Raw genomic sequence first — 72,089 nt, 5'->3', positions numbered from 1 at the left:
ATATCTGTTTAACCATTTTCTTTAAGATTTTTTTTTAACTCAGGAGACTCTCGCTAACAACAGCATAATCAACAGTACTAAATCCACTGCTTGACATATATGTATAATATCCCAATGAGTGACCTAAAAATCGACCATTGAGTAAGCGCAGCCTTGAAGACAAACACAAGTCTAATAACTTTGTACCAACTGTATAACGTGCACACATAGATAACAGGAGAAGTTTACCTTGTCGATGCATTTCAATTTGTCTTGAGGTATTTTGACGGACATCTGGATAACATCTTCAAATGATAAAAAAAAACGTACACAGTGACTGAAACTGATCAGCATTCCAAGTCCATTCTAGTACAAACACCAGGGATACCTTTAGACACACAGTTAATATAGTCTCCGTGATTCAGATACTCTGCTTTCACGTGACACCAATCTCCATTGGCTATCAAACTCTGCGTTTGTGGTCCAATATCTTCTCGATAATAAGCATTAAACTATAGCTGTTTTAACATTGAGGGGCAACTGGCAGAATACTGCTCCAAATCGACTTTTCGGTTGTGAGACATAGTTTGCATACAAGTCATACTGTAATAATATACATGTATTTCAAAACAATGTTCCCATTCAAATAGATAACTCCGTTATTGTCAGATTTTTTTTTAAATCAATCATTTTACGAAAGTTTCCTTAGTTGTTTTTTTTTTAAATCGACAGGGTAGTCGGATGACTGATTGCAATTAAAAAAATGTACACGAGAAGAAATAAAGGTGGCGGATATTCAAACTTTCTGTCAACACAAAACGGAATAGTGCGGCGTGCTTTCATTTAGTTTACTTTTATGTATAATGGCAGTCCTTTAGCAATAGGAATGTCTGTCAATACGTAAATAGTTCCTTAACATTATATCAGAAACATGAGCCTAATACCGGAATGGGGATCGGGTTATGAATAGGTACACACAATTGTCTTTTGGTACTTCTACCACGTTACCTTTGAAAATGGCAATAGATTGTAATATCAAGTCTAAAGGTTGCTTTAGTGTAAAAATATTGAAACTCCAGTCGTACCCAATGATGCCGTAGTACTACTCTGTTATACTGGAATAAAATATCCCACCTAAGTGGATTAGTCTATATAAGCTCCTAATAAAATTAACGGTACTAATTTTCTTTAAACCAGATGCGCATTTCGACAATACATGTCTCTTCAGTGATGCTCGTGGTCAAAATATTTGAAATCCAAAGCTTATATTATATAAAAGATGAAGAGCAAAAGGTCCAAATCCGTGAAAGGAATCAGTTTTGCATTAGGGAGATACATTCCTTAATTTATGATAATTTCTATCATTTTGTAACATTAAATTTTAATAACACAAAAAATCCGTATTTTCATGCCAGTACCAGTACCGAAGTACTGGCTACTGGGGAGGTGATACCTAAGATTTGATTTAGATTTTTGGTGTTTTAACGCCACTTTTAAGCACCGCTTTTGGGCGGCCAGTTTTTCGTCGCGGCCAGTTTTTATTGGCGGAGGAAGCCGAAGTGCCCGGAGAAAACCAACGACCTTCAATAAGAAAACTTACAATCATAGTTAAATAAATCGAGTGCACCCTCACGAGCGGGCTTCGAACTCACAATCTCAGTGTTGACTGGCTAGTGATTACAGTAGTAACTACTTAGACCACTCGGTCACCGAGGCCCCAAAAGCTCCTAAGAACAAAATAGCAGATTATTAATGTTGAAATATGGACATTCTAGTACAAAGGGGACATGGGATCATATTCGCTTTAAACATCCCAAATAATATAAACTGTGCAAGTTTTTATTAATTCTACGCGGGTTTCTATCAAGCACTTACAAGGTTTTTTTTTGTGTGGAGCAAAAACTGTTTACCCTTTTAAGGCATCTGAAATCACCTGGGATCATATTCGCTTTAAACATCCCCAAACTGTGCTTATGCTAGACATAAGATAGACATAAAACTAACGACTAGATATTCATTTCCGAAGGTGTTGGTTTCAATTTTGAAACGCGGTAATGCAAGAAACGTGTTGAAATATGGACATTCTAGTACAAAGGGGACATGGGATCATTAAGTTCTTATAAATTCTACGCGGGTTTCTATCAAGCACTTACAAGGTTTTTTTTGTGTGGAGCAAAAACTGTTTACCCTTTTAAGGCATCTGAAATCACCTGGGTTTGTGTTGCTCCGTCTTTGTGTTTTATGTGTAATATTTTTCTTTTAAAATTTGTTTTTTGAAATAATAAGACCTACGGCGAAAAGTTTCTTACATTGTTCCTTGGTTAGTGATTGACCGTTGTACACTGCATCAAAACTAACACCAGGTAAGGCCTTGGTAAACACGTTTCTTGCATTACCGCGTTTCAAAATTGAAACCAACACCTTCGGAAATGAATATCTAGTCGTTAGTTTTATGTCTATCTTATGTCTAGCATTGATCAGAATTATCATAATTCACGTTTACTGTACAACTTTAAATGTCCAGAGACATCACTTTTATTTGATAATGTGTTTTTCTAACCTTGGACTTTCCGGCGTATTCCCAATTGTCTTTTTCTATATAAACTTGGAAATAATGCTTTGTTTGTAATCTTTTGCTTTCTCCCCATTATTTATCAGAGAAATTCAATTGTTAATCATTTCTTGTTTAGATATCTTGACCCCGCACACAAATCAAAAAAGAGGAACACTAACAGTTGTAACATTGACTCATAATGTTTTGTACAAATCAAATATACGACATTGGTGAAATTTGATTAAACAGTACTAACACACTGTCCAGTCCTTATAAGATAATTGAGCATCATATGCTGTTGTCCTTAGACTTTCATACTGTAGCAACTTCTGTGCAAGTGCATTCATTTCAGTTCCGGGGAAACAGTTAGATAGAGTTCCTTTAAAACAGTCTTATTAATTTTATGTTTGATTGTTGCCTCGATTTTTCATAACTTTTTAGCCCATGTTTAACACTGAACTATAGATTGATTTGTGTAAACGCCTCATTCAGCACTTTTGGATTTAGTCCGGTATGTGTTGCAGGGAGAAGCCAGAGTTCCCCGAGAGAACCACCGACCTCCCGGCAGAGTTTTTACAGTAGACCAGTTATATAGTTCTGATCATAACTATTTGCATTGCTCTAAACTAAAAATAAAAAATACTTCTACTTTGTGTCTCTCGTCCATCATCGAGGAAAATAAGATAAGCAAAAATAAGGCGTCTGCAATTTTGTGAAGATATAAAATACAACCTTACGATATTTTGGGACTGTTTGAAAATCAAACCGTTTTACCTTTTCGGGGACATGACTAAATCCCAGTGTTTTATGGAAATGTGTCCTATTGCTTTTAAAAGCTCTAGTTTTCAGTTTCAATATACAAAACATGCAATCCAAAAAGTGCAAATCGAAAGGATAAAATGTGATTGTTGTTTACAAACCGATAAAATTGATGTGTATAGCCATTCTGATTTTATTTCGTTGTTTCGATACTTTTCTTGTCTGCATTTATTACTAGTGAGATTTTTTATTTTACTCAACACTCTGTATATTACACCATAGAGCCAAAAACAACCATATCTCTCGAAAAAAAGGAAATAACAATCACTGTCTATAAAGACATCGAACCTGAGGAAGCTTGCTGATGATTGCCACTGCCACCAGTGGTAGATGTACTGTGGCACCGTTAAAGTCCAAAAGTCCACAACACCGCTTATCTCCGCTAAAGTCCACAACACCGCTAATCTCCGCTAAAGTCCACAACACCGCTTAAGTCCACAAACTTTCGGTTAAAGTCCACAAAGTGACCTCCGCTAAAGTCTACAAGAAAACGCCGTTAAAGTCCACAATAACAAGTTCCTCTAAAGTCCACAAAAAAGCACCGTACATTTTTTTATTTATTATCAAAAGATCAATTCGCTGTTTTTTTACTCTCCATAATATTAAATCTAAGAAAAAGCATAAAGCTTTGTGCTTGTAAAATATTTCTTATCAGCTTTAATTATATTTTTGATAAATGAAAAGATAATAGTACTTAGGAGGTCGGTCCGTGTAACACTTATCAATTCAAAATATTAAAAAGTTTTCAAATTTTGATCAAAGTTTCAAAATATCAAAATTCCAAACATTTGAAAAATGTCGAAATTTTGAAATGTTCACCAAATAGTTAAAATTTCAAAATTTCCAAACAGTGGCATCATAGAAGTTACACTTACTTTAACTGTTTAATAGAAGAGCATAGGTTTTAAGAGGAATTGAATGAAGACTAAGATATAATTACGAAATTCAAACTTATAGCTCTGTCTTTGTAATAGTTGAAACCATTCATATCATATATAAAAGTATACCCTAAACATTTTTTTCAGCATTCATATAGTAGTTGCCGCTGTACTACATTAAGCGCCAATCTATCTATTTGTAAGTGTCGGCATTTTGAAAATTGAAAATTATTTTTAAATTAAAGTTTATATCAGCGATATACTTAATAAAATTGTTAGCATTCATACCATATGCTAGTTAACGTAAACCAAAAACATTAAGCCTGTATATGTATATAATAGTTGCCGCTGTACGTTAAGCGCTCATCTATCCATTTGTAGGTGTCTACATTTTGAAATGGTAATTTGAAAAGAATTTTAAAAAGTCAACGATAAGCATAGGATCATGTTGAAGTGACCGACCAACCGAGACCAATCGAAATTGGAATATAAATATTGTCACTAAGGTGACACTATATTTTACTTTGATACCTCCACGAGGGGCTTCAATGATTGTACATTTTTAGGTGCAGATCCATAAATTTGAAAATGTGGCCTGGGGAAAACGGTAGAATGGGTGCTTGTAAAAAGGAAATATACATTAATCATATATGTAGCTCCATTACGGGTCGGTGGCCCCCTAAATCCACCTCTGTTTTAAAATAGCGACTAAAAGGAAACGGAATATTTTTGCATCAATGGATAGTTCCGTATTTGTTATTTGCACAATTTTTAAGTTATCGTATAACAATCAATTTTGAGCAAAGTACAAGTACGTCCAGTCAAAATGGTGAGTGTAAAAGAGAGTGCCACGCTAGCTTTTCTGCGTGACAAATTTTTGCCGTTTTGGCCATACACAAATGTTACTGTCGAAAAACCAGGACATATAAACGCTGAATTGTAAGTTTAGCATTTTTACATGGGGAACGCTGAAAACCGAATATTTGAAAGTCAAGTAAAAAAGAACCGAAACTATTGAAAAAATATATAGTCGTACGATAACTTAAAACAGCATGTTATTAATAACAAATACGGAACTATCTCTATATACAAAAAAAATCCCATTTCCTTTTACTTGCTATTTGTAAATCATTGGCGGATATAGGATCCCTAATAGAGCTACATATATGATAAATGCATATACTTTTTACAAATATCAGTCCACACGTAGTATAAGAAGTATAAGAGAGCAACCATTGACCTTCAAAAAGAGGGATATTTTTTTGTCGATGTGAGAAATTTGTTATCGCGCGAACAATTTCTTCCAGTTTTTCAACGCTATCAATCATATTTTTTGGATCAAAAAGTAAAACTAATCTGGATTTTGGTTTGTCATCTGCTTTAACAGATTATTTCTTTCAGCAAATTAGGGATCACATATTTAAAATAAAAAAACAAAAAAACCAACAACATATGGTCGTTCCCTGAAACTATAAGATTATTATGCAGACTGAAAATAATGTTTATGGTATACGTTATATATGATATGAATGTATTCAGCTTTTACAAAACCAGAACGATGGGTTGGATGTTAACAATTACTTTATTTGACATGTTTTTCAATTTGATTCGAGCGTCACTGGTGAATCTTTTGTAGACTGGCGTTCGGCGCAGATACAAAATTTACATCCTGGTATCTTTGATGAGATTATTTAGATACCTTACAACAGTTTCTTAGCTCCAAGCTAATTATTTTTGATCTTTTTCTTAAATTCGTCGTGTATAGAGGGTAGAAGTGTAAATTAGATATCAACAACCTCCAACAGCGACTAGCGCAAAGTTCATTGCGACACCAAGGATTCAGTATTCTTACAGTACCAATACTTTGAACTGATGATGCCCTTAAAAGCTTGCTGAACTTAGGTTTGTTCAAAGGATCATTGTTGAAGACCTTACTTTGATCTATAATGGTTTAATTAAAAAAATTATGACTTGGATGGAGAGTTGTCTCATTACAGCACTCATACAACATCTTCTTATAATATGTACAATATCATCGTGAAATCGATATAAAATGAAAACAAAGCGTTAAAAATTGCATGCGTCCAAAACGCTTATCTATAACTTTCTTCATCAGTAATGATCCAAGGTGATTATTAGACGGCCAACATTATATAAAGAAGGAGTTGATAAAAGCTTAGAGGTTGATCTTTCAAAATCTGCATTCACAGCTGTCGACATCATTGCAGAAAGTAAGATAAAGCAACACAAAAAGTAATAGTAGTGTATATTAAGCAACTTTCAGTATTGCTTAAAGTTGAGTAGAAATATATACAAACTCGACCCTAACATACTATTTGGCTAACTGCGGGTTCATCAGTATTCACTCTTTCTTCTAAATGGCCGCTGGGAAAACCAAATAGTTCTGAAGTATTCGTTTCGTTTCGCTTTTATTCAGTTTCGTATAGTGTACAGGTGCCCCTTTATTCGACCCTTTTCTATTTTTGATATTTTAAAACTTTCAAACAGCGTAATAATAAAAACTACTCGTTACTTAAAGTTTGATCAAATATATGAACTATCAAATAATAAAACGTAATTTAATTTTTTTTAATTTTAACTATTTGGTGAAATTTCAAAATTTCAAATATTGAAATTTGAAAACTGTTTAATATTTTTAACTGATTAGTGTTACACGGACCGTTTAGGAATTTGATCAAACTTTTAAAATACTATAGGTTCAATCTTGATTATTTCCCTTTTTGAAAGTTTGATTTTTTAAATTTTTGATTAAATATCAAAAATAGAAAAGGGGCGAAAAGAGGGATACCTGGAAACACTGATGTAAGTAAACACGGCTCTGATAACAATCATTTTTACTTATAAATAAAAAGCACGAAATATATCAAACCATTTTGAATTACAAAATAAATAATGGAAAGAAGAAGCCTTTTTTTTCATATATATATGTTGTGTACAAGATGTAAGTTTGTACAAATTATAATTTGTACAGGGTTTTTGTACAAGTTATAAGTTTTTTGACACCTACCTTCTTGCAACAGGTGATACAGGTTTAACTTATAAAATGTACCAGTGTAATGTTTTAAATTCAAAAAAATATACGTCAACCTAACATTAAGTGCTATTCTCCTTGCCTTCAAACTGGAAAAGAGGATACATGAATGGTTTAAATTCTAATTTTAATTTTTTCCTTATACCATATTCATATCTATACAAAATCCTTGTGAGGTCTTATAATGTTTTTGTATCAAAGCAAAGTATGAGACTGTATCATGAAGTTGTGAAAAATTTGACAGAAATATGCGGAGCAAAAGACTGGGTGCTTGCATCATCCATTTTTCTTCAGCACTGATAACTTGTACAAAAATTCTGTACAAATTATAATTTGTACAACATTACAATTTGTACACAACATATATAAAACATATTAGACATCACATGGAATAACAGTATCCTGAAATTTTAAGGTTGTGCATCTATCAAAAAAAATTTCTTAAACCTATTTAAACCGGAATTAAATAAGTTGATTTAAATCTCTTATATAAGGTTAGCGTTTGAGATAAATAATTCAGAGCTATTTGGTGTTCCCAGTGCCCAAATTTAGAAGTAACAGTGAAAACTGACCAACTCGCAGTAAACCAAATAGTATTATTCGCCTTTTTGACGTTCATTGCGACGCTATATATTAAGTTTTTCTTCCGTGTTATTTCTTGGAACTGAAATAAATCATAAAAGGCATATTATCGTTATGCAATCGATAAAAAAGAAAACAAATCGTTTAAAGTTTCATGCGACCGAAGCGCTTTTTCTGGATTTGCCTTCATCAGAAACGTTGTGCTAGGCGCGCTTCAGCTAGCCCCTAGACAAAAAAGTGTACTGGTTCAGTGATTATAGACGTCATAATCTTCGAAATATAACAATGAACTAAAATTAAAATCATACAAGACTTAAATGTTCCTGAATTGGGAAAGGCGCACAAATGCGACAGGGATAAACATGTCATTACCCTCCTCTATTTAGAGCCAATAAAGAATGAAAACACACACAGTAGTACGAACAGTAAAACGCACTTGAAAAAGATATACAAGACCTATGTCAGAATGGGAAACAAACGAAACTAAAACTATATATAAAGCTAGCAGTTACTGCCATACGCCAACCTCAATTAAACTGCTTGAAAGGTTATGTCTTCATTATGCACACTCTCTCCCTATTGTATTTATTGCTAATTTGTTCTGGAACATTCATGAAATATGCGTCACTGGCAACAAAAAATCGATAATTTAAAATAGTTTGTTTACGTACAATTTACGAAGAAACCTAGGATTTAACTCCCTCGGACAAAGTAGCCCTTATAGATATGGATTTTGATATCATTTTGGCCAAACACCTCTTAAATTTTTTTCGGTTCTCATTTTTCTTGACTTTCAAATTTCAGTTTTAATTAGATGGATAAAGTGAATAAGCGAACAATTAAAATTAAATATTTGTTTAATTTTATATCCGTGAATCCTATTTTGTTACTCTGGCCCAAGATGACACTTGCTTCCACAAGGAACGTCATATATTTTTAACATTAACATGTTTTGTTCATGCATGTTCCCTTGCATATGCATTTTTTGTAAAGTTCCTAAATATTCTAAAACAATTGTCCTCCCACATTATGTTTACTTCCGATAACTTCAATTTCAATGAGCATATTGGGCTGTAATTAAAATGAATTACTGACATGCTAAGTACAGGAGATTAACAGATTAAATAAGCCTGATTTTTTACAAATAATTAAAATATTAAGTTTTTATTTCAATAACTATTCAACTTTTTATATTAATTTGAGATATAAGTTATGTTGATCTGTTATATACATTTGTATCTAATAAACTTGAGCAAATTCTTAATATTAGTCAGACCGTACGCGTACGGTCCGACCGTATGCGTATATTGAAAAAGTACGCATACGGTCCAGACCGTACGCGTACGGTCCAAATACTCATACGGTCTGGAACAATAATATATCCCTTAATACAAAGAAATACCTTTCCTTTTATTTACTTTTTAAAAACAGTGGTTGATCGAGGACCCACAATAGAGCTAAATGTACGTATATGATAACCAGTGTAAACGTTGTCTATAAGGGAACAACCATTTAAATTTAAAAGTTGGGTGTTGTTGTTTTGTCGAAGCGCTAACAATTTTATTAAGTATATTGCTGATATAAACCTTAATTTGAAAAGAATTTTCAATTTTCAAAATGCCGACACTTACAAATAGATAGATTGGCGCTTAATGTAGTACAGCTGCAACTACTACATACATATGAATGCTGAAAAAAAATGTTTAGGGTATACGTTTATATATGATATGAATGGTTTCAACTTTTACAAAGACAGAGCTATAAGTTTGAATTTTGTAATATATCTTAGTCGTCATTTAATTCCTCTTATGTAATGTACGTTTTATCAAAACTTACTTTGGATTATACCTTAACACAGCTTTCAAATGATTTACAACGTTTTTACCGCCATTTTTGAAACCGGAAGTCATTTTTTCGTCATGTATGTATTGTTTCATCGTACTTTAGAAACTGTAATTTAGGTTTTAATAAAACTTAATTCGGAATGTACCTAAAACACAGCTTTCACAGGATTTACGAAATGTAGCCTATTGGATATGACGCCATTTGCAAAATGAGCGGTGCCCATCTTGAAAAAATAGATATTTTTTTTATGGACAGCAGCTGATTTTTTTTATACGACCCCAAAAAAATAACTTTAGTTTAGATCTTCATGAATTTTTTTCAGAAGGTTCAATACCACAAAAGGAAGGTTGGGATTGATTTTGGGGATGATGGTCCTAACCGATTAGGAATTAGGGGATCAAAAGGGGCCCAAAACAAGTATTTTTCTAGTTTCAGGATAATAACTTGTGTAGAAGTATTTCAATTGCTCTGAAATAATACCGCACAAACCACAAGTAGAAGGTTTGGATTCTTTTTAGGGGTTATGGGGCCAAAGTTTAGGAATTAAGGGACCGAAAGGGGTCAAAACAAGCATTTTTCTAGTTTCAAAACTGATGTGTAATTGTATGGATCTCTCTGAAATTGTACTACAATGTACCATTTAACAAAGGGGAGGCTGGGATTAAGTTTTGGGTTAATTGCCCAAAATATGTAGGAATTAGGGGCCAAAAAAGGGCTAAAAAGAAGCATGTTTCTAGTTTCCAAACAATCATGACAATATCTTGTGATATAGTTTATGGATCTCTCTGAAATTGTACTACAAGGTTCAATATTGCAATGGATAGCACGGAATTGAGTTTAAGGGTTATTGCTCCAAGGGGGTTTCAAAAAGTGTGGGGGATGGGGGGTTCTTTTACTATTTTTTGAAAGGCTTCCTGTTTTAGCTCACTTGGCGTCCGTCGTCCGTCGTCGTTAACTTTTACAAAAATCTTCTCCTCTGAAACTACTGGGCCAAATTTAATCAAACTTAGCCACAATCATCATTGGGGTATCTAGTTTAAAAAATGTTTGGCGTGACCCGGCCAACTAACCAAGATGGCCGCCATGGCTAAAAATAGAACATAGGGGTAAAATGTAGATTTTGGTTTATAACTCTGAAACCGAAGCATTTAGAGCAAATTTGTTTATCAAGTCAAGATCTAGCTGCCCTGAAATTTTCAAACAAATTGGACAACCGGTTGTTGGGTTGCTGTCCCTGAATTGGCAATTTTATGGAAATTTAGCAGTTTTTGGTTAATATCTTGAATATTATTATAAAGATAACAACTGTAAACAGCAATAATGTTCAGCAAAGTAAGATCTACAAATAAATCAACATCACAAAAATGGTCAGTTGACCCCTTAAGGAGTTGCAGTCCTCTACAGTCAATTTTTAACAATTTTCATAAATTTTGTAAATTTTTGTAAATTTTAAAAAAAATATTTTCCTCTGTAACTAATGGGCCAAGTTCATTAAAGATGCAGATAATTGTAAGTAGCAAGAATGATCAGTAAAGTAAGATCTACAAACACATCACCATCACTAAAACACAATGTTGTCATCATTAATCCATCTGTGTCTTTTGTTGAATATGCACATAGACCAAGGTGAGCGACAAAGGCTCTTAAGAGCCTCTAGTTTTCAAAATTTTTCAAATTTCGAATTTTGAAAAGTTTCAAGAAGAAATCTTCAATTGTGCAATAGATTTGTTAGCTTTGACCACATTAATTTTGTGACAAAAACCTATATTATGTCAAAAATTTGATCACAGAATCAGGCTTGAATATTGTGACCAAATTTGCCGCAACTGTTCAGGGTTCAACCACTGGGGGCCTTTAAAGCTGCGCCATGTGGAGCACCTGGTTATTTATCGTTTAGTCAACTTTTATACCAAATTCATGCTTGTATCACGATTTGCACAATTATTTCCATTGGATCTCCCACTATATGAAATTTAAACAGAAGGTGGAATACCACTTAAAAAAAGGTGGGATTGATTTTTGGAGTTTTGGTCCGAATAGATAAGGAAATAGGGGTGCATTTTTTTTATCGGTTTTCGCACAATAACTAATTTCTCTAATTTAATAGAAATCTTTGAAAATATAAGACAAGGTTTATGACCACAAAAGGTAGGTTTGCATTGATTTTGAGAGTTTTGTTTTGAACAATTTAGGAATTAGGGACCATAAAGGGCAAACATCAGTATTTTTCTTGGTTTTCGCACAATAACTTTATTAACAGTGAATATAAATCTATGACATTGAACACAAGGTTTTTGATCACAAAAAAGAGCTTTGGATTGATTTTGGGGGTTGTATTCGAACAGTTTAGGAATTAGGGCCCAAATAAGCAATTTTTCTTGGCTTTCGCACAATAACTTTATTATAAGTGAATAGAAATATGTGACATTAAATCACAAGGTTTATGACCACAAAATGACGGTTGGGATTGATTTTGGGTGTTTTGGTCCCTACAGTTTAGGAATTAGGGCTGGGCCCAAAAGGGTCCAAAATAAAACATTTGTGTGATTTAATCAAAAATTGAATTATCGGGGTTCCTTGATATGCAAAATCTAACCGTGTATTTAAATTCTTAATATTTGGTCTAGTTTTGATATTTGTCTACATTAAGGACCAAAGGGTCCAAAATTAAATTTAGTTTGATTTTAACAAAAAAATTATTTCTTGAGGTTCTTGATATGCTGAATCTTAAAATGTATTTTTGATATTTGGGCCCAGTTATCAATGTTGATTGAGGTCTAAAGGGTTCAAAATTGAACTTTATTTAAGATTTCTTCAAAAATTGAATTCATGTGGTTCTTTGATACAATATATGCTGAATCTAACCATGTTTTTTGATTTTGGATATTGATATAGGAAGATGTGGTGTTGAGTGCCAATGAGACAACTCTCCATGCAAATAACAATTTATAAAAGTAAACCATTATAGGTCAATGTACGGCCTTCAACACGGAGCCTTGGACCATAATAGGTAAATGTCCAATTTAAAAGTTTTTAAGTTTAATTTCTTAGACCATATTCATTCTGTGTCGGAAACCTGGTGTGTCAACTATTTAATTACAATCCAAATTCAGAGCTGTATCAAGCTTGAATGTTGTGCCCATACTTACTCCAACTGTTCAGGGTTCAACTTCTGCGGTCGTATAAAGCTGCTACCTGCGTAGCACCTGGTTGTAATTTGACAGGACGTATTATGGTAATGGTATACATATGTCCGGTGTCCGTCTGTCCGTCCGTATGTCCGTCTGTCCGTCCGTTTGTCCGTCTGTCTGTCCGACGTAAACATATCGAACAGTAACAACTTATCCAAATTTCTTGAAACTTAATGTTTCTTATGATGATGGTCAAGTGATCTGTATACTTTTTGGTGAAAATAAGATTAAAACTTTTTGAGTAACTAAAACAGGGAGGGGTGTTTTTTTTCACATGTCGCACTGTATCTCAAAAACGAATTTTTATTATTGCTTAAAACTTAACACACTTCTTAGTTATATTAATATTAAGATCTGTATACTTTTTGGTGATGATTCAAATTTTTATTTTTGAGTTATTGAGTATTTTGTAAAAAAGAAGGAGTTTTTTTTTTACATATTGCGCTGTATCTCAAAAACAAATTATGATTATTGCTTAAAACTTTCTCAGAAACTATTTATGAATATTGCATAAAGCTTCCACACAAGACGTCGGGCGCAGCTGTTTATTTGAGGAGTTATTGCCCTTTATAGTCATTTTTTAACAATTTTCGTCAAATTTCCTCTGAAACTACAGGGCCAAGTTCATTATAGATAATAGAGATAATTGCTAGTAACAGGAATGTGCAGTTAAGTAACATCACCATCACCAAAATACAATTTTGTCCTTTGTTATATATATGCACATAGACAAAACTGAGCGAAACAGGCTCTTTAGAGCATCTAGTTATTTTTTTTTATTATTATTATCTTTAAGAGTCTGTAATAAAGCTACGATTCAGGCAAACTTATCGATCCTTTAAATAAACTTTCTATATTATTTTTTTAGAGTTACAAATTCAACCGACTGTAACTAGAAATTTGAATACTTTTATCGGTATAAATATTGATTTTGTTATCAATAAATTGAAACCCGACTAAATATTATTGTTTTACACTCGTGTATCTTCACACTCCTATGTAACGTGTCGATGCATATAGTTTGGCATTCCACAAGGTCGTGTTTTTCTCTGACTGTTAGTCAATAGTTGTTTCCATCTAAGGTCCTTCATCATGGAGGCGACACTACTCGTACGTCTATAGTCTTTAAAAACGAATCTAGCTGCTCGTCTTCGTATGTTCTCTATGCGGTTTATGTCTTTTTGTAGATATAGATACAGTGCCTGAGTAATCTAATACTGAGCGAACAAGCGAGATGTAGGAGGTTTCCTTAAAATGTTTGTTGCAGTGTTTAAGATTCCTTCTGACGAATCCCAGTGTAGCATTAGCTTTGTTGCAGAATTTGTTAATGTGAGATAACCATTTCAAATTACCGCTAATGATTACACCTAGGTATGGATTTTCACTGACTTGCTCAAAGATGTGATTACTAAGGGTATATATATCTGTATGTGAGCGGGGTCGTGCTACGGTGAATTGACATGACATAGCATTTACTGCCATTAAAACGCATACCCCAGTCCTTTGCCCAGTTGTCTAATGAGTCTAGATCGTTCTGTATTTGGAGTAGGTCCTGTGGTGTCTGGATGGTATTATACAGGAGGCAGTCGTCAGCAAACAGACGTACTTGTGATTTTACACAGAGCGGCAAGTCATTAATATGACATAGAAAAAGAAGGGGACCGAAGACAGTTCCTTGGAGCACCTCTGAGTCGACGGAACAAGATGAAGAAAATTCTCCTTCGACAATAACTCGCTAGTGTATTTGCATTAGGAATGATTTAATCCTTGCATTTTTTTGTATTACCATCGATTCCATAGTTCTTTAATTTGTGTAGGAGTTTTCGATGATGCACAGTGTCAAATGCCCTTAAAGTCCAGTATGGTTAGATCAATTTGCTTCTTGGCATCAAAAGATTTCATGATGTCATGCATAGTAATAAGAAGTTGACTTTCACAGGAATGACCACTACGGAAGCCATGTTGGAGTGAGGTGAGTATGTTGTGTGCTTCCAGGTGTTTCAGTATATGCTTGCAGACGAGGAGTTTACAGCACAGGTGAGTGATACAGGTCGGTAATTTGCCGCTGTATGTCCATCTCCTTTTTTAAATATTGGATTGATGTTGGCGTTTCTCAGATGGCAGAGTACCCGAATCTAAACTAAGTTGGAATATGTGACTCACTACTGGTGCTAGTTCAATTGAGCAAAGTTTTAATACTTTGTTTGCAATGCCGTCTGGTCCACTAGCTTTGTTGATGTTTAGGTTTCTACTCCTTGTACTTCGATGTTAATGTTATTCATACTTGGGTATTTTGATTCATGGATCTGTGGTAGGTGTTTTCTTTTGTGAAGACCGACTTAAATTGGTCGTTCAGTAATTCTGCCTTGGATTTGCTGTCCTGATGTAAAATTCCATTTTTGTAATTCCAGCTACACCTATATTGTCAGTACGTTTAGACTTAATGTATCGCCAAAAAGGTTTACTATTACCTTCCGCCAAAGCTCCGTCCAGAATGGTATTGACATATTGCCAGTGAGCTTGTCGTAAAGCTCTTTTATGTTGTTTAAATTTGTCCAGTCATCTGACTTTCCTGTATGTTTAGCTTTTTGAAACAGTTTGTGTTTTCTCCCAATTTTCTTTTTTACGCTGTTTGATACCCAATGTAGATTATGTCTCTTATTTGTTGCTTCTATACAGTTTCTAAGGTTGGGTCACTTATCTTCAACAGAGGTGTTACTATTGATGATGTCAGCGCCAAATTTTATAACGTCAGCTTTAATCTCCTCCCAATTTGCTTTCTTGTAAACGTATATTTCTCTTTTTTCCCCAGTTTATTATATTGTGGATTTAAATCTGTATCAAGAACATGTAGTGATCTGAAATTCCAGGTAGTGTGTTACATGACTTTACAAGACTTGGATGGTTTGTAAGAAATAAATCAAGGATGTTGTTTTCCCGGCTTGGTTTAAGTTGTAGTTGTACATGTTCCATGCCAAATTCCTCAATGAATTCAAGGTGTTTTACTTGTGGTTTTCCTGATTTGATCGTGTTGTTATTCCAGTCAATATGTGGAAGGTTGAAATCTCCTGCAAGTATAATAGGTTTATCTTTGCTGTTTTCACTCACATTTAGTACTGATGTTTTGAGATTATGCAGTGCGTCTATGCTTGCATTTGGTGAACGGTATTAGGAACCTATTATGAGGGATTTGGTCTTGTTTGAATTTCTGTCCATTGTAGTTCGCAATCATTTTCACTGTTGTCGACTGCGGAAGTAGTGAATTTATCATTAGGATTCTAAGGTTTTGTTGTTTTTGTTCTAGGCCACATATTGATTTTGAGGCTCTTGATGGTGATTCTTCAAATGTATTTTTCTTGGTTTTGTGCTACTAAATACTGATGGACTGAATGAAGAATCAATTGGTGGTATTGTTGACATAGAGTCTGTGGACATTAATGATGATACTGAGTTGAGTATGCTAAATTGATTTGATGTTTCAAGTTTTAAGAATGGTATGTGAAGCTCCCCACATTAAAATGGGTACTACATTTACAGCATATCCAAGACACAATATTTTGTATGTTACGTAATTTAGAGGCACTAAGTTCCAGATAGTCTGAGTGATACCAAATACTGCACTCATCAAAACATATTGCATGTTTGTGTTCCCAAGTGACTGGCACTTCACAATATCTACATGGATATATAGACGAGCCTGGGTTCAATTGGACATCTCCAGCAAGTAGGATTAAAAGTGTAAAGTTTGTCCATGGAGAAGACTGTGATTTAGGTGACATTTCAATACCATGATTTAGATTGGAGTTTTGTTTGAGAACGTAGCTGATCATAAGTGTTGAACATTGTGTTCGTACCAAATATCTCACAAATGGATTGTTGAGAGGTCAATACATTAATTTTGGAGACTGGTAAATATATAGATATATAAATATATAAGATCTGATGAGTTTTGTGGTTTGGTCACACTTCAAAATCTGTTTTTGATACAATTTTTCTCGGAGCTCTTCAAAGACATGTTTTACTAACAATGTGCCACTCGTCTTTTTTTGTTTCAGAATTTACAAAGGAGACATGTGCTCGTATTCCCTCGAACATCCAACATAACATATACTGTGCAAGTTATCCCTCGAACATCCTACATAACATAAACTGTGCAAATTATCCCTCGAACATCCTACATAACATATACTGTGCAAGTTATCCCTCGAACATCCTACATAACATATACTGTGCAAGTTATCCCTCGAACATCCTACATAACATATACTGTGCAAGTTATCCCTCGAACATCCTACATAACAGATACTTTGGCCAGGATTCTATATAGCAAGGGATTATTTGTGATAACTGCGGTGTTTGACGCCACTTTTATCCCTTTTCATCGCTATATCGGCCTGAAAACTGACAATCCTTGCCAATTTAAATTAGAGTCGAACGTGTCCATTTTGACAGGCTGGTGATACAGCAGATGACCTACTTATACCATACCGAGGCCCGTTTTAGAATTCAAGTTGTCCATGCTGTTTGTTATAGTTTTGTAACACTGACATCTCACCAATGTGCCATATTTTGATACTTGATGGAAAGAGTTCATTATATACCTAACTATTTATGCCATAAGTTCAGTTTGGAAAACTGAGTAAAACATTTAACTTTAAGGTATGTGAAGGCATGACCTTCTTCATTTTTCTTTATCGAGCAGGTGAATATGGGAGTGTTCATCTAATGGTGTTCCCTCGAAACCTCCTGCAAGTGTCCATATAGTCCTTGTTCCTGGAGCTGTTCTGTAAATCTACGGCATTACCTTCATAGTGCTAACAAACACAATAATGACAGGCACTAGCAAATTCGTTGTCCTTCAAAACACGCTAAACGTGAAAAGTATCATTTTTAGTCGGCATACATTTATGGAAGTGCTGCTGCCTGGTCAATCAAAATCTCTTGCACAGGTAATGGGTTGAATCATGTGCGTCTCAATATCGTTTAAGATTTTCACATTTCCTTTTCGAATTCTTTTGTGTTAGAACCGCCCGCACTCCCGTCCAATGATACCGCAGGACAAATATTGGCGCAGAATACCCCAATATTATCATGCAAGCTGATTAGTTTATATAAGCTCGTAAGAACACAATCAAAAATCTTAATGGTAATTAAAGTTGAAATATGAACACTCTAGTATAATTTAATTATTTATTCGGATTACAAAGGAAACATGTGCTCGTATTTCCTCAAACATTCTACATAACATATACTGTGCAAGTTATCCTTCGAACATCCTACATAACATATACTGTGGCCAGGATTCTATATAGCAAGGGATTATTTGTGTCGAGCAAAGACTGTTTATCATTTTAAAGCAACGGAAATCACCCGAGTTTGTGGTTTGCATCGTATAATGGTATCATGTCGCCGTCGTCTGCGTCGTCCGAAGACACATTTACTTTTCGGACAATAACTTAGGATTTAGAGAATGGATCTCTATAAATTTTTACCAGGAGGTTTAATACCACTAAAGGAAGGTTGTGATGGATTTTGGGGGTTTTGGTCCTAATTGTTCAGGCATTAGAGGCCAAAAAGTGGCCCAAAATAAGCATTTTTGTAGTTTTCAAACGATAACTTGTGTTTAAGTGTATGAATCTCTCTGAAATTATACCACAAGTATCCATACCATAAAGAGATGATTAGTATGACTTTGGGTTGTTATGGCTCAAAATGTTTTGGAAATAGGGGCTAGAAAAGGGAATTAGGGGCAAAAAGGAGAGGGGATAAGTTTTCTGGACAATAACTTTAGATTTAGTGAATGGATCTCTATAATTTTTCACCAGAAGGTTCAATACCACTAAAGGAAGATTGGGATTGATTTTGGGGGTTATTGTCCTAATAGTTTAGTAATTAGGGGTCAAAAAAGGGGTCCAAATTTAGCATTTATATAGTTTTCAAACAATAACTTGTGAATCTCGCCGAAATTATACCATATCATGAAGGGATGGTTTTTCTGGTCAATTGACAATTGAGACAATTTAAAAGCAGTGTACTGACTGAGGAAGGTTATTCAAAAACAGTTAACATACAATGTTGGGTATGTTCGGATTTACCTCCCTTACACTACTTGTAAATTATGTGTAAAGAAATGTCAGGTTTTGGACTTATTCCAAAAAAAAGGGGGGTCAGAAAAGGGGTCCAAATTTAGCATTGTAATGGCCTGACCATTAAGTATAACCGACGATTGGGCTCAAGGAGAAAAGACTATCAGGTGCTGATACTTTAATTATGAACCAATCTGACATATGGTAAAAAGCTGAAAAATATAAATAAAATACAATTTTACAATGTGTTCAATTAATGTTATTATAACGAAATGTCAAAGGTAATTGATAGCAGTCTGTTGAATGCGAGAAAATGTTGTACTTTCAAGAACAGATAAATTCCAGGTATTTCACGGAGAAAAGGTTCAAATATGTAGAGAGCAATTTGAAGGGTTCAAATACAATGTTGTAGAATTAACTCACTCTGTGGTTAGCCACGAATTGTGTCCTAGATGACGTTTGTCCTTTGAAAAGTTCTCCAGAACTGGTATGACCTTGCAATGTTCGGTTTGAGATCCGTGTGAGCAGGGGAAAGGTAGCGATGATACAATGTTTAAATGTTCTTATAAGGTTAAAGATGATTAATCCTCCTAGACTGGAACACATAAACAGATTAAGAATATAATCAAACGAACTATATAAATTACGGAACGGTGTAACAGAATACTCCCCGTCTGATGTCTATCTGATATCACTATTCCATAAATTTTTCGAATATGAATGCAAGATTTACACAAATGAATTAATCCCAATATGAATTGAATATATACAGGTGAAATGTCCACTATTGGTCGTGTGAGAACTATCACGTCTCAACTTACGACATTTCACTATAAAGTTTCCAGAATAGATTAATTCCACGGAAAACTGGGTTCGGCACAGTTTCTTGTCCTATGAAGAAGGATCTCTCCAATGAGATCGCTGTGATTTGTAGAATGTTTCATAGCTGTTGTTGAGATAGTAGGAACTGTTTTCTCCAACGTTGTGAGACGGCGACGACGGTTAAAGGTGGTCCTCCGATGGGTATGACGAGAGTTAATATTTGATCCTCTTCCGGTTTGGCGAAAAGCTCCATCTTCTTTAGTATCAGGCGAAATTAAGCGTTTCGTCTTAATGTTCAATCCTGCTGATCTTGCAGTTTTATCTGTGAAGTGGGGTCCTCTATGTTTGATTTTGTTGTAGTAATGTCCAAGAATAGGTGTTACTTTGTGATGATGTCCAGATAAGACTACTGGTTCCTTTTCACTTATATTCAAGTCAGATTTGGCAATAGGTCCTTCTTTCGGAATAGGTTTGTGAATGCTATTGATTTCCTCTCCACGAACTTTAGGTTCTGTTGATTTCGGATTGAAACTTTCTTTATCTATAGATTTTTCTATAGAAGTTACAGATTTTGCTTTTAGTGACGCGAGTGATGTCCCTTTAGATGAATTTGTGCGTTTACCAGGCTTGGTACTAGGTCCTGTACATTCAAGGGATTGTATTGAATGCGATTTAGCGACCTTGGCATTCGAATGAAAGTTTTTGTTGTTAGACTGAACAACAATTGGATTATTGTCCTTAACGGCTATTTCCGGTCTTGAGGCAAGACGTTGTTTTGATTCCGTGATTGAAACGTAAGTTATCTTTGTGTTGACTTCAATAGGAACAGTTTGCTTGTCAATGTATGTATTTCCAATTATGACCCAACCAAGTCTCAACTTTTGGGCAAATGGAGTTCGGGATGGTCCTAGGCGTTGTTCAAGGACGTGATGTGCCTCTATAAGGTCCCTTCCAATTAGGAGTAGAATTTGACAACGTTCCTCTAGTGGTGTAATACTTCCTCTGAGTTCTGTCAGATGAGGATGATGCATTGCAACTTCAGGAGTAGGAATTTCGTCTCGATTATTGGGAATATTATTACATTCAATTAATGTAGGCAGATCAAATTGTATGTCACTATGTACAGATTTTATGACGAAATCTTTTCCTCTTTTCCCGGAAGTAGCTACTCTGCCGGAGCATGTCGTAAGAGAGTAGTTTTCAGGTTTCTCCCGAACGTTGAACAGACTGAAGAATTCAGGCGAGGCAAGAGACCGGTTGCTTTGGTCGTCAATAATGGCGTACATCCTGATAATTTTGTCTGTCTTGTCCTTGTGGTACACGTCCACAGGTAATATCTTGGCATAAGATTTCTCGCTCTTATGATCTTTGTAGATCTCTGTGCAGATCGAACTTACAGAGGTTAACTTTGTTTCAGCTGACTCTGTCTGCTCCCCGCCGTAGGCTTGTCTGGGTGAGCTAAACTGGGAAGTTTCAGATTGTTGTGGTCTAGTGATGTGAAGTGCTGTGTTATGTCGTTCACTTCCACACTCGTTACAACTGATACTTGCGTTGCAGTCCCGACTTCTGTGTGTGGTTGACTCACAACACTTGTAGCACACATTGTTTTGTCTTAACAGTTCCTTGCGTTCCTCGATTGGTTTAGCTCGGAATGCTCGGCATTCATTCAAGGTATGCTTTGTCTTGTGTAGGATACACAGATTTTGCTGTTGACTGCTGTCTTCAGTTTGCTGTTCAACGGCCGTCTTATGGACGTTGACTTTAGAGTACGTCTGAGGTGTGAACCTTGGCGTAGAGCCTTTTGTATTAGGCGTGACTTTTGACCCAAAGATGAACCCAGGATCGTTCTTTATTTTGCTGATTTCCCTGATGAAGGCAGAGAATTCTGTGAAGGGTGGAAATGCAACTTCATATTTGGACTTGTATCTTGAAGCCCTTGTTATCCACTTTTCTTGGAGTCCGTATGGCAGTTTTTCCACAATAGGATTTACCCCCTTCGAAGAGTCGAAGTAAGCTAGCAAACATCCCAGCTTGGGATTTTCTTTGTGATATTCTATTTCTGAGATGATGTCTGACAAATCGTAAAGGAGTGAGTTGTCTTTATTTGTTAGTGTTGGAAAGTTGTCAAGTTTGTTGACGAGAGACGTCTGTAACATTATTGGAGCACCATATCGATCGTCCAGTCTTTCCCATAGTCTGTGTAGGCCTCTTGTTGGGTTGTTGGCATTTGATGCCCTTATACTCATGGCATGTTTACTAGACTCTGGTCCAAGCCATTTAATAAGTAGGTCTATCTGTTCCGAGTCTGAAACTTGTAGTTCGTCTATGACGTTTTTAAAGCTGGCTTTCCATGTGTGAAATGATTCTGCATGGTCGTTAAAGCTTGTTAGCCGGGAGAACAGCAAGTCCTTGCGAAGGAGAAATCTGGTAATCTCTAACGTAGGATTGTTTTGCTGCAGGTGTGCAGAAGGGGTCTCTTCTATAAGTCCTTGTCTTAGGTGTGAGACAGGGATCTCTTCTATAATGCCTTGATTTTGGTGTAAGACAGGGATCTTTTCTGAAACGCCCTGTTCTCCTATGCCAGTTATTGTTCCCAGATCTGGGATTAAGGTAACTTCCGGGGACTTAATATCGGAAGGCAAGACAGCAGATGTCTGTGGCGGCAAGTTCAGTGCCACAGATGGCACGAACGCTGGTGCTTCGTGACTCAGCTCGAACTTAACAGGAATTTGTTTTTTCTTTTGATGTCCTGTTACTTCCTTTACAACAGTTAATACAGGAAGTTTATTGACGAAATCTTGAACACACTGGAGCGGGTCTTCCTTTTCATCAGGAAGATCGCTAAATGCTTGGCTGCCGTCGTATTCCAGGACACGAGCCTCGGCTTCTGCGGCTGCAGCCTCTCTTTGTGCTTCTAGAATGTTCATAGCAGCTTTAATTTCGGCTTTTTCCCGTGTCGCACGTGCAGCCTCCCGTTCCATCAAAGTTTTCCTGCGTATGGCTTCACGTTTCGTTTCAGCTCTCTGGTGTGCAGCCTCAGCATTTCTACGTATAGCCTCTTGCTCCGCCTCGGCTTTTCTGCTTGTGGCTTCTTGATCTGCTCTGATGGCTTCTTGTTCCGCCTCGGCCTTTATTTCATTTTGCTTGAACAGAGTCTGTTCTTCTATCATTGCCTCCTGCTTTAGGAGCAAGGCCTGTTTTTCAGCAAAGGCTATTTGAGTTCTGGCAGCCTCTGCTTTGGCACGCTTCTTCCGTGCAAGACTTGAAATGTCAGAGACGTTGGAACTCCCACTGTGAGAGGATTTCTTGCCTCTAGATGTCTTTGTTTTTGTAGATTTAGCCTTTGTAAGGGCAAGGCGATGCTCATGTAAGGTTTCCATAACTAGTTCCACTCTGGACAGACGAAAATCCAAAGAGAGATTACACGCGTCTATGTCTTTTTGACTCTCCAATGTCCTGGTCCTTTTCAGAAAGTCCAGATATTCGTCTGTGAGTCTACGATAATTCGTACAGGCTTTTATGAGTTTATCCTGTACTGTTAGCAGTTGCTGGAGTTCTTTTGGAGGCTTGGTGATCTCCAATAACTGTGGTTCTACATCTGACCAAAGGGTCTCTATTTCCTGACAGAACTTGTCACGTTTTTCTGTGAAAACTCCTTTGCCTTTTTCTGTGAGGTCACGCACTCGCCTAGTCTCGACATTTTCATCTGAAAGTGTTGTATTAGACGGATTTTGTAGTAGTTCTAGATCTGGGACATTTCCCTCTGGGGGCTGTATCTCTTCTTGCGGTTCCGCGTGACTGGGATCCATGATGTAAATCGACTAACTGTAGGCAGTGTTTGTTCAACGTTGTCGGTTTACTGCCTAGGACGCACAAGCTGTGTTGCGTAGTGTCAAGGTAACAGCTACGAACGATGCTCCGTTGTATTTCCTGTTCAGGAGATGTGTAGACAAGTTGTTGTCATTTTTTGTACGTCAAGGGATGACGCGTACATGCAGGGCTCAACAGGTAGGTAGTTATATAGCTGTATAACTAACGTGGAGTGGCGTTATCTGTGAGACACAACAGGCAAGTTGTAGACTTTTTACTGTAATGGCCTGACCATTAAGTATAACCGACGATTGGGCTCAAGGAGAAAAGACTATCAGGTGCTGATACTTTAATTATGAACCAATCTGACATATGGTAAAAAGCTGAAAAATATAAATAAAATACAATTTTACAATGTGTTCAATTAATGTTATTATAACGAAATGTCAAAGGTAATTGATAGCAGTCTGTTGAATGCGAGAAAATGTTGTACTTTCAAGAACAGATAAATTCCAGGTATTTCACGGAGAAAAGGTTCAAATATGTAGAGAGCAATTTGAAGGGTTCAAATACAATGTTGTAGAATTAACTCACTCTGTGGTTAGCCACGAATTGTGTCCTAGATGACGTTTGTCCTTTGAAAAGTTCTCCAGAACTGGTATGACCTTGCAATGTTCGGTTTGAGATCCGTGTGAGCAGGGGAAAGGTAGCGATGATACAATGTTTAAATGTTCTTATAAGGTTAAAGATGATTAATCCTCCTAGACTGGAACACATAAACAGATTAAGAATATAATCAAACGAACTATATAAATTACGGAACGGTGTAACAGAATAGCATTTATATAGTTTTCAAACAATAACTTGTGAATCTCGCCGAAATTATACCATATCATGAAGGGATGGTTTTAGTTGTTTTCTAATTTTTTCCCACAAATTTCTCAAATTCAAAATTTTTGAAAATATTGCATCATAAATTTTTAAGATCCTGACATTTGTTTTGTGTCAGAAACTCGTATTGTGTCAAGAACTTAATCATAATCCAAATTCAGAGCTGTATCAAGTTTGAATGTTGTGTATGGACACAACATTCAAACTTGATACAGCTCTGAATTTGGATTATCCAACTGTTCAGACGTTAAGCACTATATTGCGTCTCAAATGGTAACGTCAATTTCTTACGTTTTACGGCGATTAATGATTATTTGGGATAAGGTTTTTTTTATTTCGCTTGTAATTTTTGTTCTGCATATCAATATGGATACTTCTTAAAGTGATTAGTTGTACTGAATATGCATGAAATATTTCCCACTGAAAGTAACGTACGCAACAAACAACAAAGTATATCGTATTTGGGTAATGCATAAATCTATATGAAATACGGTATGATGGGTGCCAATGAGACAACTCTCTACCAGAGACCAATTGACATAAAACGTAATAAAATGCCATTTAGATCCGAAAAGGAAGAAGATATATATTTTGATTTACTATAAAAAGTTTTTTGTCGGGAATTACAAGATAAACGGGTCTTGCTTATAAAATTCTATTTACTAATAGCGGTACAATTAGATTAAGAAATGCAACGATTGTCAGAAATAAAAGGTTAATTATAATTCATCTCATATATTTCCAAGCTTTGTGTGATGTGGAGAGGTGTATATAGCCAATAGCACGCTTTGGGTCCAATTTTGTTTTTACTTTCAAGTTCTATACATATAAACCTTATTGCAGAGAAATTAAAAAAGTTTTTCGCTTCCCAAATTTGAAAAATTGAAAAATTGAAAAAGAGGATTTTTTTTTTCCTCTCGTGATACTAACTTTTTCACAACTTAAGAACCTCATCTAATACTTTGTGGTTTTATTGATAGTATCTGACCCATCAAGAAGATTCTGTCTGAGGAAATATACAGATGATCCACCATAAATAGCGTACCCCGAATAGACAACGTTGAAAACGTATGAAAATCGTCCAGTGGACAAACTTGCAAGACATTTCATTTCTTTGAAAACGAAGTCGTTTTGACTACGCAAATTATTAAAAACTATGTAGCTGTTTTGCAAAGTGAAAGCACAATTACGGAAAAGCACTATGTAGCATGCAAATAATCTAATTTTTCAATGAATAGCGTCGCAAATGCCAATTTATTTGTAAAAAGCGGCAAAATCCGACGTTGGACATCTTGCAAGACATTTACCAGCAGCCGTTGTATTTTTATTTGAAGTGTGAGTGCTGCAAAAATTAGATTCTGATATGGTCTTTTACACAAACGAAATATCATATAATCTTATATTTTAAAACCTATAAATTTTGATAACAACATTTTCCAAAATCTGACCATAATGACCACTATTTGTTTTTACCAAAAAATAGCGTTGATCGTTACAGGAACGCATATTCAGTAATATTGTAATACTTTATAAATAAAGCATATCATTCATTCGAATTTTCGAGGATATAACACTGTTTTGAAGAACACAAACACCCCTGCTTAAGTTATTATGCGTATAGTCTGTTACGTCTGACACGCATATTTTTGATATTTTGTCAATATGTTGTCCTTATTTTAGACTATAGTAAAAAGTATGATAAAAGAATTTGCACTTTTTTTCGAAATAGTATTTGGTTGTCTAGTCTATGGATATAAGTTTTATATATCTTAACTGTTATGATTTTATAGAAAAGCTGTTTATTACAGTATTGACGCAATAACGTGCGTAACGTCTCAGGGTTCGGCCTCTGCGGTCGTATAAAGCTGCGCACTGCGCATATCATGATGCGCGTTTCATAATATGTTGTCCTTATTTTAGACTATAGTAAAAAGTATGATAAAAGAATTTGCACTTTTTTTCGAAATAGTTTTTTCGCAAAACGCATTAATACTGTAATAAACAGCTTTTCTATAAAATCATAACAGTTAAGATATATAAAACTTATATCCATAGACTGGTCCATAGACCTGGTTTTATGTGTAATATTTTTTTTTATAATATTTTAATTGAAATTACCGCGTTTCAAATTGTAACCAACACCAAAAGGAAATAAAGATACTATCTTTTGTTAGTCTGAAGTCATTTTTATTTGATAACGCGTTTTCCTACCTTGGATTTTCCGACGTATTCCCAATTGTCATTATCTGTTTAAACTCTGAGTTAATGCTTTCAGAATTTAAGCTTCTAACTAGATTCTGAAAGCATTACTATGTCAGATAAATTCAATGGTCAAAGCAAACACAAATCAAATAAAAGGAACACTAAGTCAACTTACAGTTGTAACATTGACTCAATAGTTTATAATGTTTTGTACAAATCAAATATACGGTATTGGTGTAATTTAGATAAGATGATTTTGGCTGAACATCATATGCCGTGGTCTTTAAATTTTCATAATGTATGATATCAACTTCTGTTCAAGTGCATTCATATCAGCTCCAGGGAAACAGTTATATACAGACAGAGTTCCTTAAAACAGGTTTATTCATTTTTTGTTTGATTGTTGCCTTCATTTTGCTTCATTAACTTTTTATATCATATTACAATTATATCATATTACAATTATAGATTGATTTGTGTGAACGCCTCTTACAACACTTTTGGTTTTAGTGATGGCGACTAGTATGTGGTGAAGGGCAGGGGCGGATGCAGGAATTTTCGAAAGGGGGGGTGCTAACCCAGGGCAAAGGGGGGGGGGGTGCAGGGGGGGGGGGGGTGCAAAACATATGTCCCGATACAAATGCATTGATCGGCAAAAATAAAGGGGGGGTGCGCACCCCCGGAACCCCCCCCCCCCCCTGGATCCGCCACTGAAGGGAGAGGACGGGGTTCCCCGAGAGAACCACCGACCTCCGGACGAGTTTTACAGTAGACAATTTATACTATAAACTGGTCCTCCGTTCCATCTATAGCTTCGCAGCAAAGGAACGGGTTGGAGACATTGTCACATTGACATTAATTGGACTAGACTGGTTCTCTGTCCTCTATCTGTTTGGCTTTGATACCCGTATGTTGCAAGGGAGAGGACCAGCCTATAATTGGACGAGTCTTACAAATTCAACGCAATCGGAACTACTCGGCCTTTCTGGTTGCACGAAGCTATTTGTACTGCATAGCGAGAGTGGCCGAGAAGTAACGATTGAAATTCAACGATTCGCTAATAAAATAGACCAGTTCGCTGGCTTATTGTTCGCTAGCTATTGTTCGCTAGATTCAGCCTGGTGTAGGCACAGGGGTTTGTAACAATTGTTTTTTAGGGGTTCGTATGGATAGTAAACCTGGCAATTGTAACAACCCCCTGTGGTGTAGGTATATATTATTCTCGAGGTTTTTTTTATTGGCACACATTTAAATTGAATATGCATGTGACTACATTTCGAAATGATTCTGGTATTGATCAACAGTAATGTACAGTAATTTTGACCCTACATTTAATTATTATGATTGATAGATTTATGCTTCAGTTGATGATATTTTCCTTTACTTAGTCTAAAGGCCGTCATCAGACCTGACTTTTGGTATTCTATCATCTAAGTATAATCAACATCTAATAAAGGGTGAATGACGGATGTAATTGCGAATTAAATTTATGCTTTTCGCACAATAAACGGACCTACCACTGGCACTTTTGTAAAGATTTTTCCAAAGGTCGTTGACTTCAGACAGCAAACTTCAGAGCTGAACATTTTTCTATTCCACAGTCACCCTCAAGTTTCATAAAGGAATTAGGGTAGACTTCAATGAAAGAGCAACCTAACCATGCTAGTCTAAGAAATCTTTCTTATTTCAATAAGATATTGAGAAAAAGATAAATGAATAAAAGGTCGAACATTTGGTTGATATCGTTAAGGTAACAAGGCGTGTTTACAACACGAATTTCCAAAGACATGCATAGAACAACATACAGTCTATAACAATGGCCAAGTCTCTATACAGCTAGTAAACATTTTCAGCTCCAAGTTGTCGGAGTTTGAACTCTTTCTTTTATTTAACACAGACTTTCGGTGATTTTAAAACAACACCGAATTATCCAAATAGCATTCAAAAATAAAAGTGCCTGTTCCAATTAAACAAAAATTCTGAGGTTCTGTCATATTTGTTTTTTGTATACTGTTTTGTCATAAAATCAAACCATGGAAATATTAAAAAATGTCAATATAATACTTTCATGATCATACCAAAGATTTTTTTCGTTTTAACAAGTCGATGGACTTTTTATGGATGACTATACGATATGGGTTTCGTTCTCATCTAGAGGTCATGCGATGCAAGTCGGATATTTGCTTACATACACATTATTTTCACCTGGACAGAAAAACTTTAACCTCAGACTGAATCTGAATATCAACTATAAAAAATGTCCATGTATCAATAATTATTTTCCAAATTTTGCTCTTAATACTGTAAATAAGCGACTGTCCAAATTTCATAAAATTCCCTAAAGGTGTGAAAAAGTTATTGATGTATAAATAACTTTAACCACATACTGAACCTAAATATTGACGTCGCCGACGCCGACGATGGAATTAGGATCGCTATGTCAGTCACACGAAACTTTCGCGGACTCGTCAAAATTGATAGAAGTAATGTTTTCGAATATTGTTTGACAGTTTCCTGATCAAACATATTTCAACATTTGTCTTCTACTCCCTAGTTGCTTCATTGTCTTGGTCATATGAATTTATATGCCTTACCTACATCAGATCCATCAGTGAAGAAAATGACCAAAAATTATGCCATATATGGCTTCGGTACTATATAACTGGCTGAAGAAAATTCAATAATAATATCAAGCTTTCAAAAATCTTAATGTACTGCTTGTAACATATGTATCTTTGTGCATATAAATACATATTGTATGTCAAATGCTAAAATAGATTATTGTTGCGTAAAATCAAATAATGATAAGGAAATTGATGTTGAATGAGCTGCTTAAGTATTTAGAACCAATAGGATTAAAGATATGAATATATAACTTTAATATGTAAATAATAACATTTCCTTACTGGTGATGTGAAATGATGTTCTGGTTTATACCTGTGTGACATGGTTTCTAATATACCTGTCTAAAATTGTCCGTTTGCATTTCAAAGTTGTTGTAAAAAAAGTGAAACCTTAGACGGCTATTATTTTTATGTCGTTTTTGGTCATAAACTGTTTTGGTTCTTATACCTACCTCATTGTTGTTATTTTATGACTGAGAACACAATTAAATAACCGAAATGAGCACGATCACATACCCCATGCCCTCACATTGTCACTGATGAAACAAAATCTCACCAGATTCCTAAGTTCAAATACTTATAACGCTACAAAAGTCAACTGATAATTTTTTCTTGTGAATATGCACATTTATATAAAATTATTATGTTCCCATTAACATTAAACTTCATGAAATTATGTTGTGTGGTTTCAGAGGAGGTGCGATGAAACACGGTTGCAGTAGTATATTTAGGACAAAATTCTACGTTCGAAGGGGCATATCGAATCGTAATTTCCTGTCGATAAGCACATTAACATACCGGTAGTATGTACATATTATTACAAAGTTTCATGAAATTAAGTTTTGTGGTTTCAGAGGAGTTGAGATGACAAACTGTTGCAGTAGAATAGGTAGGTCAAAATTATATATGAATACATAAACATAAGAATCATGTATTTATCTTTTTAGATAGGATGACTTTAATTTACATAGTTGATAAGCTAGACCTTGTTAAGTAAAATAAGTATAGAAATATCTCTTTATTTTTATATTACATAGCAACAATCTAGATCGATATTTTAATTATATTGACATAGAAATTGCAATTTTACAATATATCAGAATAAAGCAATTACGCAACAATATTACTATCCAATGTCGTACTAAATAGGTAAAGTGTAGTAGTTTAAAACCCAAACAATTTGTTGCCCTGTAATTCTGTGCACAGCAATTCGTTTAACATCCTCTTTTTGTATGGGAAACAAAAACTAACAAATCAAGCAATACAAAGACTCTAGTCAATTTTGTCATACTACAGTATAGTAATTGCTCAAGCAATGAAATTGAAGACTGCTGTTTGCCTTGTTTTTCTTTAGTCTTTGTGTGTACCATCTGCTAAAGCATTGACATGAAGGTTAGGTAATAAGACACCTTATTGAAAATACAGTCTATCAGCAAAAGTTAGTTATCAATACAATTATACTATACTTCTTTCTATAGTGGTAGAATGTTCGTTCAAAAAATAATTGTTTTTCATTTAAAAATAAAAAAAACTGTGTTTTCTTAACTGTGTCGTAACTTATATTATGCATCTACTTGATGTGATTTTTATAATACAACTAACAAGCTTAGTATTCATATCTAATATTGTACGACTATTTTTTTTTTTAATAAAAAAAGCTTAAGATGTAACAGTTTTTGTTTTGTTATTTGCAAATTTATGCATTTAAAAGTACAAAAAACTCTTTCAAATGGAATGGAAAAATATGATTAAATATAATTAGTCATCGACCACCTAACACTGTTACACATGCATGTACAATGAAGGGATAAGCAAGCAATATGTCACAGGAGTATATAAGGAAAATTCACTGTGTGTGGTAACCTGCTTAAATTTTTGGAAGCATGGAGAAATATTTTGTAAGTATAGCTACGTGTTGAAGATTGTACTTCGACCTATCCTGGGTTCCTTTTAAATTGTTAATTAGATGGGATGAGGATGCGGGTTTTTTCCCTGGGTTGAAGACTTATTGTAACCTTCGCTGTTTTCTGCTCTTTAGTTGGGTTGTTGTACCTTTGACACATTCCCCATTTCCATTCTCAATTGTGTTTGTCACTTTGGCTCGTTGAATTAAACTTATGTACGCGAAACTAGATTATTCAATTAATTCTATTTTCAAACATACATTTCTTGTAAAATAAATGTAAAAACTTTATTGTATCAAAAGAAATCGCCAGGATTAAGGTTTAAATCACGTGATATGCATGCACTGAAACTCTGGTTTCCATTTTATCAATGGATATGTCGCTGTCAAAGGTCTAAATGCTTGACATAAAAGTCAACCAGTTCTTTTGCGCATGATTTAAGATCATTTAAATTCTGTTTTTTACCTTCTGATTCGGTCTCTACCCCATGATCCATCACAGCGCGTATTAGAATTTATACCGTTGAAACGTAAGCTCTTAAAATACTTTCTGTAGTCTTTGTTTTGGTTGGCATTGCATTCATTGCGTAGATCTATCTGCCAAGGTATTCGACGACTGGGTTGCAGCTGTAAATATGTCTCGCAATTTTATTGACGTGGTGTTATCACTACACATAGATATGGTGATGGTTGATCATCCACAAACCGTGTAAGTGAAAAATTAGTCTGTAAGTTGTTGTTTGAACAGCGGAGTTTCGGACGTGAAATTGTCTAGGAACAGCACGTTCAATTATTCCTGCCTGCAATTCTTATGGCCTGATTTGTCCATTATGCTTATTTCGACGTTGTGTTGTATTTTTTCATCTAAAAGAAGTCTATATTACTATTTTACATCATTATATATAGAACATAATTTTACCCTTTTCCGATAAATAATTTTGTTACTTGATATTTTTTTGTTTAAAGATTTGTTAATTGTTGCTTTTCTGCGTTTAGCAAAATACTTTTATTCCATATTCGATTATCGTTTATGATCGGAAAACCTCCTTTAAATTTGACATCACGTAATACTAAACTGCTGAAATATCGATTCAATTTTTTTTCTTCTGTAGAAGTTGGTAGTCTTTGCAATAGTTCTGGTGTTCTATGTGCTAACACTGGCAGAGGCACAAAAGTTAAAATCATGTCCAAGATCTTCTAATGCTAACAGAACCGACGATACAGAAGCAGCTCCAAGTCCGGGTGACAAGCCTGACAAAGCACTGAGGTAAGTAAGCTCCAAGTCCGGGTGAGGAGCCAGATAAACCACTGAGGTTAGTAAGCTCCAAGTCCGGGTGACCAGCCTGACACAGCACTGAGGTAAGTAGGCTCCAAAGACCGGATGACAAGCCTGACAAAGAACAGAGTAAGCTCCAAGTCCGGATGACAAGCCTAACAAAGCACTGAGGTTAGTAAGCTCAAAGTCTGAGTGACCAGCCTGACACAGCACTAAGGTAAGTAGGCGCAAGTCCAGATGACAAGCCTGACAAAGCACTGAGGTTAATAAGCTCCAAGTCCGGGTGACAAGCCAGACAAACCACTGAAGTAAGTAAGTTAGCTCCAAGTACAGGTTACAAGCCAGACAAACCACTGAGGTAAGTAAGCAGCAAGTACGCACTGGCTGTCTTCTTGATTTCTTCGCCACTTATGTGTTATTGTATTCTTGCATTCGTTGTCGTTTGTTGTTTTTATTTTATCTTCTAGGTATCTTCGCCACTTATGGGCTCCTTGGTTTCTTAGCAACTTATGTTTTTTCGTTGTATTCTTGATGTCGTTGTGTCTTATGGTTTTTTAACATTGGCTTCTTAATATTTTCACCACTTATGGTGACTGATATTTGGATGTTTAATATGTTAAAGATTATATGACAATAAAATATTTGATTTGATTTGATACCAAAGACTGGTTCCCTCTTTGGTATGATGATTTCCAATAGCGTCCTTGTATTTGCAACATTTACGGCAGTTGATTGCCCTTTATCGTTTTGATTGTCTTGTTTGGTAACATCACCATTTTCTAAACTTTAAAAATAAATGGTTCTACTCTCATTACAAGATGAAACATTAATTAAACTGGTAACCTTTATCACAAGATGAAATATGAATAAAACTGGTAACTTTCATTACAAGATGAAATATGAATTTCATTAATTTTGAATCCCAATGTATGTTTTTAACTTTTTGTAATCTCAGTGCGTCTTTATAAAATCTTAGTGTGTAATTTTAAATTCTCAGTGTTTGGTTTGAAGTTTTTAAATCTCATGGTGTTTTAATTCTCAGTGTGTACACTTTCCGGAAAATGATTTAAACTAGGGACGTCAAAAGATCTGAAATGTAATACTCGGATACTCGGTCATGATACTAATACTAGAGTACTCGCGAGTACTCGGATGAATCTTAAACGTCTATTGAAAAGTTGAGATTTTAGGTGGAATGCAGTGTTTTTGTTATTACCTTTCATAAACATAAGATAAATTTATAACAAACATAGCTTGCTAGTATGTTTTTTTTGTGTCAATTAAACAATGAATTACCGACCGCCGTTTCTACAAATAACCTATCATAATAGAAATTTGTGTTTGTTTACGTGTTCATGAACCCAGGGATATATAATTACAATATTATGAATGAACAAAATTCCATTAAGATTTAAAATATTTGCATAGACTACATTTTTATCATCTGTTCCTGGGGAGTCGGTATTTTTTTTTATATTACGACCATTAATTTGTCAACAACAGTATTGGACTTCAAATTATTTGTGCTTTTTCGTGTCGCTCAGTCTTACTTTGTCTGTGTTTTTTTTAATTTATGGCACTATCGTTTGTCTTATTTTCCTTTTTTAGCCATGACATTGTCAGTTTATTTTTCGAAGAGGTGAGGTTTTGGAATCAGTGTCAAATGTTCGGACTCCTAGGTGTTTTTCATACGATACAATGTAAAATATTTTGCCCCATATTGATCTTTTAACAGAAGACTTTATAATTCATAAAAGGTCATTTAACAAAATTTAAGCAGATTCTTGATTTTCTTTCTTTTGATTTGAAACCCAAATAATACCAATGCAAAGTTAAGGTTAAAGTCCGAGTCAGCCTTTTCCCGCCATATTTTATAAATCAATATTGTTAGCTTATTTTGATCCTTTTCCAATACTCTTTCAGCTTAAAGTATAAGTTTTGAATTCTTGATTTTTGTAATTTTACCCTAGATCACCTAAGTACATCCTTAATTGTTTTTTTTTTAGTATAACGAAGGGGACATTTCATCTGAACTAAAGTGAGTGGAAATGTGAAGAGAAATATCTGAAGGTGTATAATAGCAAACGAGTATCCGAGTACTAAAACAGTACTAGAGTAATCGGCCTTTCGAGCGAGTACCCGATTACTCAAGTACTCGTTGCCATCCCTAGTTTAAACATAAATTTGACGAGAACGACTTGCCATATAAATTACAAAACAACACTAATAATTCGTTTGTGTATTTGTTTTATTTTCAGGGTGGCTAGAAGTTCATTTAGATCTAAAAGACCATCAGACTACTTGGAGACTCTGAGACAGTTCAAATGCCATTGTCATAAAAAGTATGTTTTATCATATGTACACGTATATGTATATTCAAGTTCTAATGGAGATATATATATACAAAACCTTGAGTATTGATTTAACTAATTATATATATATATATGATTATTAAAAACTTATTTTTTCATGTCAGAGGTTTTTCATTTGAATCTCGGGGTTAAACTAATGCCTCGTTCACACGGACATTTAATTTGAATTGAATTCGAATCGAATGCGAATCGAATTCGCTAATCGCGTTCACACACTCTTCTTTTTTTAATTTAAATTGGCTTATTCGTTTTTTGTTAATACGAATTTAAAAAAAGTTTAACGTCGTTTGGACAGTAAAGCGAATTTGACGCGCATTGTAATTCGAATTAGAATTGACGTTATACGTTTCGAATGTGACTAATGCTGAGTTCACATGTAACTCCAATTCGATTCGCGTTAACTAATTCGAAATAGTTTAATTCGCATTCGAAACGTTGTACGTCCTAACGTCAATTCTAATTCGAATTACAATGAGCGTCAAATTCGCTTACTGTCCAAACGACGTTAATTTAAATTTAGTTCGTATTAACAAAAGCGTATTTCTAATGCGAATTGGATAATTTGAATTAGCCAATTCGAATCAATTCGAATTAGAAAAGAAGAGTGTGTGAACGCGATTAGCAAATTCGATTCGCATTCGATTCGAATTCAATTCGAATTAAATGTTCGTGTGAACGAAGCATTAAACTTATTCGAATTAGTTAATGCGAATCGAATTCGAATTACGTGTGAACTCACCATAATTAGAACTTGGGAACCCAGATATTGCAAGTACATTATTACAAAGAAACATATTTCTTTTCGGAGTACGCTTTGAAATACCGACAGGAATGGCATTTTTTTAAAGAGAGGAGAGAAATGATAATAAAGTTAAGATCTGGACTAAATTTCAAAGGAAATTCTAATATGACGTCCTTATTACGCTTTGGTAACAAAGCCGTGTTCTAATGAGCACAAAAAATATGTTTGACACATGTGCATGGATTTTTTATATTAACGTTATTTCCATCGTTATCCTTTTAAATATTTACATTTAAGCAGCAAGCATAAACTTTTATTATATATATTTATTATATATATTTTTATCAAACAACATATATTTACCCTGGTCGTAGTTTTTAAACTTATCAAATATGAAATGTAATATATAAACTCCTCGGGGAGGAAATGGGAACAGTCTTACGGTATTTTCGTACGCTTCGACCTATAAATATATTGTATTTGTCATGTTTGAATCGAAATAATTCCTTCATGTCATGCTCTATGCTCATTTTAAAATATCGACAAAAATAATGCCTACCCATGTTAAAATGAGCATAGAGCATGACATGAAGGAATTATTTCTTAAACATATATTATATTCATGTTTAAATGACATTTCTTCTAACAGTCAAATGTTTATTTTGAAGCATTGCAGACGTTACTAAAATTCAGCCAAATTATTTGGATGTGTGTCCAGCAAAAACAGCCTTTTTTACAACAGGCTCGTGGTTTGGAAGGTGCTGGGTAGACTGGTCATTTAGACGTCATCACTGTCCATGGACTAGATGTGTTAAGTAAGTTATCTGGTCAGTTATGAAAATATAGCGGTGAAAAAACAGAGTATGTACTGTTTCATAATATGTCAACAGATAAGAAATGAGTAAAGAGGGCATTTTTAAAATAGATTTTTGAACACGTAAATATACGCATATACATTTATAATTGTGAAAAAAGGCAGTATATATATATATATCTTTTAGATGCATGTTAAATATGTGATAACTGAAATTCCTCGTTATTTATAAATATAAATTAAAAATGTGTTGCATGACATAATTCACGATTTTTTTCTCAAAACTGGAAAAACTTCTATGTACTCATTATTTAGATATTTTAAAAATGATATAACTTGGTTTAAAAAATGTTCAAACAAACTAGAAATTCTTCCCCCTTTTCGGTCACAAAGACGTTTTAAGCGGTATTTCAAAAAAATAGTTGGTCATTTATTGTTATCTATATAGACATCGACAAAATATTTTTTAAATTGTGCATTACATTATATATATATATTTTTTTAATTTTATGAGACATACAAGTAATTAAACTATAAAACCAGTTTTTAATCCACCATACGAAAGAAAATACATGTTCCAAGTCAGTAATATGACAGTTGTTATTCATTAGATTGTTGTCTTTGAACTTTTGATTATGGACTTTCCGTTTTGAATTTCACTCGGAGTTCGGTATTTTTTATTTTACTTTTTAATCCAGTAAACAGTCTCAAAGTATTGTCTTGCGAACAACTATTGATCTCACGACTTATAAATTGCAAGGTGGTTGATGTGAGATCTTTGTGTAATGTACAATAAAAAAAAATACCCAACGACAATGTCGGCGGAGTCTTTAAGATAAGCCATATTTTATAAACATCATATCAGCATTATAAGCGATAAAATCTGAAGAATCAAAGTTCACACAAATCTTACTTTTCATCACAGTTAGCTTAGTTTTCGAAGACATGTGGGAGTAAATCACTGAATTTTATTTTTTGTTTTTAGCTATAATCGATGCAGCTATGTTAAACCCCGTTTCGGTAATTCATGGTGTGTGAATACACAGTACAAGACAGTGTTCATATATTTACTTTGCTGGGAAGGGTCCCATTGGAAGTACAGGAAAGTGTCCTTTAGGTTGCCGACATGTTGTGGTTGTAGAGTATATTGTTGACATAAATAAAATATTTATTCTGGTTCTCTTCTTTTTAATATACGCCAATCATGTTGCCAAGCAATCCGGCTTTCAGATAGAATACTGACATTGCTGCTAAATTCAAAACAACAACAGGATATCACCACAATTTTAGATAGAAGGTCATGTTGATATACCTTTTAAAAACGGTCTTTTATTGATTTTCTTTTTATCGGATTGATATTTGAAAAAATTTCATACCTTTTACAATGTTTTCATGGCCATAATGTTCACACAGTGCAGGTGATAATGAAAAAGAACTTAGGATAACTAGAAAGATAGAAGTCTTATGTTATAAATGGTTAAAGAACGATACCCGTATACCTCGATCGTGTATTAACTGCACCTGTTTCTGGAAAAAAAGGTGTGACATTATTCTATACGAGATACCATATGCAAATGACGAAGAAATTGTTTACACTTGAAACCCGACAGTATCTGTACCTCGTCACGTGTCATCAGTTATAGAACTCAGAATCACACTCAAACATGACAGTATCTGTACCCCGTCACGTGTCATCAGTTATAGAACTCAGAATCACACTTAAAACATGACAGTATCTGTACCCCGTCACGTGTTATCATACATAGAACTCAAAATCACACTTGAAACCCAACAGTATCTGTACCTCGTCGCGTGTCATCAGATATAGAACTTGGAATCATACTTAAAACCTGACAGACTGTCAGTATCTGTACCCCGTCACATGTTAATTGATGAAGGCATTATTGTCGTCTGATCAATGTTTAAGAATTTTTTTCTATTAAAGTTTCAAAATAATCATCAAAAATGAAAAGCAAGATTCAAGATTTCAAGATTTTATTGTAAAGCAACGCTCAGACACATAAATGTGTAACATGAGGTACATATATACAATGGTAAACATGATTTATAATACAAAGGTAACATTAAAAAAAAACAAAATAAAAAACAAGATAATTTAAAAAAAAAAAAAAAAACAAACAAACAACAATAAAAAAAAAAAAAAAAAATAAGACAAATTAATATACATATCACAATAGGTTATTCAGCTTTTTGATAAAAGATGCCACCTGTCTATATAAATTGACATTACAGTAAGATAACATTACAGATAATTTCTGTTTACTTGGATGCTTCGTATAATAACTAGGGATATGTTGTTCTCTAAAAGTAACCAGTTGAGGAGACTTGCATATAAAAAGATAGTGAAATTCGTCTCCTACACTTTCTTTACATATGTGACATTTTCTGTCCTCCGCCGGAATATTGTGCCAACGCCCAGTTTCAATGGGAATTTTTATATTAGACGTTCTTAATTTTGTCATCCAGATTCTTGCATTTTCCGGTATTTTTATTAAATAATTTTCAAATCCAAAACAGTTTTTATAACTAGAATGAAATACACCTCGGGAAGATAATTGGACATCTTGATGCCATTTTTGTATATATTGGTCTTGTAAAACCTGTTTTATCAGATGTTTGTAGTCAGCACTATCTTGATTGACAAACACATATCCTAGTCCTGTATCATTAAATATTGATTCTATAAAGTTCAGCCATTTGAATGATTGACCACTATTTTGCATTAAACTTAATAATAATCTATACATATTACTACTTAATTTGTCACCATGCATTATCCTTCTCCAAAATGATGTCATTCTTATTTTGACTTTTATTTCTAATGGAAATCTGCCTAATTCTCCATATACCATATAGTTAGGCGTTGAAGTTCTTACTCTTAGAATACGTTTACAAAAATTTAAGTGAATTTGTTCTAAAATTTTCAGGTTTTCGTATCCCCAAATCTCACACCCATATAAAAGAATAGGCTCTACCATGGCATCAAACATTTTAAGCTGTAAATCCAATGGGATGGCTTGATTTCTAATACTTTTGTACAAGCTGTATAATGCTTTTTGTGCTTGATTAACCAATTTTTTCTTCGCCTCATTGAAAGTACCATTACATTTAAATATGAGCCCCAGATATGAGTAGGTATCGACTAATTCTATATTTTTGCCTTGTAATTTAAATTCAAATTTCCTTCGCACTTTGCCTTTACTAAATACCATACTTTTTGTATTTGTAACATTAACTTCAAGTTTCCATAATTCACAGTAGTTCTGAAAAATATTTAGTGCATTTTGCATACTTTCTGCTGAATCCGCCAGAATGACGGTATCATCAGCGTACAGTATGGCAAACAGTTTCATAATTGAATTTAACTCATTTTGACATTTTTCTTTAACTATCTCAAGGGGACATCCACCTAAATCAATAAAGAATTTTTCTAAGTCATTTAAAAAAATAGAAAAGAGAAAGGGAGATAGATTTTCCCCCTGTCTTACACCAGTTAGACAGGGAAAATATTCTGACTGTTGGTTGTTGTATTTTACACATGATTTAATATTGTTATACATATTAAAAATAACAGTAAATATTTTCCCTTTTATACCACTGTTCTGAAGTTTTTTCCACAGACCACTTCTCCATACAGTGTCGAATGCCTTTCGAAAATCAACAAACGTACAAAATAGTTTTTTTCCAGAAGATTGATAGAGTGATATTAAGGCATGCAATACGAATAAATTATCGGTTGTAGAGTGACCTTTTCGAAATCCAGCTTGGTTGTATGAAATTAAGGAAATTTCATTTGCAAAAAAGGTTAACCTAGAATTAATTATTGATGTAAAGACTTTTCCTAAACAGCTTATTAATGTTATTGCTCTGAAGTTATCAGGATCCATGGTATCTCCTTTGTTTTTAAAAACTGGTCGTATTATACCAATAGTCCAGTGCTCTGGGATTATTCCGGTTTCTAAAACAATGTTAAATATTTTACAGTAAATATGTACCAATGCTGGAGTTGAATGTTTTATATACTCATTTAAAATATTATCTAAGAGCAAGAGGCTGTCCGAGTGACAGCTAATTGATTTTTCAAGATTTATCTGTGTCCTGCCATTTTTCACTTTTACATGGACACTGTTGAACTTGATTTTCATTTTGTCAGCAGTAACAACATATTAATTTTTTAAATGCTTAGGTTGAACAGTTCATGAGTAAATACACAAACACAGTTTGGCAAAAGCCCGCCGTACATCATCAAATCAATAACTGTTTTTTCCCCTATGGAAATCCAGTTAATATGATAAAAAAATTTACAATTAAGGGCAATAACTCCTATTAGAAGTCGTAAATGGAAAGAAGGATTCAAACATTCTGAACATGTTTATCTGAGAATTGTCTCAGATTTTCTCTTATAATAGCGTTTTTCGAGATAGTAGACAAAACTTGTAGTTTAATACCGTTGATTTTATTTTCGCCATGTCAGTCATGTGTGTGTATGCAGGTGGGATCATCGGACATATTCTTATGCCCCATCCACAAGACAAGGGGCAATAAGTGCTACCCTTGATCGGCCTTCCACCTTTCCGTCCGTCCCATTTTGTTTCTGGCCACTTAACATAATGAAATTTGAGTCATCTAAATTTGATGAAACTCATACAAAATACTACGAGCCAAAACTAGCAGAGATAATTCGAATTTTGGCAGTGAGTGACTTACCGTTCTAGAGTTATGTCCCTTTCTTATTTTTTTCTTAAAATTGCCAAGCTTGAGCTTTTGTAGAATAGGGGAAGATTTTTGTAAAAATGAAAAAAACGAAGTACGACAGATCCCAAATGATGAGAAAATCTTTCGACCAGGTGAGCTAAAATCAGTTGAAAAGGGCTTGACTACTCTAGTCGTATTCCTTTTAGACGTTGAAAGCTTAATTAGCATATTGAGCAAAATTTTAAACTATTTCCGTATTATACTGATAAATGTTTATTTTTTTTTACAGTTTTCAGGTTCAGTCTAAGGTTAAAGTTTTTCAGTGATCAATGACTTATACAAACTCCCAAAGAATTTATTGAAATTTAAACAGAAGCTTGTTTGTGACTAAAGACAAAAGCTTGTTTGTGACTAAAGAGCGAAAGTTAAAAACATTTTTTTCCCGAATTTTACTGATGCACGAATTTTATTTATACATAATGAAATTAAAGTTTGTTAATTGTCATTGAATTTTATGAAACTTTGTTAAATCTTCATGGAATTTTTATGAAAATTTTACAGAAACTTTTTTATAACAAAGAACTCTATATTTTACATGAATTGATTCATTTTACAGTCAACGTCATACTGGCATCAAAGTTTACCAAAGTTTTATTATGTAAATATGATTTATTTCTTCTCTTGCGTGGTAGATGCATTTTTGAGAAGTGACGGTCTATGTTGAGGACGTCGTTGCCTCTTCAAAGTAATTGGTATACATGTCTGTTAAATTTATAAACTAAACACTAAACTAGCAAATTGTCCTTGGTGTACGTTCGTGCCACTGGTACAATGCGGAGAATTCCCGAATGTTATTGTGACCCCACATGATGGCACTACAGCTTTAGTTCTACAATTTGATCCATAATATGAAAGAGCCATGATTCCGTGCATTTTTATTGTGTAGTCTCTTTCAGCTAGAATACGAGCTGGTTTAGGAAAAGTTATCTTGCTTGTAGAACCATAGCCTTCACCATAACAAGTCTCTGCAGTATACAACAACACTTCATCATCATAAGTATCCAATACATATATAAACACAGTAATGGACTCGTTGTGGCCAGAATTACTGGGGACCGGATTGAATATATGGACCCCTCTTAACCAAATATCTACATCTGGTTTGAAGGTTAATGCATGCACACCATCACGTCCCCAAGGGTGTGAAATCGACGAATGTCTTCCAACGGTGTAGATTTTTTTCTTTGATACAGGTTCTCGAGGACCGCTGATGAAAGTTTTTTTCTTGACACCAAAATGAGACTGGTATACGTCAATGACTTCTGCTTCTGTAAGTAACCCGGACTCAGCAATCTCTTTTGAGAAAAATTCCATATCAACGACTGGAAATCGTATCAAAAATATCAAATCGCCAACAGTTTCTCGTATACTTTCGGCTGTTAGTTCTAACTTAGCAATCTCGCACTGGCCGATTCCCCATTTTAGCAGGAAAGCACAGACGTCATTTTCTGAGCAATTGAGTTTCTCTGACTTTAGAATCTCCTCTACACAGATTCGAGACAGTGATATAGCATGTTCTGATAAAAGGCATTTCTTTGTGTTTTGTTCTATGTATTCCATACTTTGTTCTTTAAGATCGTCAAGATGAAATTCACAGGCTGTTTGTAGAGATTTAGTAGCATGTTCGGACACTGCAGATTTCTTGAGAAGAGTCTCACATTCCCTTTTCACTTTTGAAAGCATGTATTTATCCGAAGCATAAAGCATTTCTTTCACGTTGTCATTCGAAACCTTTACTTGGTCAGTATATATGTACCTGAAACAGAATGCCGTGACATTTATGTTTGTTAAATCAAATCTGCAATATGCTAGCTTTTAGAATGAGTGGGTAGTGTGGGCGAATGTGGTTTCTAAACGGGTATATGCCACTGCGGTAGAGGTTTCCTCCAAGAGGATATCACCAGCCCAGTATTCAGCACATCTGTGTTGACATGGATTATCATTGCTATGGTCGTATCTATGAATAAATTATTTACAATTTTCGAATTTTCGAAATACTATGGATCTTCTAATCCAGGAACAGATTACCTTAGATGTATTTTATTAAACAATTTTTGCGGGTTTTCAACGCTCTTCGATTTGATTCGTTAAACGCAGATTGGCCGCATTCGGCTTTCATCCTTTGCTGATGTTTTACCATTTTTTGCAAAATACCACAGTGATTTGAGACAATGTTTTTTTTTTCTTCTATTAATATTCAATGAAGTAAACCAAGCTTATGCTTTTTTCATTGAAATGTGCTACCGTTTGTTACGGGCATATTTTGTTTGAAACTGTACAGCCTACATTCCACTTTAAAATTTCGGAAATCATTTTTAATTAAAGAATGTGTACGTATCTCTTTCAAAGCTCTGTTTCTTTGTTTTTGTTTAAGTATCTTTTGGTATTGTTATGCTGTATCAGTTCTCCGACGCTTGTATTCTGTTTTTTATTTCAAATATTGGCCCAAAGAGCATCACCACAGAAATTGCTTGAACCAAATGACAAAAAAATATGCTAGTCTTTCTTTTAAATTCGGCGTACTTGTACGGAGAATCAGCAGATGCAAACTCTTTCGTGGATTTAACATAAGACCTCCTGCATTCAGTTCTGTTGGAGCTTCTTATTATCTGTTTTAACATTTAATAAACATAAACTTACTTTAATATTTCACGAAATGTCTTTAAGTCAATGTCCGGTATAAGTATGTCCCCTGTTTCAGGCATCGAACCTTCAAACATCGTATAAAATACAGGACTTCGACTTGACATCATGTACTTGTGTGCTTTTATTGGTCTTTCATCATCGCCTACCCTCAGTGTGACATCACACATTATTTCCTTCTCTAACATATATATCATACATTCTGATAAGGTCTTCCCGTCTTGCCAGTCCTTTATATCAGATTCATCATTCATCTTCAACTTCAAAAGACTTCTACTGATCACACACTGTAAAATAGATATTTTTTACAAGTAATTAATCCTTGGATAATGTTCTGTCCGAATTCTACGTTTAAGCATTTTAAGACATTGAAGGTCACTAACTACGTTTCTTTCTACTATATAGAAAAGGTGCGATCGTGTTAATTTTGCTACAGATGTTTGTCGCTCCTGTTATCAACTTTTACGAACATTTTGTTTTTTTCTATGCGTGGCAACCCCTATATTTTAAAATGAAGGACATTCTAAATATATATTTGTGAATACAGCCGAGTGGTTCTTTAATGATTTTCATAATTTCTGTTTACATGAATTTACCACTTAAACTTGTTAAATCAAATCAAATATTTGGTGATTCATATAACAATCGGAGATATCACAACATTTGGTATTGAAAAAAACCAGTAATTATTGATAACCAAGAAAACAAAAGGATCAGAACGGTATAATCTGAAATTACAATAGCACATGTGTTAACTATATATATATATAGCAGTCTCAGGTGTTGTTTGCGGAATAAACAACGGTAAAACACAGCTGGGTACGTCTTTGCAACTATAAGCACCTTATATGAATATTTCTGACATCATGGATTTCATAATTTTCTAAAGTTGTGAATTAAATTTTTAAAAGTGTAAAAATTACAGTAAAAATTGGAATTCAGTACATGTAGTATCAAACATCCTAATAGTGCAAATTGGTATTTCATTATCTGCTACAGTAGAAAGCGGAGCTCTGATTTATACTAATTAATCAATATCTGCTCGTAAAAATTGGATTTCTAAAATATGAGGATTGCTGATTGTACTAAACATTACTAACATAGAAACAATAATAACAATATTTCCTAAAAAAAACCCACAATTGGTGTATTTCTGAATACTTACTACATTAACATATAGTGTTATTAAAAATGTACCAATAGATGGTTTGCAACTTTGATTTCAAAACTTTTGAGTAATTATTCAAAAACGAATTAGGACTTTTTTACCAAAACCAAATTATTGCGGAAGTATTTCCTTATATTAGCTTTAAAATACATATTATCTTTAGTATAGTTAAATTGATTGATGGGTGTAACAATTCTTGAATATCAATACTGGAGCAGTTATTTCCAGATCTGGTATACATTTTTAATGAACTCTGAGACAATGCAGAGCTTGACACATTGTATAGACACCTGACTTGAAGTGATGCTCTATATTGGATGTATGTTGGCTGTGTCACTTGTTGCTGTCTAATTGACGTTTACCCACACATTGGCGTATAGACCGGCGTGCACAAAGACAAGACAAGACAATTTTATTCTTTAAAACCACTGTATACACATTGGTACAAAGAATGAAATAATAATACATAGTATACAAAATAAATTGCGTACAGAGAAAATTGATAAAGTCCGTTTACCTTAGTTGCACGTCAGGGGAACGCTTTAGCAATCGTTAAACGTGCGTTGCATACGTTTGAAGTACGTCGAAATGCAGAGATATACACTTGGTTCAACGCTAAAACTCCAAGAAATCAGCCCAAGCGTTTGCCAAGCGTTAATACATGTACGCCACAAACGCGTTTCAACGCTACAGATAAGTTTGAGACACGTTTAGGGCACGTGTATACAAGATAGTTCGGCTCTAACTAAAACGTATGCGGGTATGTTTGTAACAAACACCCCATAATTAAACGTCCCAGACACGCCGAAAGCAAAGATTATCGTCCCAGATACGACCGGGACGCGTTTCAAAAACGTTACTTTTAAGGTGGTACCCAACGCTTTCACTTAAATTAATTTGGCTCATTTAATTTTCATAAAATTTTGACAAAGTATTTACTCTAACCCTTTGACAAAAAGATAAAAAAAAATTAAAATTTGAACCAACCGTTTTGTCAGAAAAATTACACTGGTTATATAGCAATTTGACAAACACCAATTTTGATCAATGAGAAGCTTAATATTCCTCTTACAGCACACCATAATTACAACGTTTAGGCCAGTGACTTTACAGAGTTATCCCCCTGTAGTGTTAGGTACCACCTTAAAGAGACTTTTTTTTCTTCGTAGCGTGCACTCCATTTACGTTAGACAAACGCCTGACATACGCCAAATATGTTACTTGAAAGCCCGATAAACGCTTATGTACGTTATTCGTGCGTCTAATGCACGCTTAAAGTTCGTTCATCATACCTTGCCTTACAATAGTTACTCAAAGTCGTTTGAATTCTACTTTTTTTTATTTCCTGCTGAAATATAAAAAAGAGAGCTAATTATATCCTAGACACATAGTAAATGAAAACATTACATCAGGTTATTTTAAATCAAAAAGTACATTAATCCATAGTGTTAATGAATGTAATGTGTTTGTAACTGCTGTGAAATATATATTTTGTGACTTAATTTAATTTCAATTTGGCATTCAAAATGTGCTAAAATGGGATTTATTCTATATTTTGGAATGAAAGCATTTTACATAATTTGGATTATTTCTCAAATTATAAATATTCTATTTACCAATTTAACGTTTTTCATTTCAAGATTAACATGATTAAAGAAACTTGTTATAGTTCAAATTTTAAATAAATTTTTCGCGAAAAAATGTTGTAACACTCGAAAACAAAGAAAGATCAATATTCGGTCGAACAAACTGAGAACCACACCAGACATTTAAACCTTCTGCATGTGTAAATTATATAAAATGTGTAAATTTCTTCATGTGTATATTGGATCTATGTATAGCTTTGTAAAACACAAATCAATAATACACAACAAACAACACTCAGCTTTATACATGTTATATAAATTAGTAAAACCTAAATTGAATAAAAAAGAACGACTTACCTTTTGTCGAGTAGAAGTAGTTAAAATGTGTTCTTAGATTCATTCGGTTGATTAACAGTACCTTCATCATCAACAAGTAATAGCTTTTCTAAAAAGCTAGCCGTCTCTTAGCTGAAAAGAGCTGAAAGTGTTTGAAAATTATAAAAGGCTAATACACTTTTTCTAATTTACCAAGATTTTTTTGGATAATGTATCAACACTGGAATGGTAGGGGTGATGTCTTAACTCGTGCCTTGATCGTTTGTATCTTTTTATCGTTTTAGTCTAAACAGATATGAGGGGAGCAAGGTGTTTAACTGTTATGCTGTTATGGGGCAATTTAATTCTTTGTTATCTGTTATTCTGAAAATATATTTGCTGTTAGATGTTATTGTCTTATTCTTTGTTAGCTGTAATATGGACACTAACTATGTTATAAATTGTTGTATGTCAAAATTACACGAAAAACATGTTGATAATTGGCATGCTGTTTTACATTCTGATAAATCTGTATCGGGCAGAGGTACTTACAGACTGTTTCAGGAAAATTTTGAACCGGAAGAATACTCCAAATAGCTTTACCCTTCAGTCACAGAAGTGCTTTGGCCAAATTTAGATGTGGTGTTGCTCCCCTAAAAATTGAAACAGGGAGATATGAAAATATTGTTTTAGAAAGTAGAGTGTGCCATATATGTGACGTTTTTATTGAAGATGAAGCGCATGTTTTATTAAGATGCCCCCTTTATGACGATTTTAGAAACCATTTATATTATGTTGCTGAAACTTTTAATGATAATTTTAATACTTTAGATGATAATCAAAAGTTAGTGTTTTTATTCTCAGATGTAAATATGATACGTGTGTGTGTCAAAACCTGTCATTTGATTTTAAAAATACGTAGAAATTTTAGATATTGTAAATAGTATTTATTTCATATTGTGTATTATATCTATGCATTTTAATACTCTCTTATAATTCTGTCTAGCCCCCTCCCCGGCTGAAGGCCCCCAGACGCTCTGAGAAAAATAATGCAAGATCATGCACTCTGAGCTATTTTTTCAACAATATTCTGGTCTCATAGCAATAACAAAAATTCATTGTATTTAAGACTTTTATGTTTTAGTGATAACATTAAAAAAAGATCGATATATATATGATGGATAGAGCAAAAATCGTAATTCTCATAATCCTTAATACCGATTCTGTCTGTCTTGTATTGACAATTTGTACTTAGACTTTGGTGATTTTTTTATGACTAGATTTAAATATAGTGACAGTGCAGTATTATACTTTAAGTACTATAAAAAAGAAGATGTGGTATGATTGCCAATGAGACAACTATCCACAAAAGACCAAAATGACACAAACATTAACAACTATAGGTCACCGTACTAGTACTGTTAAAGTCGACACTAGGGACCATCTTGACCTTGTTTTACGATATTAATGATTCTTTTATTGTTGGAGACCATCCAGTAACTATCAAGATGAAGAACAGGAATTAAACTTTAACAATTGATCGTTCGTATTTTTCTATACATTGACTTTGTGTGCGATTAGGTTCCGTGCACGTGTACTCAATATTCCTTTTTTTCTGTTAAAAGAGTCTGAACATGACTTAATACAAGGGTAACCCTTCAATGTAAAAGGTCATATGGCAATACATTGTTGTTGGGTTATTTTCAATTTTTTTGATACCGTGGAATTGGTGACCATATTTCAATTTAAACCATGTCAGCTTTCTAGTTTTACCTACGAAAAAAGCCAGTTTTGTTCTCTTTTATATCAAGTTCAATTCTCCATGCAGAAACGGCGATTCATTTCTGTGTCTTGTAGCATCGTATAGTCTTAAAATATTTTCTCGCACATTGTCTGGACATCGGTTGGCATGCAACATTGCAAAACCACACGTTTACAAATGAAAATCAACACTCAGACTAAAGTCATTAAGTAGGACAATAAATTAACAAAAGACAAACCCGGGACATAGAAGTACAAACAATAGACCATCAACTCTGATAACTAAAAGTAAAATAGAAACATGGATCACGAAAAACATGAAGGGGCTACACCAGAGAGTGAAGAAAACTGGCTTCTTGCAAGACACTTTCCGTCAAAAAAATTTGACAAAATATCTTTTTGTGTAGTTTTTTTGTTGTTGTTTTTTTTGAAATTTCAAACATGAGGCTTTTGCCTCATTTGCCTCAATGTAGTTACGGCCCTGTATTTTTACTTTCACAATTAGCCAACTTGCAGTAAGCAATGTAAATGCCTCAAAAAAATAATTCCGAATATTCTAGGTAGTGTCGAAATTGATTTTGTTTTAGTTTTGAAATAAGCCAATCAGATTACTCGTTTCATGAGGCGTGGGGTTTTTAAACGGAAGATGCTAAAGATGTCAACAAACATATTTTCCCCAGTTTACGAATAATAATACCCGAGTACCTTTATTGTAAAGATAAAAAGTGTATGCAATCATAGATGTGAACAATACGTGAGTTATAAGAGGATCGGAGTAATCTAAAGGGTTATAATTTGCAGATAAAACATAATTTTGTTCTTCTGTCGTTCTGAACAGGTCAGGAATAACCACCAATTGGTGGATTATACCTGAATTGACGTATATTAAATCCACCAATTGACATATAATGGTATAGAACAATTGGTGTATAATTCTTTGTTTTTCCAAAACAAATTATTCCACCAAAATGGAGCATTTTTCTTAAAACCGTATAATGTATGGTATGAAAACTTGTCAAACATTCCTAGTTTAGTATTGTAACATAACATATTGCATTTAATCAATAATTATATTTGAAGTTTCTTCTATTGTTATCTTGTCAATTCTTGATTGGCAAATTTACCTGTCTGCAGTCATATGATCACAGTACAACTCCAGAGGTGAATGGAGCTCTTTGTTAATATGTAACTTTCATTATCGCTATTTTGTGCATTTTTCTTTTGATCTTTTTTGTGATAATTCTCATATCATGCTTCTCGCTTGAGATGGAAAAAATATCTCTAGAAACTAAGGAGGCCACGTGGCCATGGTGGCATTGCTAACAAAATTGACATGAAATTGACAACGTTGTCATAGGTAAAATAGCGATAAACAGAGATTATTATTGGTCATCTGAACTCGATTGCTGTACCAGCTCAAGCGAGAAAATCAATCTCGTTGAGATGATCAACGATAATCTATAATTATCAAAAGTCAATCATGGTCAATAGCACAAATGTTTCAACAAAAGAATTGTTATACACATGCATTCTCAAGAGATGCAGCAGGCTTTGACAAAACTGAAACTTTGGGGGACTCAATAAGGGTCATGAAATAGGTTGCAAGTTGCAAAATCATGCTCCTATCTCACACTAGCATTTAATTACAAAAAACTTGCATTATACATCAATTGGTCTATACCAATATACCCCAATTGGTGGATTACGAAGCGTGGATTATACGTCAATTGAGGTATAATCCACCAATTGGTGGTTATTCCTGACCTGCTGAAGTTTTGTCATGTCTGAGGCCTGTGGGGGTCTCACTAATTAGCGACAAGTAGGTACGGAAAGTGATTTTTTTTAAATCAACTGATCTAAGAAAACTTGACCTCATTTTAAAGGCATTGTGAAGACATTTTCAAAACAGTTTCACTTTTATCAATACACATAATAATAACGAAGAAATAGAAAATTTTCAAAATGGTATTTTTTTACTATTCTGGAAAAACTGTTTCCTCTCTTTAAAAAATAATAAAATATATTTTTTTAATCATTTGGGTCATATCTTTGTTTATTTTGCTTCTTTTACATCTTGTTAGTCAATTTCAATCCTCCATATTAGTTTTTTGGTCAAAATAGAAGCATAAAGCATGAAAATGTCAACCACTCATCAGATTCTATCGTCCAAAGTCATATAACATGACGATACCTTTATACATTCCTTTTTTCAGAGCATCAGTTGGTATATTGAAAATGAAAAGTAAAACTTTATAAACATTTGAATGTAAAGAAACAAAATATAAATATGGATATTACTCTTTATATACAAATGTATATGTTAGTGTGTGTGTATAAAAAAGAAGATGTGGTATGATTGCCAATGAGACAACTCTCCACAAGAGACCAAATGACACAGAAATTAACAACTATAGGTCACCATACGGCCTTCAACAATGAGCAAAGCCCATACTGCATAGTCAGCTATAAAAGGCCCCGAAATGACAAATGTAAAACAATTCAAACCAGAAAACTAACGGCCTAATTTATGTAAAAAAAAAAATGAACGAAAAACAAATATTTAACACATCAACAAACGAAAACCACTGAATTACAGGCTCCTGACTTTGGACACGCACGTACATTGTACATACAGAATGTGGTGGGATTTAACATGTTAGTGGGCGCCCAATCCTCCCCATGACCTCACCTGTGACAGTACAACATAAGAACGAACTATAAAAATCAGTTGTACCATGAGAGACAAGAAAAGTTTTGAAATATGTCATCTGTCTTTGTATAGTCATGATAGTTTTAGAATGTTCCCTTTTCATTAACATTCTATTTAATGAAATATTCTTATTCTTATATAGCATGTATAGTGAATGCTTATAAATAAAAATAAACAACAACCTTCTAACAATTATTCTACAGGACTAAAATACCTGTTGCACTGAAAAACAATGAAAATAATATAACATTATTTTTATTCGAGAAATTTAACAAAATAATTATGTCAGATCACTGTAAATACTTGTATGTATAAAAGTAAAATAAATTCATATCTGTATATCAGTTATAATATTTATACAGGGAAATCTGTAAACCATTCTCATTCAGGACTGAAGTTCAAAATGCATTGAATGTGAATAGCATTCAAAGTTAACTGCCGCTACTGCATGGATTCCTATGTATGTTTTTAGTTGAACATGTTGAAAATACATATATTGATTGTTAAAACCACATTATTCAGTATCCTTACTATCTCGTGTGCAATGACAAGTGGTTGAACTATCATGACTATCTTTAAATCGCAATAAACTGGCTGTATAATGCACGGCTGATTTCCAATCAAAACTAAACCAAAAGTTGTCCATGCAAGGGAAATAACTCTGTAAACACAAAAAGGAGGGTTATTTATAAAAAATAATTTTGATATGAACACAGCTGTCTAGATTTATTTATTGGACCTAATTATTTAATTAATATATTAAACTTAATAAAAAAGTACATTTTATGGCTGTATAACGTTCCCTTGTATTTTTTTTGAAACGAATGTAACTTCCAAACCCTTGTTTGTACATCAAATATTTCACCGTATTCCCGAAAATTATAATATACAGAATTATGAATATTCATATAAAATCTATCAAAAGCAATCAGAACCTTCTGAGACTTAACAAGTTAATAGAAGGCCGTAATCATGGTAATCGGAGGTCACCCTAAGATTTTATTTTTACACACATCTGGGAATTATTTAGGGTAATTTGGAGTTATCTCCCATTGGTTTGCCATACCTACGACTAGAAAGCTTATTCAGCGTCAGGAAAATATATTAAGTGTTAGGATTTCTATATGACTCTATAAATGAATGCATGGATAATATTTGGAGTGACCATGCCACCATGGTTGATTTATTTTTGAACTTGAAGGTTCAAACAAAATTAAATGAAAGATAAATTATGTTATCTTTGATCTCCTGTAGTTGGTGTACCAGTATGGTTAATATCACGAACTACAGGAGATGCTTCATCGATATCCCGCCGCCTAAGAGCGCACTTGCCGTTGCATTTCAAAAATAACGTATGGCTAATTTTTCTTTCAGATTATATTTGTTTGTCTTGAAAATTACCTCACTGTTTCTCACTGTACAATGAAGACTTGTGAGTGGCTCCGCTGGATGTTTTTTTTGTCTTTTTGACACATAACCCATTTAAATTTCCATTCAATTTTTTAATTGACACGTCTGTTGTCTTTGCAAGAAGCAGGACCTGCTAACAATTCCAAGCAACTAAGACGTAACACCACCATTAACCGTGTATGAGATGAGCCCCGTCTCCCTACTAACCTAAAATCAAATATACACGGTCTCCACGAGGGCACTTTTAACCAATCACATCCCTAGAAATGTTTAGGAGGTAAGATAAATGATTATATTTGCATTTTTTATGAAGTCCATTTCCACATCTAACACAAACAGTTCTTTCTTTCTCCCATTCCACCCGTTTCGGTCTGAACAACCGCTACAATCTTTTTCTTTTCCGTCGGGACCTAACGGAGTTGTATGTGCGCATTATTTAGTTCACGATTAGGGAGTCTTTGCTGACTTGATCGTTGATAAAAGATGCTCTTTTGCGAGATCCTCAATTATACTTTGCAGAAATGATATAAACCTAGAGAGACGTGGTGCATCACTGTTTTGTTTATAAAGTATATATAAGCATTTAATTTGTTACCATTCTTTGTAGAAGATTGAATATAATTTTTATACGACCACAAAAAAAAATTTGGGATCGAATAATGGTATGATGTCGTCGTCTGCGTTGTCCGAAGATAAATTGGTTTCCGGACAATAATTTTAGTTTAAGTGAATAGATCTTTATGACATTTTTTTTAAGGGTTTATGGTGCCAACATTTAAAGAATTAAGGGCCAAAAACAAGGATTTTTTTTGTGTGTAATTGTATGGATCTTTCTGAAATTGTACCACAATGTTCCATGTAACAAAGGGGTGGCTGGGTTAATTACCCAAAACATGTAGGAATTAGGGGCCAAAAAGAAGCATGTTTCTAGTTTCCAGACAATAACTTGTGGTTAAGTGTATGGATTTCTCTGAAATTGTACTACAAGGGTTCATACAACAAAGGAAATGTTGGAGTTATTACTCCAAGGGGGGTTTCAATAAGTTGGGGTGTGGGTTACAATTTTTTAAGGGATTCATAATTTTTTTCAAAATTTTTCAAATTCCGATTTTTGGAAAGTTTCAAGAAGAAATCCTCAATTGCGCTATAGATTTGTCAGATCTTTGACCACATTTATTTTTTGTCAAAAACCTATATTATGTCATAAATTTGATTACAATCCAAATTCAGAAAGTATCAAGCTTGAATATTGTGACCAAATTTTCCCAAACTGTTCAGGGTTTGACCACTGCAGTGGGTCCGAGACCACAATTGTCGTCCCTTGATTTTCGTTGTTCACGAATATAGTCCCTAGTGTTAACAGTGGGTTACTTGCCAATAATTTTTATACCTCTTCCAAATTTATTTCTCCATGTTTAATGCCTCAAATTGTAAGTAGGGGGGTGAAATTACACTGTAAAAAAATTTGGGTCCAGAATTTTACAGAAAAGTAGTGATTTGGTCCAGCTGAAAAAGGTTAAAAATTAGCACTTCGGAAGCTGTCAAAAGATTTCAAGACACCCTAAACACAAAATTGTCCATATTTTGAGTTAGAGGCGATGAAGTTTTCTATAATTTTGATATAATTTGTCCCAAAAGTAGTACAACACACTGTAAAAATTTCATTGAGAAAGCGCAGGTGGGAATTTTTTAATTTTCATTTATGTTCTAAAAGAAATGCACTACGAATTAATTGTGTTCTCGGACCTAAGAGGTGAAGTCTGTAAATATAGAATCTGTACTTTGGCATCTTCCCTAAATGATTTGGTGGTGTCAATTTGTCAAATAGCATGAAACTAAAGGATTTAAACTTTTATTTAATAGAATATCTGCAAAAATGACCAATTTTGGCATTTTATGGTCAAAATAGGCATTTCAAGGCTTTTTCAATACTGATGCATACATGGCATCCTGACTTTCTATCTGACAGGCTTTCATGTGTCAATACTTGTGTTTCTATGCCTTTATCTAGTTCTTTTACTTGTTTTTGAACTCAGAATCTACAGAAAAGAAGATTATCTCAGACAATATGTACAAAATGTGTTGTATAAATGACCCTTGTCTAACGCCCTGTTTGGATGAAGTCAAAAGTGGGGTTCTTGGTACATAAAATTTGAAGTCCACAATAAAGACCTCACTAAATTTGTATCAAAAGCACTTTACAATGTCTATTGTACCTGTTCCATCTCACATAATATCTTTCTTTTCTTCTGTAGGATAGCAAGTGGTTTAAATATAAGCCTGTTGAGACTAAAATTACAATCAAGTTTTTCATTAAAAAGGCAAAAATCTTTGTATCAGACCATACTGTCTGTAAGAAAAGTTAATTGCAAGAGCCTTTTTGTGCTCAGATTTGTTGTATCGTATCACATGAGTATAGAAATGATAAAAAAGACACAATTTTTTATTTCTTATAGCCTCAATATGCATTTTTTAATGTAAATATGTGGTACGGCCTAAATTGACCCTTATTTTTTTCCAGTCTTACTTGGCTTAAGACCCTTTTAAACTAATATGATATGTTATTTGTGACTTTTCTTTCCATTTAAAGTACATTCAATACATATGTAAGGATTATTTATAACCAAAAAGCTTCACAAATTTAAAATTGCTGGAAAATATTACATCTTCATGTAAGGCCCCCTTTCATTGAAAAACCTCAATTTTTAGGCCCAGGCTGATATAAATTTGACTTTTGAATAATTATGCTAACTCTGATAAATCAAATGAGTACTCTATTGCTTTTAGTACATAATAAATGATATATTAAGGCATTTAAAAAGTATTTTTTTGCAATATTTTAATTTTCAAAGCCCAAAATGTTGATAGTTGAAATTATTCAATTTTAACGTCAAAATTTAACACGCAAAGATGAGTATAGAATTTAACATATTGTCTATAATATATATCCTATTGTTACGAAACTTTGCAAGTAGTGTTATAATTTATTAAGCTTTGGTCATACCAAGTTTTTTTAAGATTTGTCAACTCTTTCTATCCTATTAGGTCCGAGACCACAATTGTCGTCCCTTGATTTTCGTTGTTCACGAATATAGTCCCTAGTGTTAACAGTGGGTTACTTGCCAATAATTTTTATACCTCTTCCAAATTTATTTCTCCATGTTTAATGCCTCAAATTGTAAGTAGGGGGGTGAAATTACACTGTAAAAAAATTTGGGTCCAGAATTTTACAGAAAAGTAGTGATTTGGTCCAGCTGAAAAAGGTTAAAAATTAGCACTTCGGAAGCTGTCAAAAGATTTCAAGACACCCTAAACACAAAATTGTCCATATTTTGAGTTAGAGGCGATGAAGTTTTCTATAATTTTGATATAATTTGTCCCAAAAGTAGTACAACACACTGTAAAAATTTCATTGAGAAAGCGCAGGTGGGAATTTTTTAATTTTCATTTATGTTCTAAAAGAAATGCACTACGAATTAATTGTGTTCTCGGACCAGTGGTATCCGGCTGCGCTCAGCGAAGCATTTTATTTTCCATACTATCATATAGTTTTTCTTTTATCGACATATGCGCTGACTAGCTCATCAGCTACAGTGTAGATCTACTACTCTGGGGGCTGGGATTTTCATTGTGTTCATATTTTTTTTTCAGAACCTTCTGCCGATATTTTTTCCTTACATGTATGAGAAGGAAAGCAACATTTTTTTCCCTATCATGTGAAAAAGAAATACATCAAGCAGGTGACAGCATAAAATTTGTTCACGCTACAATGCAAAATCTTATTATTTTTCGGTCACCAGCTAGGCCATCAAAATATTTTTTCCCAAAAAATGGTGCATTTTGGTAATTGGACTAGAACTCCACTGGCCAAAACAATAATTTGGAAATCATATTTTAAGAGGTGGTTCTTCACCCTACCGTGATTTTCCCATTTCATTTTATTTTTGTATCCACATCTCCTCAGTAAGTAACAATTTTTGTCAACTTTTATTCCGGGGGGCAAAATGGGGGTGGGGGGGTATGTTTGAGGTCAAATTCAGGACAGGGTTTCTTTGTGAAAATATCAAGGATGAGCAATTGGTTTAAATAAAACAGCCGTAACACAAAAGGGGCACACAATTAAAGATTATTTTAATTCAGAAAAAAGTTGCGCGCACCAGCGTGCTGAAAGACAATGCCACGGTCAAAATTTTGCCTAAAAAATAATCAGGATCCATAATTTGATCCAAATACCCCATCTTGAAAATTAAATGATTGCTTCATAAATGCTGAATTAATTTTAATGAAATACTTATAGAAAATCAACTTTTACATGTTGACATGTACATGTATGCACCACCTATTTGAGACTTTGATCTTTTAGAACAATAAACAGAACTAAAACCTACTTGAGAACCAAGATGACACTCAGACTCTCAGCACTTGATATGCTACACATTTATAGAGACACACAAACTTGCATCTCTTTAGGGAAGGAAGCTGGGCTTTTTGTTGTAAATACATATATATGTATTCTGTGTTTTCTTTGCTTAATAATATTTGACAAAGCATGAGACGGGTAGTAAAAGGGTTTCGTAATGTGTATGGCGGCCGTGTCGTGAATTGGGCTTTTCAAAATATCTGACGTTTGCATTGTATGTATCAATACATTTTTCGGAAGGTAATATAGTTTTCCCCCTCATTATCCTACTACATTATCATGTTCTGCATAATTTGTATTGCATCCCAATTTTATATATAGCTAGACTTGGTGTTTTTTTAATGATTGTATGTTTATAATATATGGTGTTATTTTGATTTATGTTTCTGTGGGTATATAATTTGTTATTGAATAAACATTATATATATAGATATTAATTTTGACAAGTACAATATTGCATTATTCCGGAAATATCGGAATTGCCATATTACATGCTGTAGAAATGGAAACCATCATTCATTTCTCAATAGAACTTTCTACTATTGTTGACTTCACAAAGCTCTTTTACCTTCGCAACGACTTCCAAAACAAGCCTTGGCACTGAACATAGAATTTTGAAATTTTGCTGTGGCAGCGAAAAGGTTAAACATTTCATAGATGAAACTGCTAATTATGGAGTTTACATAAAAAATTTATGTACACGCATCATGCTCATTTTAACCTTAAGGTGAGCTTACATTTTTATGTATAATCCTGAGTCTTTTGTGTTGATTGTTTGATCAAAAGATTGTGTATAATTAATTAAGATATCTTTTTTTATAATATTTAAATTGCTAATCAAACATGCCATATCTTTTGACAAAACAGAAGTCAGTTAGTTACAATGGACATGTTCAAAAATGTTAATTACTAACCTCTATTGATTGATAACCCGAGCATTTAACAATTCAAGTCATTTTGCGTTTAATGTGAACATTAAAGCAAAACAAATGACATTTTAATGGATACTTGCACACATGTGCTCGCAAAATGATCTGTTATACTAGCACAAACTTGAATAAAAACTTCATTTTTAGCTCACCTGGCCGAAGGGCCAAGTGAGCTTTTCTCATCACATGGCGTCCGTCGTTGTCGTCCGTTGTGGTTAACTTTTACAAAAATCTTCTCCTCTGAAACTACTGGGCCAAATTTAACCAAACTTGGCCACAATCATTATTGGGGTATCTAGTTCAAAAAATGTGTGGCGTGACCCGGCCAACCAACCAAGATGGCCGCCAAGGCTAATAATAGAACATAGGGGTAAAATGCAGTTTTTGGCTTATAACTCAAAAACCAAAGCATTTAGAGCAAATCTGACATGGGGGTAAAATTGTTTATCAGGTCTAGATCTATCTTTATTTTGCTGTTTTTGGTTATTATCTTGAATATTATTATAGTCTAGATAGTTATTATCTTGAATATTATTATAGATAGAGATAAACTGTAAACAGCAATAATGTTCAGCAAAGTAAGATTTACAAATAAGAACCCTTTAGGAGTTATTGCCCTTTATAGTCAATTTTTAACCATTTTTCGTAAATCTTAGTAATCTTTTAGGAAAATCTTCTCCTCTGAAACAACTGGGCCAAATTTAACCATACTTGGCCACAATCATCATTGGGGTATCTAGTTTAAAAATGTGTGGCGTGACCCGGCCAACCAACCAAGATGGCCGCCACGGCTAAAAATAGAACATAGGGGTAAAATGCAGTTTTTGGCTTATAACTCAAAAACCAAAACATTTAGAGCAAATCTGATGGGGTTAAATTGTTTATCAGGTTAAGATCTGAAATTTTCAGATGGATTGGACAACTGGTTGTTGGGTTGCTGTCCCTGAATTGGTAATTTTAAGGAAATTTTGCCATTTTTTGTTATTATCTTGAATATTATTATAGATAGAGATAAACTGTAAACAGCAATAATGTACAGCAAAGTAAGACCTAAAAATAAGTCAACATGACCAAAATGGTCAATTGACCCCCTAATGAGGTTTTGTCCTTAATAGTCAATTTTTAACAATTTTCATAAAATTTTTAAATTTTTACTAACATTTTCAACTGAAACTACTGGGCCAAGTTCATTATAGATAGAGATAATTGTAAACAGCAAGAATGTTCAGTAAAGTAAGATGTACAAACACATCACCATCAGGCCATAAAAAAGAATAGGTTTGTTTGCCCAATAGTTATCAAAAGTACCAGGATTATAATTTTATACGCCAGACGCGCGTTTCGTCTACATAAGACTCATCAGTGACGCTCAGATCAAAATAGTTAAAAAGCCAAACAAATACAAAGTTGAAGAGCATTGAGGACCCAAAATTCCCAAAAGTTGTGCCAAATACGGCTAAGGTAAGAAAATCCTTAGTTTTTCGAAAAAAAATTCAAAAGTTTTGTAAACAGAAAATTTATAAAAATAAAAACCCTACCTAAAAATGTATCCAGAAAAAAGCTGCCTACTCAAATTCTTTTATTGTCCTGATTTGAAGAAGTTTTTTTTTAATCAGATAGGCATGAAGACTAATAAACACCTGATACCTCAATTTCTTTTTTTGAAAAAAAGAAAAGAAAATGCCTACCTACCTACCCACTGTCTCAACTGTATGTGTATTATAGATTTAGTACACATATTATTTGTAATGGAACTGTATGTGTATTTTAGATTTAGTACACATATTATTTGTAATGGAACTGTATGTGTATTTTAGATTTAGTACACATATTATTTGTAATGGAACTGTATGTGTATTTTAGATTTAGTACACACATTATTTGTAATGGAACTGTATGTGTATTTTAGATTTAGTACACACATTATTTGTAATTGAACTGTATGTGTATTTTAGAATTAGTACACACATTATTTGTAATTGAACTGTATGTGTATTTTAGATTTAGTACACATATTATTTGTAATGGAACTGTATGTGTAATTTAGATTTAGTACACATATTATTTGTAATTGAACTGTATGTGTATTTTAGATTTAGTACACATATTATTTGTAATTGAACTGTATGTGTATTTTAGATTGAGTACACATATTATTTGTAATTGAACTGTATGTGTATTTTAGATTTAGTACACATACATGTATTATTTGTAATTGAACTGTATGTGTATTTTAGATTTAGTACACATATTATTTGTAATTGAACTGTATGTGTATTTTAGATTTAGTACACATACATGTATTATTTGTAATTGAACTGTATGTGTATTTTAGATTTAGTACACATATTATTTGTAATTGAACTGTATGTGTATTTTAGATTGAGTACACATATTATTTGTAATTGAACTGTATGTGTATTTTAGATTTAGTACACATACATGTATTATTTGTAATTGAACTGTATGTGTATTTTAGATTTAGTACACATATTATTTGTAATTGAACTGTATGTGTATTTTTGATTTAGTACACATATTATTTGTAATTGAACTGTATGTGTATTTTAGATTTAGTACACACATTATTTGTAATGGAACTGTATGTGTATTTTAGATTTAGTACACATATTATTTGTAATCGAACTGTATGTGTATTTTATATTTAGTACACATATTATTTGTAATTAATTATCTGTCTGTCATTTACATTTGTCTTTTACTTTAAAGCTTTACCAATACAATACAGTGTTTTTTTCATGTCTATAACTATTTTTCCATTGAGCAAAAAAAATATATACATGTAAAGTGAAAACTTGACCTGCATATTATTCTGTCACAAAAGATAAATTTCTGAAAAAAAAGCAGACGACAAACCCCCCCCCCCCCCACCCCTCTTTTAATACACAATATTAAACCCTAGAACATATATATATATTGAAAAATGACTTATAAAATAATAATGACGTCTTGAAAAGCTATTTTGATTTTTTTATTGAAACCGTTGCAAGAAGCTTAAGGCATCACACCAAACAGTGTATTTAAAGTTGAAATCTTGCACATTATTGTCTTAAAGGTTGAGGCCTGAACAATAAGATATCTTAAAATATCATGATATATTGAATAAGCCTTACAGACACATTATACATGTTCATATTTTACAATTACAGTTTGAAAGGTAGGAAATAAATTAATGAATATAAGTTATAACTTTTAACATATTTTGATAATATTCATGATATTTACAGGTCCAAATAAAAGTGAAACAGTATGACACTGGCAATGAGACAGAGAAGACCAAGCTATGCTGCTGTTGCAACACCAAGAAAAGATCAGAGAGATGATACAGAAAACAAAAGTAATGTCAAGGTTGTGGTCCGAATCAGACCAGAAAATGGTATGGAACAAAGTGGGAATCACAGAATTGTTGTCAGAGCCATGAATGAACATGTTCTTGTTTTTGACCCAAATGAGCAAAATTCCCCAGAGTATGGATACAGACACAGGCATCACAGAAGGGACATTCGTAAACGACAAAATAAAGACTTGAAATTTGCTTTCGATTATGTATTTGATCCCGTGTCAGCAAACCATGAAGTTTATCAACAGACAACAAAGAAAATCTTAGATTCCTTCATGGAAGGTTACAACTGTTCAGGTAATGATTGATTTGTAAAATTATTGATCTCAAATTGATAAAGCAATTCAGCCTTCCAAAATTTACTATTAACTTGATAAATACATTGCACAATTTATTTTTTCTTTCTAAATTTTGACTGTCAGATGTATTTAAAGTGTCTGCAGACTGTATTTTGGAATGTGTAAGGATTTTTCCATTATTTTGTTGGGTTATCATGGACTTTTTGGAATCATCCACCTCTTTTTGGGAGTTAAAAATCATGGAAGCAAATATAAAATGTCAACCATAACAAAAAATTTCTTCCAGCTGACAGGTCCGGATGTTTTTATTACATTAGTTTCTACAGCTAAATAGTTGAATAACTTGGATAATATAACCAGTTTTGTATGATTTTTTCAGTATTTGCCTATGGAGCAACAGGTGCTGGGAAAACTCATACAATGTTGGGTAACCCAACGATGCCAGGAGTTATGTACCTAACTATGATGGATTTATATAACAGGATTGGTGCTGTGGAAGGACAAAAGACTTGTGATATTGCTGTCTCTTATCTTGAGGTAAATTGGCTTCAGTGTTAACATGTACAAATGTATGTAGCTTTTTGTTTAATTTCAAAATATCATTTCATGAGAACTCAGAAGGAATGTTATGATGTTTACCTAATATCATAAATATAGATAAAAGACGGTTTGGTACAATGAGCATGATGAGACAACTCTTCATCCAAGTCATAATTTGTAAAAGTAAATCATTATAGGTTATAAACCTGTTTTCAATTAATGATATAACCATGATAACTGAGTATGAATGTGATTTTCAATAATATGGTATTGATCCTACAGAACAACCCATATGATATCCAAAATAGACAGCTTATAGATATAGGAGTGCCAATGACACAACTCTCCATCAAAGTCACAATTTATAAAGTAAACCATTATAGGTCAAGGTCAAGGTGCAGTCTTCAACATGGAGCATCAGCTCACACTGTACAGCAAGCTATAAAAGGCCCCAAAAAAATACTAGTGTAAAATCATTCAACTAATCTATATAAAAAACAAGAAACACTTATGAACCACATAAAAAAACGACAACTTCTAAACATCAGATTCCTGACTTAGAACAGGTGCATACAATTGCAGCGGGATTAAACGTTTTAATGGTACCAAACCTTCTCCCTTATCTGAAACAATAGCTTAGTATATTTGTATTTACATGATGTAAGTTTTTTGTTGTAATGTTACATCAACAGATAAGATCATCAAGTTGTTGTTTCTGTTTTGTCACAACATAAATATTTTGTTTTATATATTACAGGTTTACAATGAACAGATTCGAGATTTACTAATGGGAGGTAAAACTTTACCTGTTCGTGAAGATGCAAAAAATGGAGTTGTTATTCCTGGTTTGTCATTGCATAAGGTAAAAAAACTGGTGGATAGTAAGAAAAATCATAACACATGATCATGATGATAGACAATGATAGATATGAATGAAAGGGGACAATAAAAGTTTTTATGAATTTTATAGAAAACTTAAAGGGAAAATTCACGATTTTTTACTTATGGTTTAAATATGTTCATTATGACATAATATATATATTCACAAAGTTTTATCGCTATATGTGCAGTAATAAAGGAGAAATTCAATAATTAATGAAAAAATATCAACTACTTCCTGTAGGTCGTGACGTTTTCTCCTGATTTTTGCATGCCGGGATTTAAAATACAATCATTAAAAGTCTTGGTTTTTAATCATATTTTAACGTAATCGTAAGCGCGCCGATGACTTATGCTTTATCTAATAACCATCCGATAATAAGAAGATAAAACGCACAGACGTTCAATTGTACTCATTCGTGAGATAAATTATCTATGTTAAACGTATATATTCGAATTATTTTTGTAGACAACACAAAAAGTTATAAATTTATTTTTAATAAATGCATTTTCGGACTGATAAGGTGAACAAATTAAAGTACAATAATCTGTTAAGACAATATGTTGGTGTACTATTATTGACCTTTTACTATCTCTGCTATGGCTAGGTTTATACGATGTGTGTATTCACGGTTCTGTGGCAATACTCGTAGACGGCTTGTTGAAAGGTAAATTGTTATTTGCACTTCGGTATTTAACCACGCCTCTAGGGCACACCTTGCCAGGTGTGACTGTCTATTCGGATCAGTGGTAGCATTTAATACACACATTAAAAATACATATTCAAGTTGGTGACAAATAAAAATTGGTCGCCGTGGAATTATTTAATTATATTTGGTGCTATTATTTATTTGAATTCAAATAAGTTAATTTACTAAGAAATACACAATTTTCGGTTAAAGACGGGACACTTAATTCATATGTCAGAATGAAATGATATACAAGTCTTGTCCTTGATTTATGTCTCATAAAAAAGGGGGACTTAGACATTAGAAATAGCTTTACTAAATCATTTTTATTTGTCTTTATTAGGCGAAAAAATGTACGAGAACACTTACATTTAGACTTTTGAAAGCAATGTATTAATTAATATATGAAACTATCTGAAGATAACTCTACCGAAGCGGAATATAATATGTACGAATAAAGAAAAAAATATTTTTGTAATGGAATCGAAAAATTACGAATAGATATTCTTTTCAAGTGTGATAAACGTCAACCAAATTTATTCATAATCGGGAACGTCCTTATTAAAATCTGAGACAACTATAATAATCGTCGTCTCCCAACGTATATATATACTTAAATAACTATTTGATCAACGATGTTTAAAATTAAAAGACAACGAATTTAATGTTATCTTTCCCTATTTTTGAATGTTATTATAAGTCTGTTCAACTTGCAAGAATACCCCTAAAGCGGACAAATATCCGACAAGCAGTTTATTCTTTAAATTGCTGTCATTGAATATCAAGAAAGAAAATAAATCCCGAAATTGATACTCAATAGTTTTCCTAGAAAATATTCACATTCCTTGGGGATTATTAGTGTACGTCCAGTTGCATATATTTTACATGAATGTTGGAACAATTGTGATGATGACGAATTTTGTCCTTTATTCGAGAACAATTTAATTGATATATAAATCTGTGAGTTTACTATGTTCTTAACTTCGATGAACCAAAGCAAGTTATAAATTGACCTGTATTTAAATCAAATTGTTTCTTTTTTTTCTTCTTCTTCTTTTGGTATACAATAGTCTATCGAATTCGTTGATTACATACTGTTGGCATACATGGACTAGTCTATTTACAAAACTTTTACCACAATTTACACAAAATGTATGTTTCTTTCTTATGTTCAATGTATACATGTATACATATTTTAAATTGCGCTACTGACTATAGTTCCGTAACTTTCTACCAAGCGTAATTATACACGAATCGTCGACAAGTGCGCACATTTTTTTAGATCAATAATTCTGGTATGTTCCAATCTGTCCTAAACTATTGACAACGAGTATATATTACATTTTCCCAAATTAACCCTTGGAAAAATATGTAAATAGATTTGTATTTCTTCAATTATTTTTTTTTGTATTATTTTTTTTTTTATATAAATAATATTCTTTACACCAGAAATGTTATTTATAAACAAGCGTATGAGTTCAGTAATGACTAGTATATTATATCACTTTCGGACACGCAAGACAAAAATGTATATTATACATGCACCTGATAGTTCAAAATGGAAAGTTATAAGTAACGGTCGTGTACACTGATCAATACCTACAGAAGTGAAACGATGCATGAACTTGCAAGCCCGCCGGACAGGAAATCGATTGAATACCTGGACGTGTCACCTTACACCCCTTCCAATACCTTTGGGAGTAATACCTTTAGCCATGCTGGTGATCAGATAAGGGAAGATCCGAATTTATTTAAATAAAGTTTATTACTTGAAAGAATTATGAAAGAATTAGATTTTCGAAAACAATTTCCACGGAACACTTATTTATCATTTTATGATTTGAACTTTGACTTTTTAACTAATTACAATATTATCAGTTTAAAAATAACAGACTATATGGTTATTTAAAAATATAAGACCATTTTCCGTATCAAGTTAGTCAGTCAGATAAACCAACCGTACGATTGACAAGATATCGACACGCAATTACGACTACATCGTTTACTGTAGTTTTGTTCCTTTGTGGTTTATTGACATATCGGGATTTTTCATCGGAGAAGATGACAAGATGGCGGAGAGTAGAGAACTGATACTCAAAATTTAAAATCGATGGTGATCTCTTATTTAGCGGAATAAAACATTAATATCTATAAATTTGAGCATTTTTATACAGAATGGACATAATATCAATTTTTGATTTTTTTGCGAAGTTTCCCTTTAATATTAATATCAAAATAAATCTCAGAACATGTAAACTATATGTAAGTAAAATGAAACGCAATAACTATAAATTTGTAGGTTTTAATGTCAGGCCTGCAGAGCTCTGTACTAAATCAAAGGATTTATTGAATGTCTCAGCGATAAGAACCCTTCCTTTACAATTTGTCATACCTCGGTTGAAAATGGCATTAGGAATTTTGATCAGTCACATGATTTTAACATGTCTGGTATATATAGCACACTTGTGCATGTTGTGGGAAATCCCTTGTTTATTAAATGCGAAGTGTTGGTGTTCTATACACCTTATAACAATAAAAAGAAATAAAACAGTGTAAAACATTTTAACATGCAAAATTGTATTCTATTTGTATATAGGTGGGTTTTTTTCTGATTAAGCCAATCTCAACTTTATTCTGCACGAAAAGAAGGTCTGGAGTAAAACAGGCATAATTAATTCATGAAGAAGTGATCAGTTTTCACATGATGTTTTTAAAAAAATTGTTGACACATTTTTCATAAAAAAATCATTGAAAACACCAACGTTTGTATAATATTTTGGACTTTCAATTATTTTGGCCTCAAGTATCAACAATGAGACATTAATTGCAGAAATGCCTATCTAGTGTAATAAATATGTACCTTTAATGTAATTCTAGTTAAATGATGTAGATGAAGTTATCACTTATACATGTGATTATATACTTCTAGCCAAAAGATGCCGATGAGTTATTACACATGTTACACTATGGAAATAAAAACAGAACACAACATCCAACTGATGCTAATGCTGAATCATCACGATCACATGCTGTTTTTCAGGTAATTGGTCCTAAAGCATTTTTATCTGAAAATTCCAAGGGATATCATAAGCAAATATATATTATATATACATACAGGGGTCGAATTTAAGCTTTTTTGTGTACTGGCCAGCCGGACCAGTGGACTGAAAACTCTACTGGTCCGGCTCCAAATCTACTGGTCATGCAAAAATTAATTTGACAAACACTAATATAAATGACAGATGTTTAGTTTTATTTTGATGCTTTCGTTTACATAAGTTAGACACTAAAGGAATAATCTTTATTTTGATTTTGATAAAGGCTTTGGTAATCTCAATGATTTTCTTCATCAAAATCAGGATCAAGGACAGAAAAAATATCAACATTGTCTTTTGTCCGGCGGTTTAACTCCTTCCAAAAATTTCCACATTTTATATTGTTGTGAAGGATGATCACCCGAGATATTAATTAACTTGATCAATTGTAATACCCCCCAGTACCGTGTAATTGATTTTACAGGTAAAATGTTTTGTAAACAAACGGAGATTGCGATGCAATCAGTGATTTTTATCGACAAATTTCTACTGGTCCGCCGGACTACCAGCTGACAAAATCTACTGGTCCGACGCAAATTTTACTAGTCCCGGACTACCGGACTAGCGCTAATTTCGACCCCTGTATACATACCATGTACAATATCTAATAATTTTTTCAGGCTGGGGGTCTAGCCGGCGAAAAATCGTGCAAAATCCTGCAATCTGAGCATTTCCTGGCATGTTTTGAAGCTGTGAAAAGTGATCATTTTTAATGTGACATTTTAATTTTTTTTCAGCACTCAGCCTGGCATGAATGAGCATTATGAGATTACCATTTTATTTTTGCAGTGAAAAGTGATAATTTTTTATTGTGACATTGTTTTGAAGCTGTGAAAATTGATCATTGAATCTGAATCTGAATCTGCTTGTTAGAAATTAAGTATTTCATTAGGCACTTAATTTCATGATTTAAACTTGAAACTCGGTTCTAAAAATATATGCTAATTATGGTTTTGTCCCAGATTTTATGGTTCACTTATTATTTTAAAAGTTTAGGTTTAATGGATGTTGTCACATTTATTTAAAATAACAATCACTGATTCAAATGATTAATCTTCAATTGTTTTTGTTGTTGAAACTTTTTATGCTGTTAAGTTGTAATTGTTGTTAACCAGTATCAATGCAATTTTAATTACATTTATATAAGTTTGCAGTTTTTAGTAAAAAGTCTACTGACTATTTGAGCATCCACAACTTTCAACACCCAAACTGTCTCATTTGTATTTATATAATATTTTTTAGGTTTTTGTCAGACAGAAAGACAGGACAGCAAATATTTCAGCTGAGGTCAAAGTTGCTAAACTTTGCCTGGTAGATTTAGCAGGCTCAGAAAGAGGCTCTGTTACTAAAAATAGAGGAAAGAGATTCAGAGAGGGAGCTAATATTAACAGATCTTTATTGGCCTTGGGGAATGTTATAAATGCTTTAGCGGATCCAAAGGTTTGTTTCTTAAAATATCCTCCTTTTTGTATATAAATATGATCATGAATAAAAGGAGATGTTTGGTATATGTCAATAAGACGATCAGTGAATGTTTCTAAGAATAGAAATTGGAAGATATAATACTAAATACGAAATATTTAAAAAAACAAACCCTCAGTTATGAACATAAGTCAAGAATAGCATAGATACAACAAAGATTAACATTTAAATAATCTCACTACAACTAATACTAAACAATTATCAAAATATTGTGTGTTCCTGCCTTCAACATTGAGCAAAACACAATAGTCTGATTTATGTACAAAACAACAAACTAAAAAAGTTTGTATTTACAAAGTATCTGGATGATGTAATTAAATGTACCAGACAATCAGAGTAATTCCAATATTTCATTTTTTTATGATAAACTTTGTTCAGAAGGGTTATTTTACATAAAAATTTGCATTCACAAAATTGATAACTATATAACAAGATTAAGAACAATAATGAATACCATTCATAATACACATGATACATGTACATGCTTTTGTATTTATAGAATAAGAATTTACAGACATATTTTTTATGTGTTTTTTCGTTTTTAAACTTTTTCAAATTATTATAAAAACAAGGTGTGTGGTGAAAGGTACTGCTCAAGCAATCCACAATTCAAATCCACATGACATTTAGCACAAGTTATTTCATTTTTATTGTAGTTACTTTACAGATATATTAACATTCTTACATTTTCAGTATAAAGGTCATGTTCCCTACAGAGATAGTAAATTAACACGGCTGTTAAAAGATTCACTTGGTGGTAATTGTCAAACTGTTATGATAGCTGCAGTAAGGTATGTTCATGTTTCTATGGTTACATTATAAACTATCTAACCACCAGAGTCCAAATGACATGGAATTAGGCAATCATGAGAAAAACTCATACAATATAGTCGGCTATTAAAAAAAAACACTTCATGACAAAGTGAGAAACATTTAAAAAAAAAATCTGATTATGGTATCAGTATTTGATGATATGTGCATTTTATTTTAAGTTTAATTCGTGCATTAATAACTGTAGATTGTTTTATTTGTTAGTACTATGTCACATGGTTTATACAATTACCAATTAAAAGTAACCAACTGAATGTTCACAATGCAAAAGTGAGGAAAATAAAAGTTGTGACCCTGATAAATGTCTACAATTTTACAGTTTTGTCAAATTGAAAAAAATTCCAAGAAGTAATTGAGTTTTCTTTACATAAACTCTATGAAGTTGCCGGTTTTTCCAGAACATTTATACATTCAATTTTTACAGATACATCAATAAATTACAGATATATTATAGAAAAATGTCTCTGACTGAAGTAATTAAATATAGGAAGATGTGGTATGAGTGCAAATGAGACAACTCTCCATCCAAATAACAATTTATAAAAGTAAACCATTATAGGTCAATGTACGGCCTTCAACACAGAGCCTAGGCTCACACCTAACAAGAAGCTATAAAGGACCCTAAAATTACTAGTGTAAAACCATTCAAACGGGAAAACCAACGGTCTAATCTATATAAAAAAAACAAGGAACACATATAAACTATGTTTATTTTGTGAATAAAACCAGTTTATAGATTTACCTGTTATTAATTAACAATTTTTGATATTTCAGTCCATCTGGCCATACTTATGAAGATACTTACAACACACTCAAATATGCTGATAGAGCAAAGAATATTCAGTCTACGGTAAGTTATAGGAGTAATTAGAAAATTGTAAAAAAATCATGAAATGCTATATACCCCTCATAATTATTTTTTTGTGATCAACCTACTGAGCAATCAATATGAGACCAATTTCTTTAAAAGACAGAGATGACAGTTGAGATTTAAAAACACTTTAAAATTGATCTTCTGCATAAAATTTTATTATGAAAAAAATAGGCACAGTTTGGTGGAAATGTGTAAACATTGTTTGCATTGGCTAAAAAAAAAAGTGAGGCTCACTAAGCTTTTTGTCTAGTATGCATAAACATAGTATTGTGTATTAATCTTCTTATATAAAGAATGGTCACATTGAAATGATATGTGAATAAAATTAAATTTGTGGATATGCCGAAAAAGTAGAACCAGCAACAACAAAAAAATATGTAGGTATTAAAATTCAGTCCTCAACAATATAAAAACATCCATTTAAAATGTTAAACTTTGAATACTGTTAATTCAGAAATTTTTGCGTGCATTTATTAGTGCTGTTTTCAAAGAATTAAAAAAAAGGTGAGTTTAATGATTGCGGTTATAAGAAAGCATGTAAATGTCTGATATCAGAATGCAAATTCTTATTACTGTGATACTCAGTGCAAGTGGTCACATTATTCCCATTAATAAAAACAATAATTTCTTAAATTACAGTACCTCAGAGTCATAAAAAGCCTTTATGTTTTATAGATTGAAAAAAAACCATTTTTTAATCTAGTGTTTAATTGTTTATGCTTTATTTCTTATATTTTTAAATAATGCATTTTAACATTTTTGGCAGCTGAAGAAGAATGTACTAAATGTTGATTTCCATGTGGGGAGATATGGAGAGATAGTAGAGGAGCTGAGGAAGGAGGTAGTATTAACTTATATATAAAGACATTAATCTGTTCATCTGTCTTTTATTACGTTCCACTTTATATCTTTCACTGCTCCAGAACATGACAGAGTTGTCTAAATATTTCATAGAATCTGGCTCACAGGATGTCCCTTTTCAAATCTTATTTCATATCTTCATCTGAACAATTTGTTGTGTTGATTTTGGCATTAAATTTAATTACTGGCTTATAGTCTACAAAAGTTATTAGTCCAATTCTGTTATATAACTTCATGTAAAAGTATTTAACAGTTTTTAGTTTTTCATTTCTGTTAAAATATAAAATATCTAATTTTATCAAAACATTGAAGTAAAATTAAACACTTAACTTAGGTAGCTGGGATGTCTTCCTCCATCTTGGATTTTGAAATAGCAGATAACAATCAGTTTAGCTTTAATGAAATGTTTAAATTTTGAAAGTATTATAACTCATATGTAAGACTCTTCGTATTGATATAGAAAATTATGTGTACTGTCATATTTATTGCTGTATTCAAAAAAAAAAATATATTTGTTTGATTCTTTTTCTTCAACTTTGCAAACTTAGAAATAAAGGAAAATTACTCAACATTTTATTATAATTTCTATAATAATTGTGTTGTGAATTATCCTATTTTAATTTGTAGCAAGAAACCTAGTCAGGTGACCCCATTTGTCTTTTGCTTATCTGAAAGCATATTATAAAAGCTATATACTTATATACTCCTCTTAAAATGCTATGGTGTAGTTTTCTTTTTATCACACAAAATTGGGTTTTCCATGCATAATCTCTACAAAATGTGACAATTTTGCACAACCTGTAGCGTGAAAAAACCTCCCAGTGACCCATAATAATTATCATTTGGGGGAAAAGCATGAAATAAACTTCAAATCACAAATCATAAAAAAGATTCTATGGATTTTAATTTTGACTCCCCATCTACCTTGAATATTATATAACCAATGATTTACATTCATTATGAATGCTCAAACGTAAACAATGGAAAGCCAGGGATGTAATTAAGTATATGTTGAAAC

At 33.2% G+C, this 72,089-nt stretch overlaps 4 protein-coding genes across 9 annotated transcripts in view; 2 read left to right on the top strand and 2 right to left on the bottom strand.

The window, feature by feature from the left end:
* Positions 1-19,094: 19,094 nt before the first annotated feature.
* LOC139482263 (uncharacterized) lies at positions 19,095-24,430 on the bottom strand. Of its 2 annotated transcripts, XR_011654814.1 has the most exons (3): positions 24,213-24,430; positions 19,410-24,001; positions 19,095-19,198 (listed from the first exon to the last, which is right to left on the bottom strand). XR_011654814.1 is itself a non-coding variant. In XM_071266008.1 (2 exons), exon 2 carries the CDS (start codon positions 23,615-23,617, stop codon positions 19,838-19,840), a length of 3,780 nt encoding a protein of 1,259 aa, XP_071122109.1. In that variant the 5' UTR covers positions 23,618-24,001; positions 24,213-24,430; the 3' UTR covers positions 19,207-19,837. The 2 variants fall into 2 exon arrangements, 1 of the variants encoding a protein (XP_071122109.1); XM_071266008.1 differs by lacking the exon at positions 19,095-19,198 and having other exon boundaries at positions 19,207-24,001.
* A 6,706-nt stretch (positions 24,431-31,136) lies between these two features.
* On the top strand, positions 31,137-37,620 carry LOC139483649 (uncharacterized). The gene is made up of 5 exons (XM_071267625.1): positions 31,137-31,233; positions 32,351-32,505; positions 34,773-34,856; positions 36,297-36,443; positions 37,428-37,620. The coding sequence occupies exons 1-5, from the start codon at positions 31,219-31,221 to the stop codon at positions 37,594-37,596; spliced, it is 570 nt and encodes a 189-aa protein (XP_071123726.1). The 5' UTR covers positions 31,137-31,218; the 3' UTR covers positions 37,597-37,620.
* Positions 37,621-41,488: 3,868 nt separating this feature from the next.
* LOC139482262 (BTB/POZ domain-containing protein 3-like) lies at positions 41,489-47,069 on the bottom strand. 2 transcript variants are annotated; one of them, XM_071266006.1, is made up of 4 exons: positions 46,973-47,069; positions 46,322-46,377; positions 43,859-44,148; positions 41,489-42,974 (listed from the first exon to the last, which is right to left on the bottom strand). In XM_071266006.1, exons 3-4 carry the CDS (start codon positions 44,113-44,115, stop codon positions 41,930-41,932), a joined length of 1,302 nt encoding a protein of 433 aa, XP_071122107.1. In that variant the 5' UTR covers positions 44,116-44,148; positions 46,322-46,377; positions 46,973-47,069; the 3' UTR covers positions 41,489-41,929. The 2 variants fall into 2 exon arrangements, with proteins under 2 accessions (XP_071122107.1, XP_071122108.1); XM_071266007.1 differs by having other exon boundaries at positions 46,322-46,374; positions 46,973-47,062.
* A 2,232-nt stretch (positions 47,070-49,301) lies between these two features.
* LOC139482261 (kinesin-like protein KIF18A) overlaps positions 49,302-72,089 on the top strand; it is a 57,978-nt gene continuing 35,190 nt past the window's right edge. For 2 of the 4 annotated variants that reach the window (XM_071266004.1, XM_071266002.1), the window contains exons 1-9: positions 49,318-49,445; positions 61,409-61,818; positions 62,200-62,357; positions 63,118-63,222; positions 66,858-66,968; positions 68,266-68,463; positions 69,199-69,296; positions 70,111-70,186; positions 70,977-71,051. In XM_071266004.1, the coding sequence (XP_071122105.1) occupies positions 61,431-61,818; positions 62,200-62,357; positions 63,118-63,222; positions 66,858-66,968; positions 68,266-68,463; positions 69,199-69,296; positions 70,111-70,186; positions 70,977-71,051 (1,209 nt within the window). In that variant the 5' untranslated portion in view covers positions 49,318-49,445; positions 61,409-61,430. Of the gene's footprint in view, positions 49,479-61,408; positions 61,819-62,199; positions 62,358-63,117; positions 63,223-66,857; positions 66,969-68,265; positions 68,464-69,198; positions 69,297-70,110; positions 70,187-70,976; positions 71,052-72,089 lie in introns of all 4 variants that reach the window. The other 2 variants (XM_071266003.1, XM_071266005.1) reach the window with 2 other exon arrangements.

This window comes from Mytilus edulis, chromosome 7 (genome assembly GCF_963676685.1).
Source record: "Mytilus edulis chromosome 7, xbMytEdul2.2, whole genome shotgun sequence".
NCBI classification, from domain to species: Eukaryota; Metazoa; Mollusca; class Bivalvia; order Mytilida; family Mytilidae; genus Mytilus; species Mytilus edulis.
Note: the sequence above shows the minus strand (reverse complement) of the source record. Positions and strands in the feature narration are given on the sequence as shown.

Excerpts from the sequence above, each read along its gene's own strand:
- LOC139482262 (XM_071266006.1), bottom strand. The coding sequence starts at position 44,115 with ATGAATGATGAATCTGATATAAAGGACTGGCAAGACGGGAAGACCTTA. Across the intron at positions 42,975-43,858 it reads ACATTTCGTGAAATATTAAA|GTACATATATACTGACCAAG; the intron begins GTAAGTTTATGT and ends ATTCTGTTTCAG.
- LOC139483649 (XM_071267625.1), top strand. Across the intron at positions 34,857-36,296 it reads AAATGCCATTGTCATAAAAA|CATTGCAGACGTTACTAAAA; the intron begins GTATGTTTTATC and ends TTTATTTTGAAG. Across the intron at positions 36,444-37,427 it reads CCATGGACTAGATGTGTTAA|CTATAATCGATGCAGCTATG; the intron begins GTAAGTTATCTG and ends TTTTGTTTTTAG.
- LOC139482263 (XM_071266008.1), bottom strand. The coding sequence starts at position 23,617 with ATGGATCCCAGTCACGCGGAACCGCAAGAAGAGATACAGCCCCCAGAG.